This window comes from Rutilus rutilus, assembly GCF_951802725.1.
Source record: "Rutilus rutilus genome assembly, chromosome: 21".
Taxonomy (NCBI): domain Eukaryota; kingdom Metazoa; phylum Chordata; class Actinopteri; order Cypriniformes; family Leuciscidae; genus Rutilus; species Rutilus rutilus.
The window spans coordinates 10048857-10120945 of NC_140226.1; the positions used below are offsets into that span (position 1 = coordinate 10048857).

The 72089-nt window shown below is 38.9% G+C and overlaps 3 protein-coding genes across 4 annotated transcripts in view; all 3 read right to left on the reverse strand.

Moving 5' to 3' along the window:
- Positions 1-17294: 17294 nt before the first annotated feature.
- rab32b (RAB32b, member RAS oncogene family) lies at positions 17295-22172 on the reverse strand. The gene is made up of 3 exons (XM_084392452.1): positions 21915-22172; positions 20250-20527; positions 17295-17594 (listed from the first exon to the last, which is right to left on the reverse strand). The coding sequence occupies exons 1-3, from the start codon at positions 22126-22128 to the stop codon at positions 17457-17459; spliced, it is 630 nt and encodes a 209-aa protein (XP_084248578.1). The 5' UTR covers positions 22129-22172; the 3' UTR covers positions 17295-17456.
- Positions 22173-24781: 2609 nt separating this feature from the next.
- Positions 24782-55350, reverse strand: grm1b (glutamate receptor, metabotropic 1b). 2 transcript variants are annotated; one of them, XM_084392450.1, is made up of 10 exons: positions 55250-55350; positions 55004-55115; positions 53655-54475; positions 51980-52229; positions 42998-43233; positions 38508-38754; positions 38154-38322; positions 37894-38020; positions 32487-33417; positions 24782-25609 (listed from the first exon to the last, which is right to left on the reverse strand). In XM_084392450.1, exons 3-10 carry the CDS (start codon positions 54373-54375, stop codon positions 24784-24786), a joined length of 3507 nt encoding a protein of 1168 aa, XP_084248576.1. In that variant the 5' UTR covers positions 54376-54475; positions 55004-55115; positions 55250-55350; the 3' UTR covers positions 24782-24783. The 2 variants fall into 2 exon arrangements, with proteins under 2 accessions (XP_084248576.1, XP_084248577.1); XM_084392451.1 differs by having other exon boundaries at positions 25351-25574.
- An 11200-nt stretch (positions 55351-66550) lies between these two features.
- Positions 66551-72089, reverse strand: part of LOC311281323 (NACHT, LRR and PYD domains-containing protein 3-like) — a gene marked incomplete at its 5' end in the record, with an annotated part of 12237 nt that continues 6698 nt past the window's right edge. Inside the window, 4 exons of the mRNA XM_084394166.1 lie at positions 66551-67539; positions 67685-67731; positions 68800-68961; positions 71274-71447. Of these exons, the coding sequence (XP_084250292.1) occupies positions 67013-67539; positions 67685-67731; positions 68800-68961; positions 71274-71447 (910 nt within the window). The 3' untranslated portion in view covers positions 66551-67012. The remainder of the gene's footprint in view (positions 67540-67684; positions 67732-68799; positions 68962-71273; positions 71448-72089) is intronic.

The following is a 72089-nucleotide window of genomic DNA, read 5'->3' on the forward strand; positions in this document are numbered from 1 at the left end:
AAATTATGCAATGCGCATAGTTCCCCAAGGCCGGCCTTTCATTTCACACCTGCTAACTCTCGCTACCTCAGCATCAGGTTTAGAAGACATAATTTCACTAAGCCAACCATGTCGGGCAGACTTGAAATTATGGATCACGTTCCTCAAGCAATGGAACGGGATTACCTTTTTCTACAACGACTTTTTGTCCCGACCCTGCGACATCACCCTGTTCACTGACGCAGCCCCCTCCACAGGTTTTGGAGGTTTCTACAGAGGACGTTGGTTTGCATCAACCTGGCCTCCTGAGCTCACCAATACACCTCAAACTGCCGAATCGACCGCCCTGTTCGAGCTATATCCCATAGTAGTAGCAGCCTATCTATGGGGATCCGAATGGTCAACAAAAAACATCCTGTTCCACTGTGATAATTCTGCCACCGTTCACTGTATCAACAAGAGCCGTTCTAATGCTCCAAAAATCATGCCCTTTCTAAGACGTCTCATTTGGATCTCTGCCTGTCATCAGTTTGTCATTAAAGCTGAACATATTCCAGGTCACCAAAATCAAATAGCTGATGCTTTATCCCGTTTTCTTTTTCAGAAATTCAGAACATTGGCTCCGGAAGCAGACTCCGATCCAACTCCAGTTCCACCTTATTCAGAACTCATATTCCTCTAGACCATCCCCTCAGATATCTCCATACCCTATCCACAAATACCATCTTACAAGCCGTTTCTCCCAGAACACTCCAAACCTACTGGACAGCTTGGGGTTCCTTCAAAAACTTCCACAGAGCTCACAACATGGTTTTTCCTGAGTTTTCCCTCCTCTCAATATCCTCCTTCACCACATACCTCCATCACACCAGTTTAATTCAACCAGGATCAATCAAAGTCTACCTTAGCGGAATTCATTTCTTTTTTAAGCTCCTCCACGGCCAACAGTGCCCCAACATTTCGAATCCTCAGATATCCCTCCTCATCAAAGGTTTACAAAAAACCAATCCCCCTCGTCCAGACTCTAGACAACCTTTAACCATCGACATTCTTAGCATCTGCCTAACCACTCTCCGCTCAGGTCTTTTTCCTCCCAACAAAACAAGAACCCTAGACGCCATGTTCATTTTGGCTTTCTTTGGTTTCCTCAGAGTCTGTCCATCCCATCCATCCCAACCCATCCATCCATCCTACATTCTCCGACCTTCAAATAATAAACCATGACACCATACGTTTCAACATCAAACAAAGCAAAACCAATCAATTGAAACATGGTCATTCGATTTTCATTTTCAATTTGCCAACCCCCATCCAACCATACCAGTCCTTAAACGTTTTTCTTCACCAGAGGAAATCCCAAATCACCTCTTCTCTCGACCCTCTTTTTATTGATGATAAAAACCTCCCTGCCTCCAGACATTGGTTTCAAAAGAACCTCAAATCCATCCTCAACAGTTCCGGCATCCCAACCAAACATTTCTCTTCACATTCCTTCAGAATAGGTGCAGCCACTACAGCAGCGCAAAGGGGCCTTTCCGATCACCAAATCAAAATGCTAGGTCGATGGTCGTCCCACGCCTTTGAAACATATGTTCGTTCAGATCTGCATAACATTAGACAAGCACAACAAACACTAGCATCCTTCTGAGTCCGGACCGCTTCTCCCTACTATTTGCATCTTCCCGCTTACCTAGCCCCGCAGGGCGTGCATTCATCTGGATGCAGCGAGAGCTCTCCCTTTTCAGATGCGCGTGACATACCACTCCTGGAGTGGGGTCTCCCATCTGAATCGCTGTGTGGGCTCCCCCATTCAGATGCATCGTAGGCTCTCCCGTTCGACTTGCTGTGTGGGCTCTCCCATTTTTGATCGCAGAGTTGAACTCCCTATTTACACATATGGGGGGGCTCTCTCCTTCGAAATGCAGCGGGAGCTCTCCCGGTCGAATTGCAGTATGAGCTTTCCGTTCGGGCGCCGTGGGGGCTCTCCCTTTCCGAATCGCTGTGTGACCCTTCATGTTTAACCATGGAGGCTCTCCCGTTCGGATCGCAGTGTGGGCCCTCCTATCTGAAAAGAGGACTGGAGGTACCAAGGTCCCTCGAGCGCGACGGGCCATTATGTTTACTTGATCTAAGCCCCCTGCGTCAGAAGGACGGTAGTTCTGCATTTCCTCTATATACCGTAGGCTCCCTCTTGCTGCGTAGGGAGTTTTGCTTCGAGTATTGATGGCCCGTTTGCCTTTAGGGACGAGGACTCCTTCCCCCGTTCGTGACATCTGGAGGCCCTATGTTCTTTAACTCCATGGGGCTCCATGTCATGGATGCGGCAGGGCGTTCTCCAACCTCGTACTCAAACCTCCAGTCCCAGGATACTCCCGCAGGAGTAATTTCTGAAAGTCACTGCCGCAGCAGTACAGCAGTGAGATGTACCCCAATAAATTTCCACAAGCTCATGTCGTTCCACTCCACAATGAACGCAGGCACACTCTTTCAAACACAGCTCCCGCCGGAGCTCCACTCATAGCCCCACATGGTGGGCATAGTAGGGAGACGCAGTCCAGCCAGAGTTACCACAGGAGCCCTGTTAAACATCCCTGCTGCAGCAGCATCTATCCATGCCCCATACAGCTTTAAATTTCCACTTTTTTTTGGGGGGGGGGGGGTTAGAATGTTTTAAAGCTCTTAGGCATACTGTATTTTCTAAGTTTCTTAAACTATTTGATCATGCTATTCTAACTTGCTGTCCCAAATTTGTATTCGACACTTTTGGGGGGTATATCAAAGCTCGAGTTGAAGCTGCTTCATCGAGCCCCTCTTCAGTGGACAGCAAGCCAAATAAGTTTAACCTAATATCTTAAAGATTTTATGGGCAAACAAACTCGTTAAATGAAGTTCCTAAACGCAAGTTAGGGAGGAGTGAGCCCATCTAATCTTTCAATCAACAGCCTGAGTATATAAGCAGCCGCTTACCTCTCTCTTGCATCAGCTGTTCCAGTATCCCTCCACCTCCCCAAACTCCACCTTCATCTCAGGTACCTTGCCCTTCAATTATCATATCCTACTTTTAGCCACTGGGGGGGTATATCAAAGCTCGAGTTGAAGCTGCTTCATCGAGCCCCTCTTCAGTGGACAGCAAGCCAAATAAGTTTAACCTAATATCTTAAAGATTTTATGGGCAAACAAACTCGTTAAATGAAATTGAGAAGAAAAATGGCCCTTGAAAAAGGTTTAACAACTCCTTAATGATGAAGTCACTTGGGTGTTTTCTCTGTCTTATTTCTTGAGCTTTCCTTTCTTTCAATGGGGAGTATTAAGATAAAGGGACAATTAACATTAATGGAGGAAGGGATGGTAAAAGAAGAGCAGCGTTGAAATAATATATTGAAAATTGACAAATAGTGACATAATGAGATAGAATGGAAAAGTGCTGGGGAGGGCATATTTTTTGGCTCTAATAATAACGGTGGTGTTGTTATTTTGTTCTCAAAAAATTTTGCATGACTCTTGTATCAAGAAATTAATTAGAGAATTTTGGGTGATGACTGGAATTGTACATTAGATTTTACCTTAGATAGAATGTCCTCTTTCTGCTACTTGTTTAAATAATGTAATAAGCACTTTTGATTTGTGTGATGTTTGGAGATTACAACATCCGGTAGAAAAACAATATATAAGTGACCACATCAGCTTTGCTAGATTAGATCGTTTTTATATTGATAAAGACTGGTGTAATAGAATTTTAAAGGTCGCTATTTACCCCGAATGGTTTTTCAGATCACCATTTATGTATGATTCTTCTTCATTTACAAAAGATAAGATGTCATAGTTATTATTGGCATTTTAATGTAAAATTGCTGCCATGCAGGATGCTTTCTTTTGTGAAAAATGTAATTTATTTTGGGCAAAATGGAGAGAGCAAAAGAGTGATTTTGCTAATGATGTGCATTGGTGCGATGTAGGAAAAGCACACATGATTTTTGGTCAAAAAATTATACAGCTAATGCAATATACATGTTTTTTATTTTTTTACTTTTATGGAATTGGAATCAATTGAAAGAAGGCTAATTAACCGAAATGGTGAATCAACTGAAAGACTGAATGAAAAAAAGCTTTGGCCTCACTTTTTCATGAACGAGCTAAGGGAGCTTTAATAAGAGCTCGTTTCCTTTCTCTACGAGATCCATCTGATGCACCAAGTTCTTTCTTTTTTAGTTTTGAAAAGAGGTAAGGATCACGGAAGTCAATGCTACATCTAAAGAAATCAGATGGAACTGTGACAACTAATCCTAAAGAAATTAGATAAATGGTTATTGATTTTTATACAGAACTCTTTTCAGATGGTCCATGTGACATTGGCTGTATGGATGACCTTTTTAAAGATTTACCCAAGTTGACTGATAAACAGAGGAATCAACTGGAATTTGAAATTGATATTGATAAAATAACAAAAGGCTGTTAACCATCCATTGGATGTGCTTGTGCACCTGCAATTGATGGACTTCCAGCTGAGTTTTGGTACTTATTAAAAGACGATTTGCTTGAGGTTTTTAAATCATCTTTCAGGAAAAAAGAACTGCCAACAAGCTGTAGAAGAGCCGATTTGTCTTTGTTACCAAAGAAAGGTGATCTTTTGGCAATTTTGTGTACTGACTATAAAATCTTAGCGATATGTCTTTCAAATAGATTAAAATTATATTTAGAACATATAATAAATGGTTATCAAACTTATTGTATTCCTGACAGAACTATAATGGATAACATCTTTCTTGTTCGTGGTTTAATATATTGCAAAAAGAGATGGTTGGTGACAATATTGGAATATTTGCAGTTGATCAAGAAAATGCATTTGATTCAGTCACTTTTATTTGTTTAGTTCCCTTAAAGCTATTGGTTTTGGTGATCTTTTTATTTCATAAATCAAACGCTTATATTGCAACACTATCTCACGACCAATTCGTACGAATTCGTACGAATGATAAAAAGTTGGCTAATTCGTACGAATTCGTACGACCTCACTCGTACGAATTTGTACGATTTGTCTAAAACCACGTGATGGGTAGGTTTAGGGGCGGGGTCAGGGGTAGGTCATTATGAATTCATACGAATTGGGCAATTCGTAAAATATGTACGATTTTGCAAAAATCTAATTCGTACGAGTGAGGTCGTATGAATTCGTACGAATTAGCCACCTCGTAGAATTTGTACGTTTTCCCGTGAGATCAGGTTGTATATTCTGGTGTTTCTACAATGTTGAAGGTTGGAGGAGGGCTAAGCCAACCAGTGTCAGTACGTAGAGGTATTAGACAAGGCCGTCCTTTGTCAGGAATGTTATATTCTTTAGCCATTGAACCTTTGCTTCACCATTTGGGAAAAAAATGTTGGATGGCTTTCTAATTGATGGACAAAAAGCTAAACCTACGTTTTCTGCCTTTGCTGATGACATTACTGTGTTAATCAAAAGCAAAAGAGATGTGTTTGTTTTAAAGTAAGTTTTAAAGAAGTATGAAAATGTAAAGTGAAGGTTTTATTTTAGGAAATTGGTCTGGAGAAGAGCCACCAGCCTTGTGAAATGGGGTAAAGAAGACCTGGAAATATTGGGTATATTTATTTAGCAACTGACAAATATATTCAGAAGAACTGGGAAGGAATGATAAGATGTGTGACCGTTTGTCACGGTGGACATGGGTGATGCCTCAGTTATCATTTAGGCGGAGAGTCTTAGTCGCAAACAATCTGGCTGCTTCAGCACTTTGGCATAAACTAAATGTGTTGAATCCACCTGATGAAGTAGTTCATTTACTACAAAAGAATATAAATGACTTCTTTTGGCCGGGTCAGCACTGGGTAAAGTCTGCTATTTCATATTAACCAGTCAGTGAAGGTGGACAAGGCTTAATAGATATAAAAAGCAGAATCAAGGCTTTCAGGCTGCAGGCAGCACAGAAGTTGCTGTACTCTGGAAAAATCTGTCAGGCTGAGACAGCTTGTTCCTTAATACGCAGTATGAATTGTTTTAAATATGATTTTAATTTGTTTTTAATCAGTCTGAAAGACATTGAATGGAAGGATTTTTCTTCATTTTATAAATCAATTTCGAAAGTGTGGAATTCTTTCTTTCAAGTAAAGAGAGATTCAAACCTTGAAGGTTGGATAAAAAAATGAACCACTCTTTAACAACCCCATAATAAATGTGTTGGAAATGAGAAGATTGCAAACTTCATTGGCGAGAGCAGAATGCACATGTTTGTCTAATCTAAAGAATGTGAACAAGTGGAAAAATCCCCAAGAATTGTGTAGTTTGACAGGCATTAAGTCTGTGAAATTTATGGAAAAAATAATGAAGGAATTTTTTTCAGTTCTTCCTTCAATCTACAGACAAAGTATAAAAGAAAAAAGCAGTGGTAAAAGAAATGAAAGTTTTTCTAAATTTCAGATTTCTATGATAGATAAAAAGGATCACGTCTTGTTTTCTGTGAACACTGAATGTGTTTGAAGACATTTCAACGAAAGCTTTGTATTTATCATGTTTGAAAGTCTCTCATCAAACTGAACTGAAGAGTTGTAAAGAATCAAAGTGGTTGGATCTGTTTGGGCAAGACTCATCTCTTATGATGTTGGAAGTCCCTGTATAAGTCATCCATTGAAAACATACATTCAGCAATTGTGATGAATAGATATTTGACCCACTGTGGGGAAAGAAAGTTCATTTTGTGGTCATGAAGAAACTCTAAAGCATCTATTTTTAGATTGTTCTAGGTTAAATGGTTTGTTTCAGATTTTAAAGAGGTGGCTTATAACACTTGGAGAAGATATGGATGAAAATATATTTATATTTGGCCCAAAGTATGTTGCCACAGATTCTCTTAAATTTTTTAATTGGTAAAGCAAAGCTGGCAATATGGATTACAAGGAAAAATAAGCAGAAGGATAGTGGAACGACTGTACCTGGAGATATTTTAAAGGCTTTTGTTTCTGCAAGGATTAAAGCAGAGGTTGCGATTGTTGAAGTTAATTAAAAATTTGGTTGCAAATTAGTGAGTTTTGGGGACAGGCAGAAGTGTTGTGTGTAGTTGATAACGGCTGGTGTCACTGTTTCCAGATTCATCAGGGGGGTCAAACCTTCGCCAAACAGAAGAGAGTCTCCTCTCAGTGTCTCAAGAGTTTAATGTTGCAATTTACAATCCAACACTAGTGTGTAAAAATGCTAAAAAATACATTTTCTATCATTTTTATATTGGTTGCGTCATTACGTTATAGACCTGCACATTCTGGAGAAATTGAGATTCTGGTCACGATTCTGAACAAACAATTAAACAAAATAGCATGGTTCTGACAAAATTTTTATTGCTGCAGTCTATTTAAAATGTTTAATTAATAATGAATTATTTAAAAAATGATTCAATGACTCTCTGCACTCATCACTCCGCCCAAGTAGCAGTGCTTCGCCTTCTGAGAAAATAGTTCCCAGTATTTAAACGTTTAAAAAATGTCTGTGTCTCATATGACCTTGTTATTTGTACACACTGTGACTATACAAATCACAACATGTAAATAGGAAAATGTTGGCGTTATTTTGTCACTTATTGGGATTAGTATGCTAGCTGTAGCCATTTACATCCAGTCTTTGTGCTAAGCTAGGCTAGCGGTGGGTGCGTCAAACAGACTTAAAGCACGCACGGAGATGAAAAAGGTATGTATGGACTAATCTAACTCTGAGGGATACGGTGAATAAGCTAAAGTCCAAAAAAGTTGAAGTGTTCTTTTAATTTTTTTACTATATATTGTGGCCAAAAGACAAACCTGTTTAATTTTTGCAACAAACAAAGTCAGAGAAACTATTACAGCACATTTTACTACATCACAAATAGGATACTGGGCTTCCTGAAAGCACTGAATTAAAGGGCATTAGTGTTTCACCCACTAGATGGTGCCATAATCATTCTTAGATGCCCAAATTAACATTGCCAAAGATGAGGTTCAGACTAGGTACCTCATATATGCTGGATTTTAAATGAAAAGAAAACAATCACTATATCCAAAAAGACAATTACTTAGCATCATCAGCGATGTTCTGTAATGTTTGTTTTTTTCTTTGTGCAGTAGTGAAAATTATTTTGCATATTTTCAAGTTAAGTATTATCAAAATAAATTATCAGCATAGCATAGCTTTTTTTTTTTTAAGCCTAAAACGAATTTTTGCTTATGAAAATCCCATATTTTAATGTCAACCCCAACTATACATTTAATGGCTTATCAAGAACAAAAATACAACTGAAGTGCAGAAAGGTCTTGTTGGTTTGCAGTAGAATAATTTTCAGCGCAGCTCTTCATGCATCCTGTGGATTCTCTTCTGTCCAGCATCCCTCCTTGTGCGATTCTCAGTCTCCGTACGTCAGCAAAGTCATCATCCGCTTCTCCATGAGGGCCATCTGCTCTCACACATGGAGCTGCCGCTTTACCCACCAGACACAAATGCAGTGCCTTTTGTGTCCCTTGACACAGTTTGTTAGGGGTAAGCTGTCTTGTATCCAGGGGAAAGTTGATGGGAATATGTAGTAAATGATTTATGATCCGAAAAAGACCGGAAAGGGTTTAATATTCAGAAATGAATTTGCCCCTAAATTTCTTTGACATTTCGGATGGAGTACTGACATTGAGACTAATACAATAGTATTTAAATTAGTATTTGTAGTTGTCACTGACACGCTTTACCCCACATATACCAGTTTGGGCTTTATTTAATAATTAATTGATTTTTAGCCAGACAGTTTTCATGGTTTATACATTACAAAGTCTCTAACATGTATAAAATATGTATCATGTAGAATGTATATAAACCATGTAAATTATGTATATATGTGTGTGTGTATATATATATATATATATATATACAGTGCAATGCATAAGTGAATACACCCATGCTAAAGTTGACTAAAAAGAGGAATAAAAAATCATATTTTGGAAATTGAACTTAATGCCTTAATTTAAAAAAATTAGGAAAAATCCAACCTTTAAGGACACCAATTTTCTTTGTGAATGAATAATGTATCGTAAATAAATAAATGTTCTTCCTTAAAATGCATGGTGCATAAGTGAGTACACCCCTATGTTAAATTCCCATAGAGGCAGGCAGATTTTTATTTTTAAGTATTTAAAAAAATTTTTTTTTAGGATACTATGCATCCTGATAAAGTTCCCTTGGCCTTTGGAATTAAAATAGCCCCACATCATCACATAGCCTTCACCATACCTAGAGATTGGCATGGGGTACTTTCCATAAGATCATCTCTCAATGCAAATCAAACCAGCTATTAAGCTAACTGAAATAAAACCATGCCAATCTCTAGGTATGGTGAAGGCTATGTGATGATGTGGGGCTATTTTAATTCCAAAGGCCAAGGGAACTTTATCAGGATGCATATTATCCTATTTTTTTTTTTTTTTAAATACTTAAAAATAAAAATCTGCCTGCCTCTATGGGAATTTAACATAGGGGTGTACTCACTTATGCACCATGTATTTTAAGGAAGAACATGTATTTATTTACGATACATTATTCATTCACAAAGAAAATTGGTGTCCTTAAAGGTTGGATTTTTCCTAATTTTTTAAATTAAGGCATTAAGTTCAATTTCCAAAATATGATTTTTTATTCCTCTTTTTAGTCAACTTTAGCATGGGTGTATTCACTTATGCATAGCACTGTATATATATATACAGTGGTGGTCAAAATTAATGGCACCCCTGGTAAATATGATCAAAAATGGCTGTAAAAAATAAATCTGCATCGTTTATCCTTTTGGTCTTTCATTCAAAAAATGTGCAAAAATCTAACCTTTCATTGAAGTAAAAGAATTGAAAGTGGGGAGGAAATCACATTATGAAATAAATGCTTTTCTCCAAAACATGTTGGCCACAATTATTGGCACCCCTAGAATTTTTTACGAGTAAAATATCTCTGAAGTATATTCCCATTAATATTTACCTTTATTTAGCACACCAGGGTGACTAGGAACATGAAATTGTTTAGCTATGACTTCTTGTTTCACAGGAGTTTAAATATGAGGAAACACAAAGGCCAAATTCCCTTAATCATCCATCACAATGAGTAAAACCAAAGAATATAGTTCTGATGTGCAGCAAAAGATTGTTGAGCATCACAAAATAGACAGTGGATGTAAGAAAATAAAGAATTGAAAATCCCCATTTTGACCATCAGGGCAATAATTAAGAAGTTCCAATCAACTAAAGATGTTATGAATCTGCCGGGAAGAGGACGTGTGTCTATATTGTCTTAATGCATGGTGAGGAGGAAAGTTTGAATGGCCAAAGACTCTCCAAGTATCACATATGGAGAATTGCAGAGATTACTTGAGTCTTGGGGGTCAGAAAGCCTAAACAAAATTATCAAACAACTCCTACATCACCACATGCTGTCTGGGAGGGTTTCAAGAAAAATCCTCCTCGCTCCGCTAAAATGAACTCCAGCATATTCAGTTGTCAGACACGACTGGAAAATTAAAAGGGACTGGATTCTATGGTCAGATGAAACAAAAATAGGGCTTTTTGGCAGCAAATCCACCAGATGGGTTTGGTGCAAACAGGGATAAAAAGAACCCCATGCCTACGGTTAAATATACTGCTGGATCTTATATGTTGTGGGCCTATTTTTTTGATGGAGGTCCTGGACATCTTGTTCAGATACATGGCATTATGGATTCTAGCAAATACCAACAGATAAAAAAATCAAAACCTGTCTGCCTCTGCTAGAAATCCTATAATGGGCCGTGGATGGATCTTCCATCAGGACAAAGGTCCAAAACAAACATCAAAATCAACACAAAAATGGGTAACTGAGCACAAAATGAAGCTTCTGCCATGACCGTCCCAGTCCCCTAAACTGAACCCTATAGAACAGTGGTTCTCAATTCCAGTCCTCAGGACCCGCTGCTCTGCACATTTTGTATGTCTCCCTTATTTAACACACCTGAACCAGATCATCAGCTCATTAGGAGAGACTCCATGAACTGAACTGAGTGTGTCAGATAAGAGAGACATACAAAATGTGCAGAGCAAAGGGGTCCCGAAGACTGGAATTGAGAACCACTGCTATAGAAAATGAGTGGGGCGAACTGAAGAGAAGAAGCATCAACATGAACTTGTGAATCTGAAGGATCTGGAGAGATTCTGTATGGAGGAATGGTCTCTGATCTCTTGTCAGGTGTTCTCCAAACTCATCAGGCATTATAGGAGAAGACTCAGAGCAGTTATCTTGGCAAAAGGAGGTTGCAAAAAGTATTTAATAACAGGGTGCCAACAATTATGGCCAGCGTGTTTTGGAGAAAAGCTTTTATTTTATAATGTGATTTACCCCCCACTTTCAATTCTTTTACTTCAATGAAAGGTTCGATTTTTCTTCGATATATATATATATATATATATATATATATATATATATTACCATGCAAGCAATTTCTAGCAAATTCTGATAACACTTTGCAATCCGGTTCCATTAGGTTGTTTAAATGATTAACTAACATTAACTAGCTGCAATACAATTGTTACAGTATTTATTAACTATTTTAGCTCAGGTCCATTTATAAAATGCAAATAAATCAAGCATTGCGTTAGTTCTGGCAGGTCATGTCAGTAAAACTCACATCAGCTGACTCTCAGCTGATCCACGTCTACCAATAGGGAGACGACGCCATCACAGCAACCCTATATAAGGTCCATTCAGTATTATCAGCAGCTTTATTGCATTGTTTAGGAGCTAATACCCTCCTCCATCCCCAGCTCCTCTCGTTCAGTCAGGACTTGGCCTTCTGAAATTCCTCTTCGATTCAGACTCAGTTTTCTTGAATTATGTTGTTACATAACATTTTTGAAGACATTAATGATATCTGCTATACATTTATGTTGGTTCTGTTCTGTTTACCCTAAGGGGGGTTATTGCTGTTCTCCCTGCTCTAATCCATGCTAGGCTGCATAGATGCGCGGGAGTTCTCGCCCAGAACAGAATCATATACCGCAAATCCTAACTGTATGCTAATTTGTCTATCATCTTTGACGATAGTGGTCCTGACAGAACTGATGTTAACAAATGGAACCTTATAGTAAAGTGTTACCAAAATTCTATTTAATAAACTTTTTTTATTTTTTATTAAATAATTCTATAAAACCACTGACACATCTTAACCACTCTCTCCAAGCAACCTAAGCCATATGAGAAATGTGTCCTTGGCTGACATTAATGCTAAACAAAATTAAATAAACTTGTACCTTTAAGAGAGTAGAATTCTAAAGTTTTTGAAATATATTATACATGTAATTTTTTGTGCTTATTATTTTTGTATTTCCTACAGATATTCCTTCACGCTGCCTCTGAAACTAGGTCTGAAGTAGGACACAGGCTGCTTTCTGTTTTCCCTCTTAGCAAAATATCCACTTCAAATGCAATCAGAAACAGTTATAATGCATGTGCATCCATCAGAGCAGAACATTTCAAGCAGTATGAATCAGTCACATTTGATACAAAGTACCAAAGAAAATCTTAAAAGTTTTATGTGCTGAGATTAATTATAAAGACCCTGCTCTATCAGGACAGATGTATTCACTCCACAATATTTGTAAACAACTGCAGCGGAGGGGCTCATATAAGTGGTATGTAGAACAGATCCCTAGACGCACACCAAGGACGCTACAAAGTAAAACTACGGGACAGTGCGGAACAGATGGGAGAGTAAAAATATCTGCCCTCCTATACGCACCATGTCAGCAAAAACCTGCCTTCAGGCTCAGCGTTCGCATAATTGACTCAGAATAAGACCACGACAGTAATGAGAGAGACCAGAACGAGACCAGCACAGTAACGAGAGAGACCAGAACGAGACCAGCAGAGTAATGTGAGAGACCAGAACAAGACCAGCAGAGTAATGTGAGAGACCAGAACGAGACCAGCACAGTAATGAGAGAGACCAGAATGAGACCAGCATAGTAATGAGAGAGACCAGAACGAGACCAGCACAGTAATGAGAGAGACCAGAACGAGACCAGCACAGTAATGAGAGAGACCAGAACGAGACCAGCACAGTAATGAGAGAGACCAGAATGAGACCAGCACAGTAACGAGAGAGACCAGAACGAGACCAGCACAGTAATGAAAGAGACCAGAATGAGACCAGCACAGTAATGAGAGAGACCAGAATGAGACCAGCACAGTAACGAGAGAGACCAGAACGAGACCAGCACAGTAATGAGAGACACCAGAACGAGACCAGCACAGTAATGAGAGAGACCAGAATGAGACCAGCACAGTAATGAGAGAGACCAGAATGAGACCAGCACAGTAATGAGAGAGACCAGAACAAGACCAGCACAGTAATGAGAGAGACCAGAATGAGACCAACACAGTAATGAGAGAGACCAGAACGAGACCAGCACAGTAATGAAAGAGACCAGAATGAGACCAGCACAGTAACGAGAGAGACCAGAACGAGACCAGCACAGTAACGAGAGAGACCAGAACGAGACCAGCACAGTAATGAGAGAGACCAGAATGAAACCAGCACAGTAATGAGAGAGACCAGAATGAGACCAGTACAGTAAGAGACCAGAATGAGACCAGCACAGTAATGAGAGAGACCAGAACAAGACCAGCACAGTAATGAGAGAGACCAGAATGAGACCAACACAGCAATGAGAGAGACCAGAATGAAACCAGCACAGTAATGACGAGAAAGACCAGAACGAGACCAGCACAGTAATGAGAGAGACCAGAACAAGACCAGCACATAATGAGAGAGACCAGCACAGTAATGAGAGAGACCAGAATGAGATCAGCACAGTAACGAGAGAGACCAGAATGAGACCAGCACAGTAATGAGAGAGACCAGAATGAGACCAGCACAGTAATGAGAGAGACCAGAACGAGACCAGCACAGTAATGAGAGACACCAGAATGAAACCAGCACAGTAATGAGAGAGACCAGAATGAGACCAGCACAGTAATGAGAGAGACCAGAATGAGACCAGCACAGTAATGAGAGAGACCAGAACAGGACCAGCACAGTAATGAGAGAGACCAGAATGAGACCAACACAGTAATGAGAGAGACCAGAATGAAACCAGCACAGTAATGAGAGAGACCAGAATAAGACCAGCACAGTAATGAGAGAGACCAGAATGAGACCAGCACAGTAATGAAAGAGACCAGAACGAGACCAACACAGTAATGAAAGAGACCAGAACGAGACCAGCACAGTAATGAGAGAGACCAGAACGAGACCAGCACAGTAATGAAAGAGACCAGAACGAGACCAGCACAGTAATGAGAGAGACCAGAATGAGACCAGCACAGTAATGAAAGAGACCAGAACGAGACCAGCACAGTAATGAGAGAGACCAGAACGAGACCAGCACAGTAATGAGAGAGACCAGAATGAGACCAGCACAGTAATGAGAGAGACCAGAATGAGACCAGCACAGTAATGAGAGAGACCAGAATGAGACCAGCACAGTAATGAAAGAGACCAGAACGAGACCAGCACAGTAATGTGAGACCAGAATGAGACCAGCACAGTAATGAGAGAGACCAGAATGAGACCAGCACAGTAATGAGAGAGACCAGAACGAGACCAGCACAGTAATGAGAGAGACCAGAACGAGACCAGCACAGTAATGAAAGACCAGAATGAGACCAGCACAGTAATGAGAGAGACCAGAATGAGACCAGCACAGTAATGAGAGAGACCAGAATGAGACCAGCACAGTAATGAGAGAGACCAGAACGAGACCAGCACAGTAATGAGAGAGACCAGAATGAGACCAGCACAGTAATGAAAGACCAGAACGAGACCAGCACAGTAATGAGAGAGACCAGAATGAGACCAGCACAGTAATGAGAGAGACCAGCACAGTAATGAAAGACCAGAACGAGACCAGCACAGTAATGAGAGAGACCAGAACGAGACCAGCACAGTAATAAAAGAGACCAACACAGTAATGAGAGACCAGAATGAGACCAGCACAGTAATAAAAGAGACCAGAATGAGACCAACACGGTAATGAGAGAGACCAGAACGAGACCAGCACAGTAATGAGAGAGACCAGAACGAGACCAGCACAGTAATAAAAGAGACCAACACAGTAATGAGAGAGACCAGAATGAGACCAGCACAGTAATGAAAGAGACCAGAATGAGACCAGCACAGTAATGAGAGAGACCAGAATGAGACCAGCACAGTAATGAGAGAGACCAGAATGAGACCAGCACAGTAATGAAAGAGACCAGAACGAGACCAGCACAGTAATGAAAGAGACCAGAATAAGACCAGCACAGAAACGAGAGAGACCAGAACGAGACCAGCACAGTAATGAGAGAGACCAGAACGAGACCAGCACAGTAATGAAAGAGACCAGAACGAGACCAGCACAATAATGAGAGAGACCAGAACGAGACCAGCACAGTAATGAGAGAGACCAGAATGAGACCAGCACAGTAATGAGAGACCAGAATGAGACCAGCACAGTAATGAGAGACCAGAACGAGACCAGCACAGTAATGAGAGAGGCCAGAATGAGACCAGCACAGTAATGAAAGAGACCAGAACGAGACCAGCACAGTAATGAGAGAGGCCAGAATGAGACCAGCACAGTAATGAGAGAGGCCAGTAATGAGAGAGACCAGAATGACACCAGCACAGTAATGAGAGAGGCCAGAATGAGACCAACACAGTAACGAGTCAGACAAGAATGAGACCAGCACAGTAATAAAAGAGACCAGAATGAGACCAACACAGTAATGAGAGAGACCAGAACGAGACCAGCACAGTAATGAGAGAGACCAGAACGAGACCAGCACAGTAATAAAAGAGACCAACACAGTAATGAGAGAGACCAGAATGAGACCAGCACAGTAATGAAAGAGACCAGAATGAGACCAGCACAGTAATGAGAGAGACCAGAATGAGACCAGCACAGTAATGAGAGAGACCAGAATGAGACCAGCACAGTAATGAGAGAGACCAGAACAAGACCAGCACAGTAATGAGAGAGACCAGAATGAGACCAGCACAGTAATGAAAGACCAGAACGAGACCAGCACAGTAATGAGAGAGACCAGAACAGGACCAGCACACAGTAATGAGTCAATTAATAAAGAATCCACTTTCTACTGAATTTTTAAAGAGTCACAACTCATCTTTATCAAAACACAATGATGCAACAGTGCCTTCTCGTTTGCTCACAATACTCACATGGAAATCTGCCAGAAAATGTAAACGCGCTACACCTGTACAACCTGTCTGGCAGCGCTAACAGATGGGAAGCGCTTAGGGCCTAGATGGGAACATTTCTCGTGCCTCTTGGGGAACACAATGCACTGCGCACCATCAGACCTGTACTACTTGATGGATGTTGGTGTACAAGCACATAAACGCATTCAAACCCGCTCTTCCATCCACAGAATTCAGAATCTGCTGGCAGCTGATGCCTACAGTCAGTCCAGGCTGGTGTGGAGGCTTGAACACAGTATTGTTTGCTCAATATAGTACAGATCTCTAGGGGGAGTATCAGAACGCCAGAGTTCTTAACATTCCCTCAAAAATGCACAGCAAAAATGGGTCATGCTCGGAACTGTTTCCTATTTCTGTGACATCAGCCGTTGTGTATGGAAGCTCCCTTTTTGTGTTTGATCGCTCCCTTGACCTGGATAAATAATCATTGTATGAGGGATATTTCACTTCTACATTTTATGTATTTGATTATTTAATAAACTGGATAAATAGGGCAGGGCATTGGCCTATATTAGAGTCTGTTTTCTAACTTCTCAATTAAGTTTGCAGAAATGTCTGAAAATGATGCACTGAAATGGAAATTCTGATTTATTTGTCAAGTAATGTAAAAAGAGCTTTAAGATCACAGATAGATTTATTAGTATGCGATCTGACTACATTCTGAGGGATTTACACTTGGTGGGACAACAGAGAGCCTCTACGCCCTGATGAATTTTACCCTGAAGATACTTTTATTTTTCATCAACTTATTTAGATTTTCTTTTTTTTTAAACCCATTCTCTCCTATTGCTATTTTCCAAATAAACAAATTAACAGTTATGACCAAATATAGGCCATGTCCCTAAGCACAGTCCTTTCTGAAGAGAGAAACATAATGAATCTGGCATCTTGACAGTATTTCTGTTCACTTGATGAATTGTTTTAGGCGTACAGTGTAAGTGTGTACAGCGGATCTCAGTTAGTTTCCTTCCCTGCTAATGTATTTAATAACCAGTAAGCATGTAGCGGATTAGCAGGGAAAATGAGACGCATCGTCACAGGGGTATTTATTAGATACTCATCATGGTACTTGTTCATGGCCCCAAAATTGTTCAGAGGAGTATTAATCATTGAAAATAAAATACAAATATATATAAAATACAAATTTCAAAATGATATACTGTACAGAAATACTGGACTATAAAATCAGCAGCAGGCAGAATTGGTCTTTGTCTGCTGTTTCAGGTTTATCTGCATGGTCTGCTCTTCTTTCACTGACTCCTCATTGGTCTTGAGAATGTGCTTCACGAGGAATTTAGCAGCTTCATCCACATTAATATTCTCCTAAAACAAACACAACAGACAAAACACAAAACTTTTATTTTAATTTAATTTTAAATTTAGGTGGACAAGTAGTGACATAATTGTATATTTTGGATCATTTTTGTATTGGCTCATCAGTGTGTGTGTGTATATATATATTAGTTCAAAAATGAAATTATATCAAATTAAGTTTTATGACATTCCAATAAATAAATACAAATTGTTGTAATTATGTGAATTAAGTAGTATGAAAAACCCCTGGTTCCGTGAAGGTTGAAAAACATCTCAGGTTACGACTGCAACCCTGAATTCCCTGAGAAGGGGAAAGAGACGCTGCGTCATGGAGTTGACACTATGGGGATGCCCTCAGCGTCACCGGTGTCTGAGCACGTGTACTAAACACTCCTTTTTATTGGTTTACGGCAGCCTATGATGTCAAAAGCTCTAATAACGTGCATGCTATGTCAATACTTAGACAAAGCACTTAGGGAGTAGCTTATCAAAGGGAGTAAATCAACTACAACCTTCAATGTACCACTACTTCAAAGGGGGAGAATATAACCTCCACTTTCATCAGAGGAGAGAGTGGCATAAAATAAATGCCAAAACTCTTGCCATTGCAACTCAACCTCTAGGGAAACTGCAGGGGAGCTTAAGCTCTACTTATTCAGGGAAGAGTGATTAACCCTATTTGAGCAAAGAACCTATCCAGGAACCGCTAAGAGATTCCATACACTCATCTGATCAGAGGGCGGCCCTAACAAGAAGGGAGGCCAGCATGGACCAACTAGAGACTTTGCACGATACCCAGCTAGGGGAGAATAAGGTCCTACTTCAAAACACAACCTTAGTTGGGGAGAGAATAAAAGAAATTTCGTGAATACCTATCACAATTCCATCCTTCCTGCTCTACCCCACGGGTATCTTGAGTGCAGTTCATGTTTTTGCTTAAGTGCTCAAACCCTTAGTAATTAATCCGATGGAATGATGTTGATCGAGCATTCATTGAGAGAGTTACCACATCGGAGAGAGGATCACCCTTCAGGACACCAACTACATGTGCTCTATCCCAGCTGCAGAGCGCCTGTCCATCTGTCTTTCGGTTAGAAATTGTATATGAAATTTTAAATACAGTATATTAAATATTGAAAAACTATCAATGTTTTTCAAACTGTGGTACGGATACCACTGTTGGTGCTCTTTCTAGTGATACAGTTAACTGCTATAGCCTATTGAATATTATATTCTGCTATACTGCTATATTGCTATACTCCATTTAGAATGAGTGACTCCGGGCGGGAGTTTATCCCGTCACTTCACCATGTGACAGCAGCAAGCAGGCTCCTGATTGGTTAACGCGGCGCGAACAGACAGCAAAGTTGTTGTTACCCAGTCTGTTTCCCAGACTCTAACCCCAAGGGAACTGCAGGGAAGCTAAGGTTCTACTTCAAAACCCAAATATAACTGGGGAAGAACAGCTGAAACCTGCCTTTAATAAAGGTGTCAAGATCACCAGCTGGAGTGCCCTGGTTGTTCACTAGAGGGCACTCCACCCCAGACTATTGCCACTCAGTTTTGGACTTCTTTTCCCATCATCCTTTGCCCAGGCTCATTAGCACTCATTGCCTTCAGCTGTTGCTCATTAGCCTTGTTCACTCTGTCACTTGCCGTACGTCACTGTACATTCTGAGCGTTTCCTTGTTTCATGTCTTTTTTTTTTTTTTGCCCGTTATTCTGGAATACCCTTTTGTCTGTGTTTATTCCCCTGTTGTTATTGTTTCGATTGATTGCCTGTTTCTGGATTACGTCTTTGGATTACCCTTCAATAAATACTGCATTTGGATCCTCACCTTTCGTGTCTGCATGCAGTATGTGAAAAGTCACACAACCTAAATTATATGACAGATAACAAGGAAGGATGCCAAAGGGCGAACCACCTCTACTCTAGTACTGTCACCATGGTCTAACACCTAACCAAAGGGGAGCCATATTCCTGCTTCAGAACCCAACAATAGTTGGGGAAGGAGGTAAATAAAGCATGGTTCATTCACCATGCTCTACCCTAAGGGTACTTAAGCAGCTATCACAAATTTAGCAAGCAAGGCTGCTTAGAGCTGCTGCTCCTCCGAGAGGGAAGCCTACTTCTGTACTTTGCCAAATAGGAAGGGCATAATGCAATGTGCCCAGTCACTCCTACCCAGGCTCTAACCCAAAAGGAGCCGCAGGGGAGCTCAGGCCCTACTTAAAACCCCAATGTCATTGGGGGAGAGCAGCTCAACTGCTATAGCCAGCAATTAGTTTAAGTAGAGCACCTATCCAAAGAAGAGTGAAACTTCTACTTTAGAACCCAATAATAATGGGGAGTTAGATAAACGAAAGATAGGGAGATGTGAATTTCCGCAGTTCTGTTCAACTTGCTCTTCCTTCAAGGGGAAGCCTACTCCTCTATATTAACCATAGAGGGAGAAAATGAAAGCAGTACATAATATAGTGTGCCCAAAAACCTATGATCACCTAGGCTCCAACCCGAGGGTGCCACCGGGGAGCTTGAGTCCTACTTAGAAAACCCTGCTCATGATGTCATAGACTGCCATCTACTTCAAAAAGGGAACCCCAGCTTCCTATCCTAAATGTATAGTCTAAATATGGAAACTAGCATGATACAAATCCAGTCACCTTTGCTGATGTCTGAAAGAATCCAATAAAACCCTTCTCCTGGCAGATGTTCTCCAAAAGAGAGGCATTCCTCTGACACAATTTAGTCTCATCACATTTATTGGCCAGTAGAACAGTAGGGATTGGACAGCCATTCTTCAACATTACTTGGCAATCAAGTTCATGTTTCCAGTTCAGAGCTCCATCCAATGATGACCCGTTTGTCACGTCATACACAACAAATGCACCACTGCATCCCTTGAAGTACACTCTGTTCAGTCCCCTCACACGCTCTTGACCTAAATAAATAACAGCAAATAAAAATACTTTTAAAGCAAATTATGGTCCCAATTCTCCAGTTTCATGGAAAAACAGACACTGATCAGCTTACTTGCATTTCGGATATTATGTAATTCTTGCCTGGTGCTTTGTACTCAATAAAAATGAATATAAAATGAATGAATATGAAAGTGAAACTGTGCCATGATTTTTTTTTACAAGTGTTTAATTTCTGTCTTATTCTGCTCCTGATTCTGCTCCTATTAAACATTGTATACATTTTAAAATATTGCTGACTACTTACAAAGCACTAAATGGTTTAGCTCCCCAGTACTTGAGCGAGCTCTTAACACATTATAGTCCTTCACATCTACTGCAATTTCAAAATTCTGGCCAGTTGATAATACCTAGAATATCAAAATCAACTGCTGGCGGTAGATCCTTCTCCTATTTAGCACCTAAACTTTGGAACAGTCATCCTAACATTGTCCGGGAAGCAGACACACTCTGTCAGTTTAAATCTAGACTAAAAACGCATCTCTTTTACCTATCATTCATATAGAACATTATACATTTCTATTATTCAAATAGTTAAATAGTCAGTTAAATGACTATTAGGCTGCATAGATTAGGTCAGCCGGAACCGGGGACACTTCCTATAACAACTGATGTACTCGTTACATCATAAGAAGAATGGCATCTTAGTCTTTCTGTTTATTCCGAGGTTTACTGAAGTCAGCCGGATCCAGATCAGATGGTGGACCTGCGCCAGGACCCATCCACAACGCATCCCTGAAGTGCCAGCCTCATCAGCCCTGTGAACTCCTCATCGACACGACAGCCATCGGCACTGATCCTCAACAAACTCGTCTCCATACCGGTGTGATGACTCCGACTTCCAACCAGATGGAACTGGATAAATATTCGGAATGTTCTGATCCAATCTGACTTCTGACCTGCAATGCTGCCTGAATCATAATCACACACTGTTCGTTTGTTGCCCAGAGGAGAACTGGACCCCGACTGAGCCTGGTTTCTCCCAAGGTTTTTTTCCCCATTCTGTCACCTGATGGAGTTTTGGTTCCTTGCCACGGTTGCCTTGGTTTTTGGCTTGCTTAGTTGGGGACAATTAATATTCAACAATATTATTGATCTGCCTTACTTAAGGTGGACGATGACGCAATTTTGTTGTATTATTTTCATGTTATCACTGTGAAGCTGCTTTGATACAATCTGTATTGTAAAAAGCGTTATATATAAAGGTGACTTGATTCCATTTTTCTCATGATGCACATTAACATGATTAGTTTTATGCATTGATGATCTATTATGACAAATCAAAATAACAGATGTAATCTACATAATTCTATTAAAATAATTTCGTTTAAACAAGGTGATACGACTTACCTGCTATATCCCAAAGCTGTAATCTCACCCGTGTGTGACTATCCCAATCGATCACCTTCATAGAAAAATCCACACCTATAGTCGCTTTCAACTCCTCGTAGAATTGATTTCTCACATATCGTTTAACAAAGCTGGTTTTCCCAACTTCATGGTCTCCAATCACTAAAATTTTAAATAAATGTTCAGTGAATCTTAATTCTGAGTCTCCTGACATTTTCCTTGGATAGTTCTAACAAATCTCATCAACAAATGACCTAGTTCAGGTTTATTCTGCCGTTGAAATCCCTGTCTTGTTTTCCAACTACCTAACACAGACAGTTTCCATACCAGCATCAAAACGATAAAACAAAGAAGTTACATAAAACAAATAAGTCACATAAAAGGTATAAAAGGACATTTTGAGCATTTCAAAGGCAAAAAACATGCATAAAGTGACAGTGAGACAGACGGATGTTGTAGACAGTTCTTTAACATTGTCATATGAAAGCAACAACTAGTCACATTTTGGGAAATTATTAACTAAACACCTACTGCAGCAACAACCCTGAGAGCTTATTAACATTGTACAATATTTAACATAAACCCAATAAAACATGCTCACTATTATAAGCTAAGCAATTCTGACAAATACAGAACTATACTGTATATTTAATCTGTAGAAACATGTAGCTCATCTACATCTATATGGTATGCAATAGAACACAGATGATTCTTTTCAAAAATATAATAGCACAAATGTTTAAAGATAAGAAACAATAGTATGCAATCTGACAAGATCAGAAACAAACACATATTGTTTAAAGAAAAAAAAACATACAGCATAATAAATATCTATAAGTTACAACGACTTTCTATAATTGCATAAAAAGTTAAAATTCTATTAATAATAATAATAATTTAGTAACCATCAGGTCATACAGAACTTAAATGGTCATAACAACAAGAGGATATAACTGTCTACAGGTATGAGGCACACATATGAGGACTCATGATACATTCTGGTGAAACTGCCGTCGGTGGCCCTGTTGAGCATTAGGGGTTCTTGAATCTTCATTAACACACTATCTGTATGAAGCATATACGTATTCGGAACTGATATGAAAACATTCAACCAACAATAAAGAGAAGTTACTAAATACAGGCATTGAAACTGAAAGATCAATATTGTCTATTGAAAAGATCTATGTAATAATTCAAACTCTGGCTTTAAGTTATGACCATTTAAATCCAAAGCTATAAATATTTACATTACTTCATAACTTTACAAAATCACACATCAATGGAAGACAATTAATATATACACTTTCTATTGTACTTCAAACACACAAACTATACAAAAATTACATAAAAACAATACAGCATGGAAAAATACAGTTAATATTGACATTGGCACTTAAACACTATTAATTGCTACATTGTACTTGTAGGCATTGGTTATCTACACTTAGTTTACAGCATACATACACTGCATGATATGATGCTTTAACTAGACCTAAAACTGTTTGATAATCTTGTTCATTTAATACAGTCTCAGTTTTAAAATATAGTTTATAAAAGTCATGTAGACATTGTATAAAACACATTAAACACATTAAATTGTCACTCATAAGAGTCACTGCACATTTTTAAAATTTCTAAATCTTCAGTTTCTGCTACAATGGTTATTTTCTGCTGGTCCTTTAGATATTTTGATCTATAATTAAAAGCTTAAACAGCGCAGAATATACAGCATTACAATGACTGGTGTTGTTTTCATGTCAACTACTGCTGCCATACTAAAGCAAGTGATAGTGACAGAAATCAAAGGGATCCTGCATGTTTGGGTTTCTGCTTTTACTCAATCCAGCATTGACATTAAGGTCCAAAATTAACTCTCTTTTTTTTTTTTTTTTTTTTTTGCCACACCTGCCAATTGTGGGTGAATTGTGAAAATGTACCTGCTATATATAAAATTATTAAAAAAATATTGCATTACTTAAAAAAAAAAAAACTATAAAGTTTAACTTTAATAGCTACTATTATAACTAAAATAAAAACTATATAAATGCATAGAAAACAACTAATATAAATTTCAAAACACAACAAAATTACCAAACCTTAAAAATGGAAAATTAAGCATTTAATGAAAAATAAAAACAAATTAAACCTATATCAATAACTTTTTTTGGCCACACCTGTCAATTGTGGGTAAATTGAGAATATTTAATGGCCATTAAACAGTAGGCTATTTTGTTTTTTAAAGTTGGTTATTGTAAAATAAAGCTAAAATGATACAACATAGAAAATACTTGACATAAAATAAACATTAACTGAAATAAAAATGTAATGTAAACTTTTTTATTTCAGCTGGTCGCCAAGGCAACATTTCTCATTTTCATTTAGTTCAACCTGAAGTACTAAAGTAACTAAAATTGAAATGAAAAGCAATTAAAACTAAATAGACATAAAAAAATTATGAAAATGACCAAAAACACAACAGAACTACTAAAACTTTATCTAAAATTAAAACCCAAAATAAAAACTAGTTCAAAATAATAATACAAACTATAATAGTATACCAGTGATACTAAAATAGCAAACACTGGCTCATTGAAAATAAATACATTGTGCACAAGCCACTTCTCCATGCCCATATGAAACTTTAAAAGACGTACTGGCAAAATGTGACTTGCATTTGGCACTTGTTAATTTTGGACCCTGGTCAACATACATCCACTTCCATACAGTTTCTTTAAATGCTCTGCTATCAAACAAATATAATATTAAAGCTCTCCAGTGCAAGCGACTTAAGTCACACCATTGTACAAACTAGTAGCTATTATTTCACAATAGCTGACATGATCTCTTAAAATAAATGTGTTTCAATGTTTCAAAGGGTCGAGGAGCTTTGCTTAAAGTCTCTGAGAATGACGGACGCGTACGTCACACTCGGCGGCGTGCATAAGATGGACTCAGACACCGGGGAGTTGGGAACGGGGCTGCCCGAGCCGAGAGAATCACGAAACGGAGAAGGTGGCATCAGATCCAGAGAGTCCTCCATTGACATTTTGATCTGTACCAACTCCTCCTCATCATGGATCTGTGCATTGTCATACATGTAGCCATGAAGAAGTCCAAACTGCTCATTTTCATCCTCCTCCAAAGGGGAGACAGGCTCGTCTGGGTAAGCACCCAGTTGCATGGGCAAAATCGGATGCGGACGCAATGTTTGGGGTTGAAGCGGCAGCATCACCCTGTCGCCTGGCTCAGGCAGGCTTATGATCTCATCCAGATCGGGTATGAACTTGACCATCTCTTGCTGAAAGTGGTCTGCAATAACATGTTGGGGGAAAACACTGTTTTTTTGTGGCACGTGTTGCTCAGAAGTGTAAAAAGTCAGATGAGGGCCCACCTCCTTCATAGGCTTGCTAACAGGCGACAGCCTGAGAGCCATCAGAGGAGGGCTGCCCGAGGGATTGTATCTTATCGGGTCGCCCTCGTCCTCCTCGGCTACATTGTATAGAGTCTTGGTGCTTAAATCGGAAAACTCCATGCCTGGGTTATTGTAGGTATTAGTTAGGGGTTTGATGACAGCCGTCTGATTGGATCCGGCTTCCTGCCTCTTCACATGTACAGACAGTCTGTGCCACATGTGTTCCCCTTTCGGAGGATGTCTTGAACCTGGTTCAGACCATGACACAGACTTTCCATTAGAACTATGAACAAAATAAAGACGACTGTTATTTCACAGGAACCGAGAAAGGTGAACACAAGAACAACATTTCTCGTTCGTGTAAAAAAAAGTTTGAACAAGCAAAAATTATGCTGAATATTATTATTATTATTCAGACATCTAGAGTATTCTTACAATGTTTATGTTTACAGGCGGGTGGAAATCTTAAATGACCAAAATCCTAAATCACAGAATGAGCAATTTTATATTACATAATGATTTACAGTGGGGACCAAAAGTCTAAAACTAACTTAAATGTGGTATTTTTCCACATAAACCTGGATCATGTGACTCTTTGTACAGACAGTCAGACGTTTTTCTATTGGAACATGGAGAATATGTTCATCAGGTTTTGTTCAAATCAGCTCCAGTCCCGATGTCATTAAAGGGATAGTTCACCCAAAGATGAAAATTATTCCTGATTTAGAAGTCCAAAAAGTGCATCCATCCATCTTAAAAGTAATCCATACCAACCCAGGGGGTTAATAAAGGCCTTCTGAAGCGAAGCGATGGTTTTTTGTAAAATATCATTTTATATTTTCACAATAGAAAAATATCCATATTTAAAACTTTATAAACTAAAATATCTAGCTTCTGGCAGATGGCCTACACAATTTGACTTGAGCCTAACTTCTGATGCAATGTATGACGTAGGATGTAGCATAAGCTTAGACGCCTCTTGCAGTTCAAACACACAGGGCTGGGCAACAAACTCAAGCTCCTCTTTTCTTGTATCGAAATTTTCCAATATTTCTTTTAAAAACTCTTGTTATAGACTATCCTTTGTGCTTCCGCGTTCGTCAGTGCGTCATGTCAGAGGTCACTCTTTTGGCCTAAGTCGATTTGCAAAGGCTGTCTGCTGGCAGCTAGTTATTATAGTTTCTAAAGATTTAAATATGGATATTTTTCTTACAAAAACGCATCGCTTCACTTCAGAAGGACTTTATTAACCCCCTGGAGCTGTGTGGATATTTTTAATGATGGATGGATGCACTTTTTTGGACTTCAAAATCAGGATCTCCATTCACTTCCATTATAAAGCTTGGAAGAGCAATTATATTTTTTTATATAACTTGAGGGTGAGTAAATAATGGTTTTCATTTTTGGGTGAACGATCCCTTTAAAGTAAAAGTAAAACTAAATACTAAAAGATTCAGAAATTTGTGGAAAATTCAATTCAACTTTTCACTCAAAGATTACGCTAATTAATCGCAAATTCATCGCACATAAAATTTGGCTGAGAAATTACGGCCAAACGATCGTTTAAAGTCATTATTAATTGTGTTAAATGAGAAAAGCAACAAATAGACATTACAAAAATTAGCTTTAGAAAGATATATTTTATTTGATTTAACAAAGAATTTATTACACATACATTTTTAGGCTACAACAGCCATGATTTTTTTCAGGAGCTGCATCTGAATTGGTATTGAGATATCTTTGAGGACCAAAACAGTTTGGTTACCAACATTCTTCAAAATATCTTCTTTTATGTTGCACAAAAGAAAGAAAGTCATACAGATTTGAAACAACATGAGGGTGAGTAGCCTAAATGTAGGCTAAACAAACAATTTTCCTTTTTGGGCAAACTATCCCCAATATTTGAAATAATTTTTTTAATGAAATGAAACTATAAAAGAGAAACTAAAACTGCTGGTAGGTGGCGGTAAATGTCTAAATGAGTAAGTCATTGAGTCATTCGTTTAAATGGCTGATTCATTCAGGAATGAAGTAAATAGCTCTTTATGAATCATTGGTTCACCCGGTTGATTCGCTCAAAACGTTGAGTTATGCATATAACTACTAGTCCGCTGAACTAAACGTAAAAGGACCAGCACCGCGACATATTATCTCCATGTTTTCAAGGGAGCGATAGCCCCTGGCTTAAAGCTCCTGCGGTAAGCACGGACTGAGCCACCGTCGCCGCAGTGACATCTGGTCAGTAAAACTGAACAAACGTGTGCAGCGATGCCCAACTGGCCACCACACAAATGTCCTCTACAGACACCCCTCTAAATAGCACCCATGACATTGTCATGCCTCTTGCTGGCAGAGCCAACACTTCACTCTTTTATGCAATAGAAATCGCCTCCACGATCCAATGTGAAAGGCGTTGTTTAGATAGTGGTTTCCCACGAACCTGGTTGGCAAAAAATAAATAAAGCTGGCCAGAAGAAAGCACAGCCTGCGTCTGCTTGATGTACCTGCGTAAAGTTCGCACAGGACACAAGGCATGGAGTCTCCTTCCTTCCACCGAGTCAATAGAGAGGTTTGACAGGGTGGGCAGCTTGAACGAGAGCGCACTATACACCCCTGACATGACTTTAGTTGTATACGCCACATTCGGACGCAATACCATTCTTGACCCATCTTACAGTGCATGGAGATCACCAATGTGCTTCGCTGATGCCAGTGCCAGCAGCTGTTTCATAAGACATCATCCTTAGATCCAAGGATTCTAATGGCTCAAATGGTGGTTCACAAATAGCCTCCAGAACTACAATCAGGTCCCATGATGGCAGCATTGATTTTGTAACAGGCCATAGACACCACACACAAGAAACTGAATGGCAAGCAGGTGCACGCTTGCCGCAGCAACATTAATGCCCTCACGACAGACCGAAATGGCTGCCGAGTAAATTTTCAGCGTGGAATGGGAGCAACCTTCCTCCAATAATTATATTTGGCATTAATAAGGCAATAAAGATCTTCGCCCGCACCACTCTTCAAATATGCACATAAAGCCTCCTTGTCGACAGCGGCCTTGTGCTCTGTATTGTGGCCACAACATTGATTGGGAGCCCCGCTACCTTCAGATTCTCCCTCTCAGTGTGTAGGCTCATTGAGACCACAGTTCTGGCTGAGGGTGTAGAATCTGCCCCCCCCATCTGAGACAGCAGGGAAGACACCATGGTGTCCCTGACAGCAACATTACGATACTCGCGCACCATGTCTTTGCTGGCTAGCAAGGGGCCACTAAAATCAGAACCTGACAGAACCTGCTGACGCACTTTGTCTAGCATGGGCTGTTTCAGCACTGTCGCTGACCACTCCCCATTTATAGAGCTCCCCATCCATGTAGTTACACATCTGTCGTCACCACTATACGTGACGTAACCCCGCCCAGGGAAATTCCCTCTCTCAACAGATCCTGGGTTCCCAGGGGATTGGAGCTCAAACGCACGACAGCGTTATCGTGTCCGTTTAAATGTCGCGTGGCATTCAGCCCAGTGCTCAGGAATGCAGGCATAAAGAGGAGACCCAGCCGAATGACCGCTATCATTGAGGCCATGAGCCCCAGCAGTCTCAACACTTTACATACTGACAGCATAGCTGTGTTCTGTCCTGAATCTATTCCTAAACCGAGATACGAAATCTGCTGATTTAGACCCAGGGAGGTCTTCTTGAGATTTATTAAGAATCCCAGGGCTCATAAATGGGAGACAAGTGCTTGCGCTTGCAACACTGCTTGTTCCCTGCTGTCTGTAGCCAGGAGCAGCTCATCTAAATACGCGAACACTCTCATGCCCTGATGCCAATGCAGAGCCAATGCCGCTTCTGCACATTTCATAAATATGCAGGGTGCTAGGGACAACTCGAATAGCAGGACCTGGAATCCGTATGCAGTCCCCTTGAAGGAGGACCTCAGGAATTTTTTGTACCCTGGGCAGATTGTGATATGGAAATATGCATCGGTCAAATCCTCCAATGTATACCATTCCTGAGGACAGAGAGAGCGTAGCAGGTGACGTACTGTAAGCATTTTGAACTTGTAACATCTGAGATGCTTGTTCAACTGCTGTAAATCTAGGATAGGGCGCAAGCCCTCACTTTTCTTTGGGAAGATTTGACTTTGCTAGCTTTAATCTAAATCACTATCGTTCGCAAAACACGCTAGCCTTCCGCTAGCCTGTTAATCTGCCATCTGTGTTTGCCGTCTTTTTTTGCTCGCGCCTTTTCGAGTCCATCAAACAACTGTGGTGAGTAGGATCAGTCAACAAACATGGTGAGTCATGTCTTCTATTATTTTCACTTGCACTTCATGTCACATTTATAGTATAGCCTTCTCTGTCTAAAATTAACATTAAAGAGGTGTGTGAACTTGCAAGTACAATGTCAGGCACTGTAATTTGCTCTGGCCCCCTTCCTGTTCAAAGGAGTGATGAGATACTTAGTAGACTGTCCTAACTCAATGGCTGGCTGTCTAAGTGGTGTCCACAAAACAAATATAATGCAGATGAGCAAATGATAAAGCTCGGGTTGCTGAATATTCTATCCCTTTCTTCAAAAGCACTTATTGTTAATGATATGATTATAGACCATAACCTAGATGTGCTGTGTTTGACAGAAACTTGGGTAAAACCAGACAATTACATTACTTTAAATGAGTCCACCCTGCAAGATTACTGCTGTAAACATGAGGCTCGTTTAAAAGGAAAAGGGGGAGGTATTGCTGTAATGTATAGCAATATCTTCAGTATTACTCAGAAGTCTAGTTTCAAATATAATTCTTTTGAAGTGGTGGTGCTTTCTGTAACGTTATCTAGCGTAAGTGATATATCCTGTTTGACATTTGTGCTGGCTACTGTATACAGGCCACCAGGGCACCATAAAGATTTTATCAAAGAATTTGCTGATTTTCTATCAGAGTTAGTACTGGCTGCAGATAAAGTCCTATTGTTGGTGATTTTAATCCATGTAGATAATGAAAAAGACGCAATGGGATTAGCATTTACAGACATTCTAAACTCTATTGGAGTTAGACAACATGTCAGGACCTACTCATTGTCGTAATCATACTTTAGATCTAATATTGTCACATGGAATCAATGTTGATGCCGCTGAAATTCTGCAGCAAAGCGATGACTTATTCTCAGATTATTATTTAATCTCATGTATACTTAATTTAACCAAGGTTGCAAAGCTGACTCTGTGTTATAAATATGGTAGAACTATCACTTCTGCCACTAAAGATTGCTTTATAAATAATCTTCCTGATCAGTTTCATCTCCTCAGCATCCCAGATAGCTTAGAAGAACTCAATGTTGCAACAGAAATGATTGACTCTCTCTTTTCCAGCACTTTAGAAACAGTTGCTCCATTGCGGTTAAAAAAGATTAAAAGAAATAGTCCATGTGAACAATATCACATGAGTAGCAGTGCGATATTGCTCTATATCAGCATTGGTGTGATTCGGCCGTAGGCAATCACAATTGCGTTTATAGAACAGTTCGATAGCACAAGTGTGTAATATAAATAAGAAACAACAACAGTGTCTTTAAAACCCCTCTTCTGTACAGAACTACTCCCTTCCAACCACAGATTAAAATCTCAAATTGAGATTTTAGAGATCGAATAAGCGAGTGAATTACATGCATCTAGCTGATATTCTTCAGGTCAGTCTTATATTCATTATTATCACAAAATCAGTGTGAATGCCCACTGATGAATATGAATGAATATCTTTGTCTTTGTCCTTTTAACAGTTAAAGGGATGTCACATGACCGCATTAGTCAATTAAGTTTTTGGTTGCTTTTTATAAGGTGTTTAAAGTAAAAAATAACGTCTAACAAACTTGCTACTGACTCACTCATGACGACAGTCTTTGCTGCCTAACTTTAACACACTGAACGGCCGCTGATGGCCTTGAGCTCACATGTCCGCAAACATCTAAACAAATTGTCAAATAGGCGCTATGTTAGTCACATATTTGAGATCTAAATAACTACATTCTCTCCTAAAAAAACTCTTAAATCTACATTCCATCACAGAACAACAGTAGTATTTGTAAAATTATAGTGGGTTTGCTCATCCGCCATGACACTCAGTGTGAGTAATACTGCAAGCAGTGTGATACAAAAGGTGAAACTACTTCTTTGGTGATACTGGTAGAATATCGCATGGCTGGAGAAGGCTCTTAGCCAATCAGATTCGAGAACCAGAAAAAAACTGTTGTGTGTGTGTGTATATAAATACAAAATATTACATTAAAAAAATAGCAAATAGCAGCATTTCTGCTAATACACTCAGACTTTTGGTCCCCACTTTATATCACAAAATACATTACAAATAAAAGGAACTTCAGCTTATTTGATTATTTTCCCATTTTATTTGGAATTTGATGGACTCAAACCAAACACCAGATTATTCATAACAAATTAATTAGTCTGGCATCAGTGCACAAACAGCTTTGCATTATGGGACATTTGAATTGAAAAAATACTTGTAAAACAGTATTTTTACAGTAACAGTAAAACTAATATTATAAAACAATTAGTTGCAACTCTAAATTCTGACCACAGCTGTTGCAAAACAGCATATATACATAATATGATCTATATTAAATGCAACAAGTTGCAACCGTAAACAACTAGGTGCAGAAGTCATACATATCTTGACTTGTTTGTGACAAGTCCTTCTCTGTATTTTTGCTTTACTTTTTTTGTTTCACTGCTTTCATGTGTAGATACCAGAAATATATTTACTGTGGAATAAAAATTATAGCAAAATCTTTTTCCGGCTGACACATTCCTTCCATTATCTGATATTCACCATGAAAACTCCAGCAACTCAATAATTGGTTGTAGAATAATAATAACTCTTGCACTTGCCATTACATACATCTAAAGCTACTATAGTCACACAGTCTCTCTCAGCCCTGCTGCTTAGACGCCCCTGGGTGTGCAGGTTTTAATTGTAGTTGACCTGAAATTCACAAGATGTCTGAGAGAGCCGTTAATTGAGTAAGCTCCTGGAAATGGCATGATCCTGAGGTCTGGAGAGAATTACAGGACTGGATCCATGGGGTCTAGTGCAACAGGACGGAGAGAGACTGCGCTAATGCCGCTGAGCTACTTACTTGGCATTTCCAGATGCGTTCTTCTTACGTTTGAACATGTTTAGTAGGCTGTTGCTCCTGCAAGCAATTTTTCCATCGCCCACATGCATACGCACCACATCGGAGGTGGTGAACGCGCTGCGTACGTTCCTCTCGGGTTTAGCGAGTATTATGTACATTTTTGGCGTGAACATGCAGCCGAGAGCCACCGTCACGCTGAGACTCACAGAGAAGGACGTGGTGATGATCTTGTAGTTGGAGCCGAAGTAAATCGGCACAAAGGCCAACCAGATAATACAGGTGGTGTACATGGTGAAGGCAATGTACTTTGCCTCGTTGAAGTTGGCAGGGACATTGCGAGTTTTAAACGCATAATAGGTGCAGCTGAGAATGAGCAAGCCATTATAGCCCAGTGGTGCCACCATGCCCACATTACTGGTATTGCATATTAGAAACACTTCTCGAATACTGGGGTAGGACTTAATTGGCTCTGGAGGCTCCAAGATGATCAACGTGACCTCCAAAGTCAGTTGCACGCTGATGAGGATGAACGCGATCACCACTTGCGCCCAGGCACTCATGAAGCGCGGTTTACGTGTGCATATCTTCTTTTTGCTCCCGGCCAGAATGCGAGCAATGCGGTTGGTCTTGGTGACGAGAGCCGAGTAGCACATGGAGGCAGAGAGGCCAACGAGGAGGCGCTGCAGGTAACAGGAGGCTAGGGTGGGACGGGCGATGAGAGTGAAAGGGCAAATGTAACCCAGGAAGATGCCAGCCAGGATGATGTAGCAAAGTTCACGGCTGGAGGACTTGACGACTGGCGTGTCTCGGTACAGTATGAAGATGAAGGTGACAAAACTGGTCACTAGGATGCCCAGACATGAAAAGACGACAGCAGCAATGGATTCAGGATGACTCCACTCCAGGTAGCGCAGGGGAAGTGGCTCACAGACTGAAGAGACAAGACAAAATTATTATATCAATGTGAGAGTATGAACAATGCATGAAATTAGTATTAAAATTGTTTGTTAAGGCAAGCATCACTATTATTATTGCTGTACTGTTGTAGAACTCGAGACCACTTTTTGAAGGTCTCAGTCTTGTCTAGGTATCAACCGCATTTGTAATTGTATTAGGTCTCGTCTCGGTCTCAGACCAATAGGACTCTGGATTTTATTTCAAGAACAGTCAAGACCACAACTGCAGGGACATCACTTAATTTCCTGTGCATTGTCAGATTTATTTTACATGCTCTACATAGTGTATTATTCTAACTGTATACACTGTTATTGTTATACTATTCTAATTTGATTAAATATAAGACATTTCTCATTTATCTGTCAGATGAAATTGCAGAGTGCTGGTCTGGTCAGGTCTTGTCTTAGTCTCAACCCCTCAAGTCTTGATCTTTTGATCTGCAATTAATTTTCTAAGCATCAAACTTTCCATTTTGTCTGGTGTACAATAAAGTGACCAAAAGAATCCTGACTTACACTGAAGGGGGGGAGCCGAGCCAAAAATACAGATCAGAAAATCCTAGGAAACCACTTTGAATACCATAGCAACTGCATAGCAACACACACACACACAAAAAAAAAGTGTACCAGTAATCACCTAGCAATGCCCTAGGCAACTACTCAAATGCACCAAACCCCACTCAGAACATGGGACATTAAGTAACCACCTAGCAATCCCCTAGCAACCTCATAGCAATGCACAAAATACAAAACCACATAGCAACATCCTGGCAAATGCCCACAACATTTTTGAATGTGTTCTGTTGATTTAGACCAGTAAGCAACCACCTAGCAATGCCCTAGCAACTCTTTTGAACACCCTAGTAACTGCATAGCAATGCACCAAAACCTAAAAAATAACAATTATGAACATCCTAGCAACTGCATAACAATACACTTAAATGTTTCAGAACACCTTTTAACCACATAGCTGTCATGAAACAGAAGGATTCACACAGGTAAGGTAATCAACAGGTTTATTTGCAGAAGTACTGTATGTGATCACAATGATGGAGGCAGGTAACTGATGAATATAGTGTTCAGGATGGATATCTGGATGAGTAATGGTCTTATCTGTTGCAGGTTCGGAAAAGGAGATCGAGGCAGATGAATGAAGACGGATGAAGGAGGAGGAAGAGGAGCAGGCGGAAGGCTGGCAACAGGTGTGGGTAAAGGAATGGAGAAAGCGGGCAGAAATTCAAGAAGTCTACCCGGAGAGGGAAGGAGGGAGGGCAGGTCCTGGAGGCTGACAAGGACGTGGTTAGGAGGGACCAGAGGCCTCCAGGATGGAGCCTTTTCGTTCGGGCGGCCAGGACGGAGTCTGCAGTTCGGGCGGCCAGGGTGGAAACTTCCATTCAGGCGGCCAGGGCGAACTCTGCAGTTCGGGTGGCCAGGGCGGATTGGCCATCGTGGCCTTTCCATGGGAGCCCGGCTTGGCCACTATGGCCGGGGAACTATAGCCCCCCAAAAAAATTCTTGGGTGGAGTTATGGGCTTACGCTCAGGCTCAGGAACAGACTCAGGAACAGGTCTGGAACAGGAATAGCCTCTGACGTGGCGACGGCCATCTTGGCCTGGGACGAGGGCTCAGACGTGGCATGAAGCTCAGGCTTGACAGGCATGACGTGAAGAATCTCAGGCTTGACGTGAAGAAGCTCTGGAAGGGTGGTCTCAACGTGAAGATGATCTGGAAGGGCGGTCTGGACGGGACGAGTCCCTGGAAGGGTGGCATCGGTGGGACGAGACCCTGGAAGGGTGGCCTCGGTGGGACGAGACCCTGGAAGGGTGGCTTGTGGGCTGAAGAGGGCTCAGGAACCGGCGGTGAATTCTCAGGCACGGCTGACATGGCGTGAACAGTCTCTGGCTCGGCAGGTATGACGTGAAGACATTCAGGCGGTGTGGCGAGGAAGATGGCTGGTGATGGTGGTTGAGTGGCGATGTAATCATCAGCCTCACCCACAGTGAAGGCTAAACCGCTCCACAACAGCACATGATCCCTGGTTTTGCGGCTGAAGCTGGCTGGTGCAGAGGATCGTCCAGTCCAAGCTCGAACACGTTCTTTAGGACATCAGCTGTCCAGTTGACCTGGTGTGAAATTTCTAGGAAATCTTTCACATACTTTGATCGGACAGCCATCCTGGAAACAAATTATCAGACGATCGGTTGGTTTTTGATGGATGCGGGAAACGCCCATATTTTATGTTTATGGTCTGGTCTTCTGTCATGAAACAGAAGGATTCACACAGGTGACGTAATCAACAGGTTTATTTGGAGAAGTATGTGATCACAACGATGGAAGCAGGTGAGTAACTGATGAATATAGTGTTCAGGATGGATATCTGGATGAGTAATGGTGGAAAGAAATGGAGATCGAGGCAGATGACTGAAGACAAATCGCTCTGGTAGGTATCGCGCAGGTATCGTATCGCGCAGGTATCGCGCAGGTATCGCGCAGGTATCGCGCAGGTAAGTGTTCTTTGAGGGAACAACAAGACCAGAGAATGGTGAACTGCAGTGGGAAGAGTTATATAGTGCTGGATGATGATCAATGAAGATTGGTGACAGGTGACAGCGATCTCTGTGATTGGGAAGTGCATGCAGGTGAGGGCCAGGGAGGATGATGGGAAATGTAGTGAGGAGGTGGTGACTAGCTGGTGACCGTGACAATAGCAATGCCCTGGCAACTGCATAAAAACACACTTAAATGTTTCTGAACACCTTTTAACCACATAGCAATGCCCTGGCAACCTCTAAAAAAGATTGGGGCTGTTTTCTTTTAAAAATTGGGCCAACACACCTGCAGAGCTTTTTCCCATTTTACTGTGGACTCAAATTATTCATAAGATGTGATGCATTATGAATGTATGCCTCCACCAATATGCAAAAACTTTAAGAGGCCAACAGGGGATTGAGATCAAAGCGTACATTGTTGAATATGAAATAAAAATGGCAAAAGCGTTCACTTCGCATTGCTGCGTGTCTTTGTAGGACTGGCCATCTGAGTGTGGCCAGCTCGCTTATGCACCAAGTGCTAAAGTAGGTTTCCAGCTCACCTAAAAATAAACAGCACCTCCACTAAGGGACCGGCCATAAGAAAGAACCAAGCCAAAGGAGACTTGAGAGACTGCAGCAGGAGAGAGGAAATGAATGCTTCCTCATTACCAACACCAGAATTCATGAAAGCCAGACCCTTTTACGAAAGATTAAAACTCAAGGACACAACCATTTACATCTAGCAGGATATGAAAAACTTCCTAAAAGATAAATAAAATTCATATTTTTCAGCATTCCTGACATTGCCGCATGGGTTTTTCTTGAGCTATGGTGAATCTATGCATTACGGCAGAAACATATATGGAACTATAGAGAGAACTAATGAAAAATACATTGCTAGGACACTCTAAGCTGCTGCATTGACATTGACCATCATAGTGTATGAAAATAGGCCAGAGAAGTAGGCAGTGAAGTAGGGCTGTCACAGGCGATAAGTTGTACGGCACAAGCAATCTGTAAAAATGATAAATGGCCTTCAGGAGTCATGGGAAACCTTTTGAAAATAGGACAGTGAAGGTCTCTTAAAGAGCCAAATCAGTAATAATGCAAGACTTGGAGAATAATCCTCTGCATGGGTGTTTGATGCTTTGATTCAGACATTTTCTTTTGACTTCAAAACTCAAAACCGATTAAAGTGAATTACCAAAACTCTGGGCAAAAGCACCATAGGTAAATCTTTAAGTACTGGATTTTGACATTTTCTGAAGAAATTTTCTGTGCTTGTCCATTCAAAAGTCACCACAGTAAGTCTGATTGCTTAGAAAAATAATATTACACCTCTCCTCAACAAGCTTGATAGAATAAATGCTGACAGACAATGGATTGTTTTAAGATGCAGACTAGCTTATATATTTGAATATTTAGTTTTACAAAAAACATTCAAATGAAGACTTGATTGTCACATAATTTCCCTTTAGTATCTTCATTGTTTCTCTAAGACATCTACGAGACTAAACAGAGAACTTTTGGAGACTTTTGCTGAAGTCTCTTGACTCTCAGATTTGCATTTATTTATTTATTGCTAAGAAAAAGACCTCAGTAATCTCATATGTCTTCATCAGCTTGAAAAGAGATCTCAACCTCAACAAGAAACTAAGATACTTAAGCTTTTAATCTGAGTCTTCAATACGACCTCATACATTTCTCATCAAATTCTTCCAAGATCAAATTTTCTCAGCTATACTGGGCAGATTCATTTTATACAGTAGATTTATACTTCTACTTGGTCCACTATAGTCACTATTAGTATCTATTTTTACTTCTGAGGAATTTTAGGAGAAACATCTGACAGAGTGAAATCTGACCACATTAAACAAAAGAATTATTGCCATAAAATGATGACTATTGCAAATGAAGTACCGTGCAGTTCTTCGTCTGGCCACCATCCCAGCTCACAGGCTTTGCAGGTGAACTCATCCTGGACATATTCATTGTCCTTGCAGGCTGTACAGATCCAACAACAGCTCACCTCCCCTTTCCTGATCACCTGTGAGGACACGACACACATTTCCCCAGTGGACTAAAGTTTCTTTAAGAAGGAGCAACTTAAAATAACGGCAACAATACAAATGCATCTGCATGAGGGTTTTTGCTAAATGCTAATAAATATACAAACTTACCTTGATCTCTCCTTTGGAGCAGGGCTCACTGCAGACAGATCGGACCATCTCACTGCGGTTCATCTGGATCATATAATCATCAATACTCAGAATGCCTTCATGCCACGAGCCGACGTTTATATAGTCGTAGACTCCAGGCTCTACATGCTGCAGGTTCATAATGTCATACCTTCAAAAAAGAAAGACACAAAGTTATTTCCAGAAATTCCTGCAAGTGAGTGTTTGCTGAAGCCAGGCCATTGGACGTATTGGATGCAACTCCACTGTGGTTTAAAAATTAATTAATAGCTATTTTTGTGTTATTCATTTAGTGCATAAAACGTAGCTTTATGTAGGCCAGTAAGTAAGACTGACCTGCCTGGCGAGTCCCCGTTTTCATCGAACCACACATCTTCTCCAGACACACCAGTAAAGGAGGTCTTGAGGAGAAAGTCTAGCAGTTTGCTGCCATCAATGGGGTCCATCGCCTCACAAAGTCCCTTGTAACCCGGGCACAAGTACTCATGCATATCATGAAGGCCGTGAGCCATGGCATAGATGGCATTAATGACGAACCCCATCTTACTGTCCTGGACATAGTTATCCTCAAGGCTTTCATAACCTGAGAGAATCAGCAAACCAAACAGCAATTATTAGAGCATCACTGTGACACATTAAGCGTCTTAGTCAACATAAAACAACATTTGCAACCCAATTTACTTCCTTATATATTTAAACACCTTTTTGACTATTGGTTAACATTGTCCAACAGCCTGCATGGCCTAAGAGATGTTAGCTGAAAAGGAAAGTCTTTTTATACAGACAATGAAGACAAATAGTTTTTCTTTGGAATATCGTGCACAGTAAAACCAGAAACATGCATTAAGAAAGTAAATAGGGTCCATTTTGATTTCATATTGACTACACTAAATCATTTAGCAATACCTGCAAATTCTATAAAATAATTATTACTGAAATGAAAATCACTGTTACAAAAAACCCCCACTGTAACAGTTCAGCCATATTTTCCGACCACATTTTAAATATAATTTTTGAGCACTTGAAAGGGAACGATAGGGTGTCCAGAGACACATTATTATTCCAAAGCCACGGGCGACAGGGCAGTAAGTTCTTTCTATTTCCATGGACAGTGAATCAAAAGACAGCAGCATTAAAACAGAAGATCAAAGGAAATGCTTGTTGCCATGGCGAAGCAAACCATTTATGTAACCAAACTCAGCATTTAATTAGTAATGGTCATGATGTTGACATTATTATTAATTGAGCAAGGAAATTAATTATTCATCCATGTTCTCATTCTTGCCCGTCTCCCTCAAGCAAATGTAAATGTGGCTGACAATTGGAAAAAAAGGTCGCTGTATTAATTCAAAGGAACGGGCAATGTCAAAGGACACCCTATCGGATCATTATCTGGTGATCTGTAACAAGCCAGCAGGAAGCAGTATCAGGCACCGTAGCTGATATACAGTATATGATGATTTTGAAGATTAAGAAACACATTTTCAAAGAAAACTCTCATCATAACATGGCTCTCACATTACACATGTGTAAAATAAAGGGCATTGCAGCAAGCAACGGGCGAAAGCTAAAACCTAGGCATGCTTCGCTGAAAATGCTGTCTTGGTTGATCCCTCATTTTAAATGGGCACAAACCATAAGAAAGGAGTGACACTTTGAGGACAAACTGAAACATTAAATCCATGTTTTATTAATGATAGAGGCAGATTGCGAGAAGGATTTCTCAGTGTTTCTTACACCCTCGCTCTCTATTCAATCATTTATGTGGAAAAACAACATATTTTCTATGGTATGTCAAAGGTTTGTTTCCATGCAAAGAGAAATATTTAGGACAGAAGGTCTCAGTAAAGATATGATACTGTGCTATGATATTTCAACTCAAATATCCTCCCATCATATAAAAATGTATCATCAAATCTCATAAAAAAAAAACCCATCAAAATCATTATGATAATCAGATAAAATGTTTGAAATGTATGCATGAATGTGTTGAATGTGTCTAACTTTAAGTTTCTAACACATTTTTTACATTTTGTAATATTTTACTTTTTAGGAGTAAATAAATAAGTAGTCCGCATATGGCCCCATTTACTATGTTTAAAATTCTGTGTAAATTTTGCTGGATAATAATGTGTCCCACTATTATTTGTGTCAAAAATAGTGAACAACAAAACACCAAACACTCTAAAATTCTTCCACCACAGTCACAGTATGACATCGATACAGCGTTTTTTTAGTTTTTTGTTTTTTTGTGCATATTTAGCAGATGCATGTTGTAAGTGGAGCCAAATATATAGAAATAAGAAGCGTGACCTCTTTATTTCTTCTCTCTGAAGGCTCTGATTAATATTAGCACAAGCAACTAAAAATGCTTGGAGCTTAAAAAAGTTCCCCATGCAGCATAGCCAACTGGCATGAGAGATCTAGTTAATGTTATTGGGATATACCGTAAAGTTAAAACCAAAGTGCCCTTACAGATGCCAATATTTTGGGGATAAAACATCCCAATAACTTCATATATTAGAGGTCAACCGATATACAGTGCTGCTTTGTGACCTTATTGACAATAGTAAAGGACATTCTTTTCTAATAACCTTTACTAGTGATCCGAAATAGTAGAAAAAAGACGTTTTATACGGACACAGAATCACACAGCATAATTTACTTTAAGTTCATATGGTTGTATAATATCAGTCGACCTCTATCTATATTTCTGAAGTGAGGTGTCTCCACGTTAGCTCTTCAGAAAAATATTCACTTACCATCTTGGAGTTCTAGACAAAGAAATAATAACAGAACAACACACTATGACTATTTCTCTGTTTGATTATTTGTAACAGTTTTCATTTTGGCTTTATGTTCGTTGCACAGAGTTAAAATTATAATTTTGCTTCAAAATCATTTGACCAATGAAAGTTCACCTCTTGCCTAAAACAACTAAATAAATAAATAAAAATTAAATAGCAAAGCAATGCTGTAAAAAAACACAGACATATATGGACAACTAACATGAAAATAGCATAAAATCAGATAATAAAGTGAGTGGCATGCTTCCCTATATTTATAATGGCACTTAAATAAGTTGTATAAAGGTTCAAAAAATGTATTATTTATCAAGTTAAAATATTGATTGCATTGTGAAACAAGATGTGGCTGCAAATGCAGAAAAGAAAGTCAGGTGTCATTTTGACAACATGCTGAGTGTTGTCTTTAAATAAATAAATATCTTATGTTAATAAATATCAACCCAGCCAGCCAGAAATGTGCCATAAAAAGAGTTAATTTACCTAGATCACCTTTTTCAGTCAGCAGAGAATGTTTCAAAGATACAAAAAGAGCAAAAAACACAAAAATATGCCTTTAAATGAGTATAAACCTAATAAGCAAGTATTTTATTTTCTTCTGTTTTGGGAAATAACAGCTATACTGTAGCATGCAAAATGGGTCATTCCTGTTCTGCAGTACACGTTTTACTTTTCTTTAATATCTATATGCTTGTTGCAATTGCAATTTAAGAAGATATGTTTATAAAACATACTCTGGTCAGACACTTTAATAACTAGAAAATTAACAGCATGGCCAAGATGAGAGCTAAAGCTCGTCATTGCTCAGTGAAGTATTGACTAGTAAACATGGACTGTAATTTAATCAAACAGGATGAAAACCAAAACACGATATTTAAGAAATATAGTAGAAGTGACCAGGTAAATTGTTGGGCGGGTTTTTAAAATAACTGTCTGCAAAGAGTAAGGACATTTAAGATGATTAGCTCTGGGTGGGATATTGAGTTTGTACTTTGTACAATATATAGATCATTTTTAGGCTATAGGCAATAACGAGTACGGAGCCCACATTAGTTTGATATTATGAGCGCATCTGAAAAATAGCAAACAGCGGAGGAACTGCTGCAGGGAAAGTGCATAATCCAATTTGTCCTAAACATGAGCCATGCTTTATATTAAGAACTTCAAAATAATTGTTAAGATATAGTTAACCCGCCTTGCCCTGTCAGATACTTGCGCTGCTTAATACAGTGTTTTCCTCAGTGCATAACTTACATTTTACAGGTATATTCTCCAACTGTAAATGTTAGAAAGTCATGCAAATATTTACATTTTGCTATCAGGAGTGGACGAGTCTCCTTATTTGCAATAGAATGGTACAATAATTCTGACTAAAAGATACATTTTGGTAAATATGTTTTGTTGGACATTAAATGTGCCGCATGTACATTTTTAAACCTACAAGTAGTGCATTTTCATTATAGCAGTAACTGTAAAGTGATTATTGTAATGGGGTAATCAAATGTGGGCTAATATAATTACTAAACTCAGATGAGTGAATGTGTTCCTCCTACCGGTTAAAAGTTTCACAATTCACTATCACCATTCAGCCCAAAAATACAGAGATATGTTTTTTTTTGTCCATACCACAGAGCCCTAAAGAGGATCACATGGTCATAATAGTGAAAAAAAATATATGTTTTATTCACAGAAAATTATAGAGGGCAAAGGATAAAGGATAATATAAAAAAAAAAAAAAAAAAAAACCTTAACTGATTACTAATTAAAACAATACCTAGAAGCTTGACACAGTATAGAGAAAGGAAAATATGAAGAAATACCTGGAATATTTCTAAATATTTTTTTTCCCCATTTGAGAAATTAGTACATATAAGTCTTTAATTGTGATACTTTGATAAAACAAAACTAACTCATATGAATTCATTAATATTTTATCTAATATATTAGGTCATCTATGATGGGTACATGGAAATGTACTGCATAGGAATGACCCATATACAGCCTCTCTCTCACTCCTCATACCTGAGCAGTTCTTCTTATAATTCGTGTTTTCTTGTGGGTGTCCCGGGAGGCGACACTGGAAACGATACTGCCAGAATTCAGCAAACCAGGGGTTTCTATTGTTGGTGTTGAGGCGTAACTTCAGGTAGTAGTCATCAAAGGACGTGACCTCGGCCGACTGAAGCTTTATAGTGATGCCGCCAACAGCTTCCTGTTCGTAGCCCTCCACGACCTCATCTCGGTCTGCCCAGCCATCACTGAAGGAAACCCGTCACAAAATTACCACCAACTTCCTTTTCAATCTCTCACCTACAATGCCTAAATAACACTGATGCTTGAGTGCATTGACCTACTTTGGCATAGACTCAGTAATGCTTACAGTGCTTACTCTGTGTTATAAGTTTCATCATTAGAGCATAAGTGATAAGATGATGGCTGCCAGCAGATTGGTGTAATCTTCTCTGAAAAAAAATGCTAGGAGGTAATAAGTTAAATAGTGTGCAGCTAGATGCCTCTGCAATGCATAAACTGCTGGCATATCAAAATAGCATGAAAACGTTTACATAGCAGGCGGTAGTCTATATTAGGCCAGCATTGGTCCAAGTTTTTTTTTTTTTTGACCCAGTCCATTCTTGCTTGAACCGTGAATGTGTGTTGCGCTTGAGTTCATAATGAAGGTATCTTTCTGTGGTCATGGCAATATCAGCACCATCTGCCTCTCAGCATCTTCCTGGCAGAATGCCAAAGACTGACTATTATTAGTTGACACTTCATATTTCACAGATGACAACAATTTACCAGCAGCTGACAAGCATTGTGTCTTCTCAATGTATTACCAAAAAAATAAATAAAAAAATACCATATCAAGTGTTTCTTCAACTTTAGGCACTTGCATGTCCCAGGGGATGATTTTAATTTAGATTTTTAGGTCAAATTAAATCTGTCTTGGAAAGTTTTCGACATGTCATGTGTGAAATTTTTTATTTTTCTCAATTCTTACAGACAAATCTAACAGCTAACTTTCTATATAAATTGAAGTTAGTTTAACAGTGAATAAAAATACAATATAAACTGACCTCATGTTTTACCATTTTAAGAATAACTGCAAACACTGCAGTTTTATATATATAATATAATTTGAAACATTATGGAAGATGCATTAGATCTGCGATCTGCGTTATTTTAAGGCTACACTATGCAACTTTTTTTTGTTCAAAATGGGATGGGATGGTGCTGCACTGTAAAAAATTGAACATGCTCTTCTCTCTAGTAATATGGCACATGGGGCCCTATCTTGCACCCAGCGCAATTGACTTTGTGCACCAACGCATGTATCATTCCTATTTTGCACCCGCGCACAGCGGACTTTTTCCTCCACAGACGCACGTCGGTAAACTAGGAAATGCATTTGCGCACCCCGGGGCGGTTCAGAAAGAGGAGGCGTGTTCCGGCGCAAACGTTCCCTGGTGCTATTTTGCAGGTTTAGAAAACAATTCCGCCACTGACCAGGAAAAACTTAGTCTAAAGTCAGTGGCGCATTGCGCATGTTATTCATATGCTATTTTAAGGGCGCATGCTTGGCCATAATCAATGTAGTGTGTGCACAACGCGCATACACTTTGCTTATCTCATCTACAAACAGACGCAGCAGTTCTTATTTTTAGAAAACCATACATTATTACAAGGAAAAATATTAACACACGAGGGAAATCGTTGTGTCCATGAAGATGTGAAAAAATAGGCATAAATCTAGCTTACACATTTACCCACATTTTTGTACGCCTGTTTAACCGAAACTAATTTGGGTGGGTTTCTCCCATCCCCATACAATGTCACTTCTCTGTGTTTTACGGCCCGGACGAGAACGTCGGTCTCCTCGGCTGTGAACCGCTCCTGGCGTGTGCCTGGCAAATCCGCCGTTATAATAGCAAGCCGCCATGGAACAAGCGCGCCTGCTCTTAAAGGGAATGTGAGATGTCGCTCTGGTTGGTTTATTTCACGTTACGCTCAAACCACACCTATGAATAATGAAGCTACTTCAGACCAACCCATTTTAGATTTGCGTCGGGCGCAAGAGTATAATAGCAACAGCGCCCAAGACCCACCCACAAAGTTACTTGCGTTTCGCGCTTGATACTTGCGTTTCAGATTGTTAAAATAGGGCCCATGGTCTTAGAGCTCAAACATGAATTCGGGCTCAGGTCAGGAAGCAGACAGACTGGCTAAACCGACCTCCTGCTAGCTGTCTCATGTCACCAAGGTCAGATAAATCTCATCACATAGAGCCTCTTTCACCTAGATATCATCATATAGAGACTGTGTCTGTTCCCCAAATTAGGAAATACAAAAAACTCCCAAACTAAACAAAATGTAATTGATGTTCAACAAATAAAAAACAGATATAATACAAATGAACAAATGATAAAGCTCGGGTTCCTGAATATTCAATCCCTTACTTCAAAAGCACTTATTGTTAATGATATGATCACAGATTATAACCTAGTGCTTTGTTTGACAGAAACCTGGCTAAAACCAGATGATTACATTACTTTAAATGAGTCCACCTCACAAGATTACTGTTATAAACATGAACCTCGTCTGAAAGGCAAATGGGGTGGTATTGCTGTAATTTATAGCAATATCTGCAGTATTACTCTGAAGTCTAGTTTCAAATATAATTCTTTTGAAGTGTTGGTGCTTAATGTAACACTATCTAGTGTAAATGATAAATCACGTTTGAGATTTGTGCTGGCTACTGTATACAGGCCACCAGGGCACCATACAGACTTTATCAAAGAATTTGCTAATTTTCTATCAGAGTTACTGGCTGCAGATAAAGTCCTAATTGTTGGTGATTTTAATCCATGTAGATAACGAAAAAGATGCTTTGGGATTGGCATTTAAAGACATTCTGAACTCTATTGGAGTTAGACAACACGTGTCAGGACCTACTCGTTGTAATCATACTCTAGATCTAATATTGTCACATGGAATCAATGTTGATGCCGTTCAAATTCTGCAGCAGAGCGATGACATCTCAGATCATTATCTAGTCTTGTGTAAACCTCATTTAGCCAAGGCTGCAAAGCCGACTCTGTGTTACAAATGTATTAGACCTATCACTTCTGCTACTAAAGATTGCTTTATTAATAACATTCCTGATCAGTTTCATCTCCTAAGCATTCCAGATAGCTTAGAAGAACTCGATATTGATACAGAAACTTTTGACTCTCTCTTTTCCAGCACTTTAGACACAGTTGCTCCTTTGTGCTTAAAGAAGATTAAAGGAAATAGTCCAACGCCGTGGTACAATGAGCACACTCGGGCCCTTAAGAGAGCAGCCAGAAAAATGGAGCGCAACTGGAAGAAAACAAAACTAGAGGTATTTCGCATTTCATGGAAAGAGAGCACGATTGCGTACAGAGAGGCCTTAAAAACAGCTAGATCTGCTTATTTTTCAACCCTATAAGAAGAAAATAATCAAAACCCTAAGTATTTATATGAAACAGTGGATAAATTAATGAAAAATAAAGCTTCAACCCCCGACATTTTTAAGCAGCACAGTAGTAATGACTTTATGCACTTTACTTACAAGATTGATAATATCAGGGAGAAAATTATAACTATGCAACCATCTACTACAGTATTGCATCAGACAGTGCATTGTAGTCTCTCCCTGAGGAAAAATGTTATTCATTCAATGCTATAGAAGAGGAAGAATTTAAATTATTTACATTTAAATTGAACTCGTTTAATCATCTAAAATCTAAATCAACAACATGTATGCTAGACCCTATACCAACTAAGCTACTGAAAGAGATGCTTCCAGAGGTCATAGATCCTCTTCTTAATATCATTAATTCATCTTTGTCATTAGGATACGTACCTAAAACTTTTAAGCTGGCTATGATTAAACCGCTTGTTAAAAAAACGCAACTTGATCCTACAGAATTAGTCAATTACAGACTGATCTCAAATCTACCTTTTCTGTCAAAGATACTAAGAAAAGGCGGTATCCTCACAACTATGTTCCTTTTTAGAAAGAAATGGTATCTGCGAGGATTTCCAGGCAGGATTTAGACCGTACCATAGTACTGAGACAGCTCTCATTAGAGTCACAAATGATTTGCCCTTATTATTCGATTGTGGTTGTATCTCTCTATTAGTGTTACCCGATCTTAGTGCTGCAATTTATACTATTGACCACAACATTCTTTTAAATAGACTCGAAAATTATGTAGGCATTAGTGGAACTGCATTAGCATAGTTTAAATCATACTTATCTGACCATTATCAGTTTGTAGCAGTAATGAAGACATGTCTTATCGATCACAAGTTCAGTGTGGAGTACCACAAGGCTCAGTACTAGGACCATTGCTGTTCACTCTGTACATGCTACCGTTGGGAGATATCATTAGGAAGCATGGAATTAGTTTTCACTGTTATGCTGATGATACGCAGCTCTATATTTCCTCACGCCCTGACGAAACTTACCAATTCACAAAATTAACAGAATGCATAGCTGATATATAAAACTGGATGACTAGTAATTTCCTACTTAACTCTGAAAAAACAGAGATTCTAATTATTGGACAAAAAACTTCCTCACGTAATAACCTAGAATACTGTCTAACACTTGATGGCTGCTCTGTCAAACCTTCGTCGTCGGTTAGGAACCTGGCTCTTTGATACCAATCTATCATTTGAAAGTCACGTTTCTAGTATCTGTAAAACCGCATTCTTCCATCTTAAAAATATATATAAATTACGTCATATGCTCTCAATGACAAATGCGGAACAATTAGTTTGTTCATCAAGTCTAGATTATTGTCATGCTCTTATGGGTGGTTGTCCTGCACGCTTAATAAATAAATTACAGCTGGTCCAAAACGCAGCAGCTAGAGTTCTCACTAGAACCAGAAAGTATGACCATATTAGCCCAGATCTATCAACACTGCACTGGCTCCCTATTAAACATCATATACATTTGAAAATATTGCTGATTACTTACAAATCACTAAATGGTTTAGCTCCCCAGTACTTGAGCGAGCTCTTTACGCATTATAGTCCTTCACGTCTATTGCGATCTCAAAAATCCGGCCAGTTGATAAAACCTAGAATATCAAAATCAACTGCTGGCGGTAGATCCTTTTCCTATTTAGCACCAAAACTCTGGAACAGTCTTCCTAACATTGTCCGAGAAGCAGACACACTCTGTCAGTTCAAATCTCTTTGACCTAGCATACACATAACATATTATAAACTTCTATAATTCAATGTTAGGCTGCATAGATTAGGTCAGCCGGAACCGAGAACACTCCCCACAAATCCTTATGTACTCGTTACATCATAAGAAGAATGGCGTCTATTCTAATATTAGTCTCTCTGTTTATCCCGAGGTTTACCGCAGTCCGCCGTATCCAGGCCGTAGCCAGATCTGATGAAGGACCTGCGCCTGGACACGACGACAACGCAGTCCTGAAGTGTCAACTAGTCTCTCCCCTGTGAAGGCCCCTTCTCCTTCTCTTTACCTCTGTACAGATAAAACGTTGTGAAAATAGTTCCGGTTCACATGGCTACGCGGAAGCGTTAAATAATTCTGCGAATGAGCGGGCTGGAGCGCGTTAAGGGTTTTCTGTTAGAACGGTGTCGTGTTAGCGGCCCCTAAGTTAATAACTAATGATCTTTGCAACGGAAGTGAATTGATCAAAACTAACTTTAGCTGGACAATAACTTTATTCTAGAGCTGTTATCTCTGTTACTTTAATTTCCTATTATCACTGTAAAGCTGCTTTGAAACAGTCCATATTGTTAAAAGCGTTATATAAATGAACAAACTTTTGACTTGACAAAAAAAAAAAATAAATAATAATGAGTCAATCATCAACCTTTCTTCCAAAATGTGAGTCACTAAGGTAAGCTTATTATACGTGTTTACATTTTAGACCTGTCGGGATGTTTTTGCGGGAAATTGCGTACATACGTAACTCGCCCGTGCAAGTCTCATGGCGTAGGAGTTGCGTACACTGACAAAAAAGGTAACCTAAAATGATAACATCTAAATTCATTTATTTAATAATTTATTCCAAGTCAAAAATATTATTTGATGTTGTATCAACCTAAATCCATTAGTTTATACCAGGGGTCTTCAACTAAAATTGCTTGAGGTCCAGTAAATGAACCCTCCTCACCAGCCGAGGTCCGGACAATTATATACCTAAAAATATTAATTGATGGGTTTTACCAGACTAAAGAAATGAGTGTAGATTTAAAAAATCAATACTTTTTTTTTATTGAACAAAATATAATGTTATGGATAAACATGTCTTTTCATAAGCAGACACAAGTAATTCTTCACAAAACTGATCTCATTTTAATGCTGTTCTGTTATGTCCTTTAAGTTGCTTTGGTACAAAATTTGGTATTTGAATTCAACCAGTAACAATGTCTGATAAAAATATGATAAAGGAAACTTTATGCCTTCATCTCTAAATTTGCACTGAACATACATTAATTTCAACATTAACAATTTAAAAGGAAAACTAAAGTGCTTTTTTCGGCTGAACTGAGATTAACAATCACTATCAATGAACGCAAACCTCCCTGTTCAAATAAATCAGAAATCCCATATCCCATTTTATCTTCATTTACATGTATGGTCTGGTCTCTACTTAACTAAATGTATCTAATGTTGAACACACTGCTCTCTTCTGTGCTTCAAGTTGCATTGGTAAAAGATAATCAGCAATATCATTCAGAAACACAAACAGGCAAAAATAGTGCCACCAGTGTTGGAAAAATGAAAAAGTGCAAGACCCTTTCTCTCTTATTTTGTATGGTTCATTTAAGTCCATAAAAATGTAAATAACATCTTGTGAAATGTAAATAAAATTGTCTAAAATTCACTGTATTCTCAGTGAACATATGCTCGTTGTTGGGCGGTGAATGAGTGAGAGAGGACCCGTGTAACTGTTAGATCGCTCATTATGGGCTTTGAGCTCATTTATTTTCCGTGCCCTTACCTCGGACTGCTGAGGATACGTTTCTTCAAAGTGCCTATGTTTAGCTTCTTAATGACGTTTAATGTTTCCACTTTTGACAACCGCGACAGACTCAGAGCAAATTAGACACATGTAACGTTACAGCTCGATGCAGGAAGAATAAATGCGTATTTTTCCACCCATTCATCTCGGAAAACTCTTTTTTCAGAGGCAACTTTCTTAATTTTTTTAAATGCCATTGTTTTTCACTCGCTGAAAGTTTCATCTGTCTGCGCGCTTCACGCACGCATGACTACGCGTCTGAACGTAGCAACAGTGAGCAAATAGTAACAGTAGTAGCAACCATAGCAACCCGTTGCGCTGTAGGACCCAAACGGCTCTACTTAGTTGACTTTAATGTGCCTGATAAAAATGTGATTTTATCGGAAAATAGCGGAATTTATTTATTTAATTATGTCAAAAGGCTTCGCGGTCCGTATGGACGCATTTTGCGGTCCGGATCCGGACCGGAGTCCGCCAGTTGGTGACCCCTGGTTTATACCAACAAAAGTCATTTTTATGGGTTAAATCAAGTAAACAACAACAAAAAAATTCTCTTTAAGGTGGACAATTTCAGGTTACCACTTTTTACAGTGATATGTTAGCTGTCACAACGAGTGAGAAAGGTTAAAAGCAGATCATTCTCAAACCTCAAACAGGGAATCACCCATTTTAAACAAGCGCCGAACAGAGGAAGAATGCGACAGAGCTTGTAATAAAACAAGAATCAACATTGGCTTGGCATTTTTGAAGATGGGATTTGAAATGTAAAAGCGACACAGATATTTATTACTCAACAGGTGAGTAAGGTATTTTATTGAACAGATAAATTCCAATATGTAGCTCTCTAACATAGTTCATTGTAAAGCATTATCTATTGTAAATGGTAATTTCATTATGGTTGTTGTGGTGTTGGGTAATTTCTTCGTGTCTATTAATGGGTATAGCTACAGTAACGTCTTCAGCTTGTCAGCTTGAGATCCTTTCCATCTAAACTGGTTATATCTCTTAATGTGCTGTATGTATGTTTTTGACTAAAAAATACCATAATTTGAAACAACTCTGGTGGAAGACAGTGACTGGATCTAAAACCTTCAGATGACACGCAGATTATATCCACGCTTTTTGTAAGTTACCAAACCCGTGTTCAGAAAAGAGCGACTCTCTTTACGACATTATAGAAAAATATGTGTTTTTGTCTCTTTGGAATGTAGTGAGGATTTCCAAAAAATAAAATACTCTGATAAACCACACCAAAGAGAACTGTAGTAGCTCTCTGATTCAAGTGGTGCTTCTTAATTTGAATACTCAACTATAGTTTTATAACCTAAATATTTACATCTAATTTTACTTTTAAAAACTTAGAATTAAAAAAAAAATCTGAATAAATTTTGTGACATGTCATTAGACTTTACTAAATTGAAATATTTTCATCATTTTTAGTTTCAGGGGGTTTCTAAAAGTGTCTAAAATCCATCATTCATCTCAAATAGCCTACATAACATTAAAACTGAATAATTTTAATTGATGCTGTGTACACACTTTTAACTAGTCAAATCAGCCTGGTGTGACTAGTATGTCTTTCAGTAAATAACTGAAGTATATGGCTTTGAACTAGCCTCCTTTAAAACTGTCTCCTTGACCTAGAATAAAGCAGCCTTGGCCAATTGATGTTCCTCTTTTCACTTCATAGAGACTGCACTGGCATCAAGACAGAGGTTTGAAATACTTTACATCAACAAGAGAGGGTTCTGCTGAGCAAAAAAAAAAAAAAAAAAAAAAACCTATGGGACAGTCATCCATCATTTTAATATTTCATTAATAGAAACCTGCAGCGTCATGAAATCATGATAATTTCTAAGCAGAATAGATCTGGTACTTTTAAGGATTATGCTTTAATTCCTTTAAATGTCCTTAATGTCCCTACACATTTCATTAAATTAAAAACTAAACATATAGTCACCTTCCGATGAGGAGGAATTCTCCAGTTACACCAAGGCGTCTCATGGCCATGAGGAGACCACGGACAGTCATTCCCTCGCAGAAACAGACCACCACGCGAGCTTTGGGCAGACGCTCTCGAAGTTTCCTCAGCAGCCGGTCGAAGTGTTTCTCCCCAGCGTTGCTGTAGATCTTGTCAGAGTGTGCGATACACAGACCCTCCTGAGATACCAATTCCTTAAAGGCCTCCATCCCACTCTCACCATAGTTCCCTGAGGAACGAACACCAACACAAGAGCATCTGCATCAGAGCTTCTCTCATTACCTCGATCCAGCTCACCTGGGACTGCAGTGAAAATGCAGTGAGATGGACAACTTAACAGCATCTTCAAAGGTCTTAAAATCAGATGAACAATGCAAACTGACTTTAGCTTAACTTATTAACAACCGGTTTCACAGACAAGGCTTAAACTAGTCCCAGATTAAAGTGCATATTTGAGGTGTTTTAAATGAAAGCAACTTGCACTGAGATATCTTAAATCAGTGCCATTGTTTTGTCTCAAGATGCACACCAGTCATGTTTCTTTTTCTAAGGTACATTTATAAAAGCTACTTTAATGTCCTAATTAAACTAAGGGCAAATCCTGGCTTAATCTAAACCCTGTCTGTGAAACTGCGCCTTAAAGTTTCATGTCCTACCTTGAATATTACACACACACAAAAAAAAAAAAAAAAAAACAGACCCAGAGTTGTCTATTAGCATTCAGAATGTAAGAATTGTCTCTTTTCAATTCAGGATATTGAATTGAAATGACAAAATATGTATATTATGTGAATTGAAACCATCATCCATATTCACAATTCACAATTAAATTAAAAAAGCATTACTGTTACTTACAAAGTACAATATCATGTCAAGGGTGAGTGAAAAATATGAATAATTAAAGAGAATGAAAGAATAAACAAATTAATGAACGAACCAACGCACAACACAAATAATGAACGACTGACTTGAATGAATGACGAATGAACAACTGAAAGAACAAATGAACACTGAATGAATGAACAAACTAACAAAATAATGACTGAAGGAATTAAGCAAATGAATGAATGAAACTACAGATTATGACACAGGCATTTATTTAATTGAATGAATTGAGAGCTCAGCTTGTGACCCTGATTGTGATTTCAAATGCTGTTAAGAAGCTTACAGTGTTACTTTTTAATCACAGATTGGGTTATATTTGGAATAATGTGCTTGATATGAGACCAATATCAATCTCTTGATAATGATATGGTGATTAAAAAGTCTGTTAACAAATGTCTTGCAGTTTTGACCCTGCATGGTTCTAGTGATATTTGATCAGATCATTTCATGCTATTTAAATGTTTCTCTTGGACACCAATGAGACTATGGAAAGCAAATAGAAAGTCAAATTCACAGTTTCTCCTCAGCAAAAGTTTCAGAATAGATCTTAACATGTCAAACCATGCTCTGATTTGATTTCAATACAAAACATTTCTTATCAAATTCTTCCAAAATCCAATGATCTAAGCTACTACACACATTCATTTGATAGTTATATATTCTTGTTTTACATCAAAATGTGTCGATTTGATTTCTCAGGAGAAACATCTTGATACTTCAGAATTCCAGGTCATACAGTATCCTGAGCTTCAGAAGAGCTACAACTCACCCTCAGTGTGAACGGCTGACACATACGTCCAGTTGTAGCGTTTCACAATGTCCAAGAGCGCTCTGGCCTGAAGAGTGTCAGAGGGCACGACCCTAAGGAAGTACTTAAAGAGGGTTTTATCACTCAGATCAATGCTTGTAGCCGAGTACGCAATCTGAGGGATGTTGAAGAGCTGCAACAGGTTCTGAACTTGAATGGCCACTGAGCTGGATCCAGGTCCGATCACCCCAGCGATGGGCTTTTTGGTGGCCGGTGGCTGAGCAGAAAGATTTCCCTCAACACACCACTTCAACCCGTCTCTGTCATCACGGATGGAAATGAGAGAGTCTCTTATGAACTCAATACTCTGTTCCAAAGCCACTGATGAGTACCAGCAGGAGTCCCTGATCTCACAACCCAGAGTGATGTTGGGAAGAAGGTTGGGATCAGCGTTTATTCTATCCAGCGTGTGGAACATCGCTTCCACTCTTTGGATCCCGTACTGTTCCCTGATCTCACCGCACTTTCTCTCCGAGACCTTCTCTGCCGCCGGTTGATGATGGACAGAAAACAGAGCGCCGATGATGATATCGCCATCCATCCTTGCCACCGAGCGGGACGCTGCCCTGGGTATCACTGACATCTGATTTACATCAGCTGATGAGATGGGATGGGTACAAAACAATAAGACTGAAAGACACAAAATAATAATGACATTTATTCTCAGCATCATCGTCGTCATGGTGTCAGATGTCTTCACTTCAAATCAGCTCCATCTTGCTGGTAAGAGACATAGATATTTGTTGCATTCCAGTCCAGCCATGACAATCCAAACAGCTTCCCTGCAGAATAAAGATGAGAATGAATCACTTCATATCGCATTCTTGCAGCATCATACAGATGAAATAAACTGTAAATGGTTTGTTCTTTTATAATTCATGCCAGTAGATTAAAGTGACTGAATTGTGGACTGCGTTAAACCAGAAATTCATTTTGTCAAGAGCGATTCAATCATAGTGAAAGTATATCCTGATGCTTTGCAGATTATTTCTGATACAGATAGTTGATATTCATAAACAATATAAATGCACATCATCCTAGATATCTGCCATGGCCATGACATTTCTGAATCAAATATATATTGAAACAGCTTGAGGAGAAAGGAAGTTTCAATCTGAACAGGTCAGAGTTTCCTCAAAATTGCACCATGTGCCTGTAGACGAGCTGTTCTGTGTTATAATTTAACAAAAATATAATACCTGGTATAACAGCCGGCATGCAATAATTGCAAACAGGACATTAGTTTAGTGATCTGACTGATGTATATCTGTGTCATGCATTCAGTGCTCATTTAATCTGCTCATTCTCACCTGAAATCACAGCGTGTGTCGTCACATCTCTCTCCTGAGCTGCTGGAGCACAAACTGAGCCTCCCGTTTTCATCCTCCAACATGAGCGCAGGAACCTCCTCCTTTAGCATCACTTCATGTGAAAGCAGGTCAAACACCAGACACAGACACAAATACAGAGAAAAAATTTAATCAAGTATGATATCTGTATGAGTATTTTGTTGCAATGAAGAAAATTAAACAAAAATGTGTTTCTATTATGTTTACTTCAGTTATATTAGGCTATATGAAGGCAGCCAGAAAAGTAGGCTACTGCAAGATTATCCAGATCTCATTTCCAGATAACTCAACAAAACATCTTCAAAAAGAAACAGATACACTCAGAAATGCACAGAAGTAACACAATTAGCGTTTGTAAGGAGACACTAATGATGCAGAACAGGAGGAGATATATTACATATTACAGTGTACAGAATGTACAGACATTCAGACACTCCATTTCATTAAGCGGGTGACAGAGACCCCTAGTGGTGAGATGAACGAAATGCACTGGATGCCAAATTTCATTTGACCTTGAAACATCAAACCATCCCGTCACTGATTCTGGAGACATGAGACAAAACATGTCCCACAGTTTCACCTGTTATTAGATTTTAAAACAAAAAGTCCACTTTGAAATTAATCAGATGATCACAAGAATTTTCTTAACACAAATGTACCATTTTATTGGATTTTATAATAGTGATATTGCATAATCACTCACTACCCCAAAACCTTCTGTCTTCAGACCACAATTCAATAACACTATTACTGTATATCTTGACAGAAGAAGGTTCATTTTAAAGGTTTCACAGCCGCGTCTCTACATTTTCAGAAGTGCTGTAAACTGAATAATACCTGTTGTGCAATTGTCCATGACTTCTCTTATAAAACAGCATTTTTTTGTTGTTGGTATAAACTCTAAAAATAGATAATTCCAAAACGAATGTTTTAGAGCAAATATGTTGAAGATTAGCCAATGGACTGTCAATTCATTAAACGATAAGCTATTTCCTCACAAAAGCAGTTTATTCAGCATAGTGAAACCTCTCCTCCATTTACATCAATAAAAAAATAAATAAAAAAAAGCCCTCCTCTCCAATGCACAGGCTTGACGCTTTTTTTGGCTAAGGTTGCAGGCTTGCCTTCAAGTGACTTTGTATCTGTGTCCCAATTCAGAGGCTGCATCCTTCAAAGGTCGCAAAGGTCTGACCAGGCATTGTTAAATGGAGACAAGACCTATCGGCTTGCAGGTCTGCCTTTAAGTGGCTTTGCATCAGTTGTACACTCGTTATTGCAGTGCATTATGGGATTGAATGAGTGCACACAATAATGTCCACTATGGTTTCAGACACCTCTACAAATGGCTGTCCCTTCAAATAGTGTCCTATTTAAAGATATAGGGGGGCGATTTCAGACACCTTCATCTTTAATCAACTTAATTCCTTAATATTCCTCCAGGTGGCGCTCAGAGAATCAGAAAGACAAAACTCTTGTTCAGCTGCATTCAAACGTCTTAAAAAACACAATAGAAGACTGTGGTGTGTGTCATCTAGACGGAAGTCAATGTGTGTGTTCTATAGTACATAAACAATAAAGAGATTATAGCTGTTAGTTGTTGATTTGTATTCTTCAAACAGTGGTACAAGAGGATGTGGTGCTGGTCCTTCAAGAGTCACTCTCAATCTGTCTGTCTATAAAGCCTATAAAAAACAGTCTTCATGTATTTTACTACACTTCAGCTTGAGATTCTTATTAAGTGGGGGTCATTTTTTAGTTTTTTTTTACCTAACCTAAGTCTCTGAGATTCTGACACCTTGTACTTTTGGAGACTCAAAATGTAGGTTGCAGTTCTGGAAAATGGTGGCGCTGGAGACTAAAGGGTTCCTGATAGTTTCACACTTAATTCTTTACCTTAATTCTTCATTCTTTTGCAGTTAACATGTGTCTTTTCTTCTCCACCTGTTTTTGTCTGACCTTGCTGACCTAATGAGCATTTCACTGTCCAATGGTCATGCCTTAACTGCAAACCATCGAAACAAAGAGTTATCATGAAGTGAAATAAATGCAATATTTGTACTGCTTAATACAGCATCTGTTTGTACAAGAATAAAGTTCAACAAATTGTATTTAGTGGGAACTATGTTTTTTATCAGTTTTATTTTGATAAACATGACACAATATAACATTACAATTACATGAAAAGAGCTTGTACTGTTTTAAAAACACGGATTTGTGAGAGAGAAAAAAAGAAGAAAAAAACAGATATAATACAGTTATTATTTCTATTTATTTAGATTCAGTTATTTTATTCAGTTTAGTATTCATAAAGAATCTTAATGCAAAGAGTAGGTCCTAGTGACAAAATTCTAAGAAAATTCTTAGAAATGTGGCCGTTTACTCTTAAAATTAAAGAAAAATTCCTAGTAAAGAAAAAATGAATTCAGAAAGCATCTTAACCCTTAAAAGAGGTCTTAAGGTCAAAATTGTTAGGAGTACGGACAAGGACTTTTAAGAGGCTTAAGAGTTTCTTTAGCAGAGGAGAACATGGCAGAAAGACGAAGAGGGAGAAGAAATGTGTTGCAGACAATGAATAACAGTGAGTTAATAAGACGCTATAGATTAGATCGTGCAGGGATCATGTTTGTGACTGATCTTATTAGAGACACGCTAACATCTCCGACACAGCGCAGAAATGCAATAACGCCAGAAATGAAAGTAACTACAGTACGATATTTGGCAACTGGGAAAATTCCATGTTTGATACATTAAAACCAACATTCAAACCACCACTTAAATAGACATGCCAGCAATCAGTGTAATTGGAAAGAGTGGATACATTTTTATCATTCTAAGCCAATCAAATACCTTATAGGAAATTAACAGCATGGTCAAAAAAAAAGAAAAAAAAAAGGATTTATATACACATATATAATGTGTGTGTGTGTGTGTGTGTGTGTGTGTGTGTGTGTGTGTGTGTGTGTGTGTGTGTGTGTGTGTGTGTGTGAACGCTCAAATAGGAAAAATTACGCATGTAATTTCAAAGTGAAGGCTTAGAATAGACCCTATACTTAAAATCACTCTTTTTTCCCTTCTTGGACAACCAGCCAATCACAGTCTTCAAAAGATTGTGTCATACATAGCAACGGGGTCAACCCCGCCTCCTTACTAAGATGAGAGTTTTTGTCTTTTCCTTACTCAGAGTTGCTCTCAGATCGGTCCCGAATCGCTCTTAAGCTAAGACTCCTACGTAAAAGTTTTTAAGCTAAATTAAGAGTTTTCTGAGAGGATTCTTAGAATCTTTATGAATACGGGCCCAGATGTATAAATGATAAAGCTCGTGTTGGTGAATATACGATCCCTTTCTTCAAAAGCACTTATTGTAAATGATTACAGATCATTATCTGATGTGCGAATTTCTTCAGATTAAACTCATCCAGCCCCTCTGATATCTGAAGCATGTAGGCTATTGTTGAGCAGTGAGACTGAGAAAGTGATTCTCTGATTTCAAAAACTCCTGAATCTCTCTGTACAGAGTCTGATCCTTTATTTCCAGCAGACAAAGGAACAGATTGATGCATCTGTCTGCTGAGAGATGTTCATCTATGATTATGTCTTTGATGTATATTGTGTGCCTCTCTGCATGGTCTCTGTTCACACTGTGTGTGTCAGTAGATCCTGTAAGAGTCTCTGGTTGGACTCCAGCAGGAACCGCAGGAAAACATCCAGGTGTGCATTTTTCCTCCACAAGCATTTCTTGCTATAAGCTCAGACAGATTTTTTCCACTGATATTCTTTATTCAGAAACAATTATTATTATACTTTTTACATGTGAGTAAATCAGAAAGAAAGCAGCTAGAAACTCCTGAAAGCTCAGATGTATGAAACAGTAGATTTTCCTCTGATGAATCACAGATTCCTCCTTAAACATCCCAGAATACACTGAGGCGTCAGTGACGTCTATGCCGCTCTCTCTCAGGTCCTCCTCATAGAACATCACATTGCCCTTCATCAGCTGATTGAAAGCCAGTTCAGCCAGTTTCACAATCATGTCTCTGTTGGACTGCAGGAGTTTCTCTGGATCTCGTTCATCATACTTCTGATTCCTCATGTTGATCTGAGTCAGCAGGAAGTGGATGTACATTTCAGTTAGAGTTTTATTTCTGCACTGTTTCAGGAGGTTTTGAGGCACAGTGGCTGAGATCCAGTAGAAGACGGATATATGACACATGATATGGAGGCTTCTTAATCTTCTAATGTGTGAGATGATTCTGCTGGCTTGATGCTCGTCATTGATTCTCTTCCTGAAATATTCCTCATTCTGAGGATCACTGAATCTCTGCAATACCACTTACAAACATAAAAAATGCTTCCAATAAAATAAATAATATTGGAAGCCCCTGATAATGGTTGGCATATAATGGCAGATTTACTGAATTACATCAGTGGGCTCGTGTTTTACCTGACAGACTACAATCCCTTAGACATATATAAAAAAAAAATTTATGATTATGTCTTTGATGTATATTGTGTGCCTCTCTGCATGGTCTCTGTTCACACTGTGTGTGTCAGTAGATCCTGTAAGAGTCTCTGATTGGACTCCAGTGAAACGTCCAGCAGGAACCGCAGGAAAACATCCAGGTGTGCATTTTTCCTCCACAAGCATTTCTTAACTGCTACTACTATAAGCTCAGACAGAGATTTTTTCCACTAATATTCTTTATTCAGAAACAACTTTCTTTTTTTTTTTTACATGTGAGTAAAACAAAAAGAAAGCAGCTAGAAACTCCTGTAAGCTCAGATGTATGAAACGGTAGACTTTCCTCTGATGAATCACAGATTCTTAAAGATTTCAGTGAAATCCCAGAATACACTGAGTGACATCTATGCCGCTCTCTCTCAGGTCCTCCTCATAGAACATCACATTGCCCTTCATCAGCTGATTGAAAGCCAGTTCAGCCAGTTTCACAATCATGTCTCTGTTGGACTGCAGGAGTTTCTCTGGATCTCGTTCATCATACTTCTGATTCCTCATGTTGATCTGAGTCAGCAGGAAGTGGATGTACATTTCAGTCAGAGTTTGAGGGATTTCTGCACTGTCATCCTGTTTCAGGAGGTTTTGAGGCACAGTGGCTGAGATCCAGCAGAAGACGGGTATGTGACACATGATGTGGAGGCTTCTTGATCTTCTAATGTGTGAGATGATTCTGCTGGCTTGATGCTCGTCATTGATTCTCTTCCTGAAATATTCCTCATTCTAAAAATGAATCATTGAATCCCTGCAATACAACTTACAAACATAAAAAATGTAAAATAAATAATTTTGGAAGCCCCCGATAATGGTTGGCATATAATGGCAGATTTACTGAATTACATCAGTGGGCTTGTGTTTTACCTGACAGACTACAATCACTTAGACATATATAATAATTTTTTTAGAGAGAACATTGTGAATAAATAAGTTCTCTGGAGCTCCCTTTCCTGAAAATGATCTTTACAGTGAACTTTCCAAAGTGTGTTGCGCATGTGTCACTTGTACATGCCAGGTTTCAACATAAATGTTTCCTCATATGGATACTGTTCCTGAATATTTATCATGAACATATTTACATATAAATATTTTGTTTCATGATAATGCATATAAAGCTAAACTGAGGTGCACAGCTTTTCAACACTAATTCTGTTTACAAATTTGAAGGCTGTTTAATTGGACCAATAAAGGTAAACATCATATTATTTTGGACTACACATTACTTTAGGAAGAGTTTAACTGTCACGGGTTGTGAGGTGATATCAAACGCACGTCGAAGAAGATAATAATAGGGAGTCATTACTCAGTCTTGAGGTTTGTTTGTTGCTTGTTAATGCAAATTAAACTTTATAATTCAAGAGCATTTTTGCATATCACATGGACGATAAGAAGTGGAGTGTTAAATCAGCGTTTGACATTGCCGAAATGAAATTGAGTATGGGTCCTTTATAACTTACTCAGACATCTATGGTTTAGTTTAAACTGCAGGGGAAATGAGATATTTTCAAACTCCAAGTCAAAGGTGACCTGATTTGATTTTTCTGTTTAGACTGCAGGGTTTCACTTTATTTTGGTGGTCCCTTTAACATATTCTGTTGACTGTAAGTGAGATCACACCTACGTCTACTAACTCTGGTGGTAGGGTTCGGGTTAGAATAAGTTGACTTATAGTCAGTAGAATGACTGTTGGAGGACCATCACAATAAAGAGTTAGAAGATATTATGCAGAAAGTTTACTGATACTCTAATGAGAGTTAGTTGACATGTAGTTTCTAAGTTACTTATAGTCAACAGAATGTTCAAAAAGGACCATCAAAATAAAGTGTTACCGACTGAAGTTGCTTTTTTGTAAGCACATCTACATTGCTCGTCATCTCAAGGGCAGTATTTAGAGGTAACCCCCTACAGAGACATGAGATAGGTCACTTCTACATCGCTCCAGGCCCTTGTACAAGCCACTGATAACCTGTGTTCATTGTCATCAGTGCATTAATCAAGTCTTGATGCAACCTGCCTGACGTACAGTGCAAAATGGATAACGAAAAATACATCCATTTTGATTTTTATTGGGCCTGGTCTGAACAATCTCATTTAATTCAGAAATTCAGAGTTGTTTTCGACCAGGCTTGTGACAACCAGATTTTATGTGTTTCTTTTCCTCTTCATACTATAAAAACTTATAGATAAGCATGGATGGATTTTTGCTGCTTGATTGAAAAAACACTTTTTGCTGAAGTCACCTTTGGCTTGTCACTGGGAGTTGTAAAGGTATATTTTTTATGTAAAGAGACTGTTAAATAATATATACTGCAAAGAGCACAACACAAATAAAGCAAACACACATGACTTTCCTTAAGCACTTCCCTTTGGAGGAATCCCTGCAGCCATTATGAGGTACAATCCATTTCGTCAAGTGGGTGAGGACAGTTTATGTGGACAGACCCTCAACTACTCGATTTTGACAGAGAAAGCGAGTCGACTCATATGTACTCTTTAGGCAGCTCTGTCTGTCATGTTTTGAGTTTTTTTATCTGTTTTTCTGTTCATGTCTGAGTTTGGTTAGTTTTCTAATGTGTTAATCAGTTCTGGCTTCCTCCGTTCCCTGCTTGTTTATTTCTATGGTTACTGATTGATTTCGTATTCTGTGCAGGTGTGTCTCGTTAACCAGCTCCTTTGTTCAAGTCCTGTGATAAGTCCTGTTTAGTTGTCTGTTATTGTTGCGTTTAAGAGTTTTTTCTGTCCGGAATTCTATGTATCCTGAGTTCTTCGTTAAAATAAACTAAAAACTGCTTGTGTTTAGATCCTGCATTCAATTTGATTTGCAACCAACTGTGACATTCTCCCAAAATGCAACGTCACAGAAGATCGTGTTTAACTTACCTCCACCCCACACAACTCTAGTGAATGCTATATGAATTATTATTATACTTCTAGCTACTGTACCTTAAGACTGTGTTTTTTATAGTCATAGTTGGAAGATGGAAAGTATGGAAATAAGAGATGGAAGGAATTTTGTGTAGGAAGGACATTGTGTAGGAAAGTGGATTGCAGTCCAGTACAGTAAAATGACATTATACTCACTCAGGATCAGAGCTCTGCACAGTTTAGCTCCAACCAGCTCCAACTCACACCAGAGAATGTCTAATATGGCGAGAAGTTTCACTCTCACTACACTTCCGGCTTCTGAACTGGTTGCAGTTCCACTCTGATTCCATATGAGGGCGCTCACAGGACGAGTGCAGAATGAATGGAGGTCAATGGCGGTATACCCCTCAAAATCCACTTTTCTCAGGATATAATTTTTTGTCAAGTAATTTGAATGTTGTATTCGAAAGGAGATGCATAGAAATTACACATTGCTGGGTGTTAGATTTTTTAGAGTCACTTATTTGCTTTAAAAAGTCTTTCAAAATGTCAATGACGTCAGAATGCTGACGTCATTAGCAGAATGCTAGCGTGTTATGGGCAACAACAACTCAACCTGTAAGAAATCAAAAGGACATAAGTACTTGTTCATTCAACTTTCGACCTAAAACCCATGTTGAACTTGCAAAATCTACAATCAGATCTGATATTTCTCAACGGCAATCGGGTGAAAGAGACAAATTTAGCTGTCTAGCCCCATTGACTCCCATTCATTTTGCACTCATGGCGATCGCCCCCAGTGGAACTCTGGTGGTACTACAGCCAAAATTCGGTACAATGGGCTTAATAGGGAGTGGGCAGGCTCTCCGTAGACGGGCTCTGCTCACACCTTCAAGGAAGTTTCTAGTAATCCTGAAGACCTTGATTAGCTGGATCAGGTGTGTTTGATTAGGGTTGGAGCAAAACTGTGCAAAGCTGTGGCCCTCCAGGAATTGAGTTTGAGATCACTGATTTAGAGTATATATAGGGCATCCCTAGGTTAGTGGGATATCGAGTCATTGTTGCCAGAATTTCGACCTGGTCAGCCTGTAAATTGGGTGTTTGATCGCGACATGGTCTCGACGCTGCTGTTTTGTTTTGTTTTGTTTTGTTTTGTTTTGTTTTGTTTTGTTTTGTTTTGTTTTGTTTTGTTTTGTTTTGTTTTGTTTTGTTTTGTTTTGTTTTGCTTTGGTTTGGTTTTGATTGCTTTTGGTGATTTTAGTTTTCTTATTGTTTTGGTGTTCGTCAGCTCATATTATGAGGTTTATTATTTATTTAGTTTAATTTGTTATTCTTTTTCAGAATTTTCTTTGATTTATTAATATTTTTGTAATTGTCTCCCTTGGCTTATTTTGTTTAGTGTTATTTGTTTTGTTTTGGCTTACATTTAGATTTGGAGCCTTAGATTAATTTGTTAGGCCTATTTGTTTTGTACTTTTGCCTTTGTTGCTGGTAAGCGACATTTAATTTATTTTTGTGTGTTTATTTTTGTGTTAATTGATGATTGCTGTGAGCATTAACAATTAATGCTTTTTTCTTCTTGTGCATTTATATTTTGTTGTTAATTGTTTTAGTTTTTTCCTCCTTTTTTTTTTAGGAGCAGGGGTGACCCAGAGCGGGTCACCCCTGCCATCCTTTGAGGGTGCATGGCAACTCTCCTTTTTCCTAGAGTGTGCGGTGTAGGTTTTCTTGCAGTGGATTTCACTGGAGTGTGTGTGTGCTTTTGAGATTTGGTGCACGGGTTACTCATTGCGGGCTGATTTGAAGCCCACTGCTTAGTCTGCCCTACTTCTGGTGCACCCCAGCTCAGTGGCGAGAGCCTGCTTTTCTGTTTCTTTGTTTGACCAGTTTGCTCATATACAGTTAGGTCCATATATATTTGGACACAGGCACAATTTTTCTTTTTTCAGGTATTTACCAAAACATATTCAAGCTATAGTTATATTGGGCTGAAAGTGCACACTCTCAGGTTTAATTTGAGGGTATTTACATCCAAATTGGAGGACGGGTTTAGGAATTACAGCTCTTGAGAGAGCCACCCCCCACCCCCCCTTTTTCAAGGGACCAAAAGTAATTGGACAATTGAATCAAAAGCGATTTCATGGACAGGTGTGGGCTATTTCTTCGTTATTTCTTCATCAATTAAGCAGGTAAAAGGTCTGGAGTTGATTCTAAGTGTTGTATTTGCATTTGGAATCTATTGCTGTGAACCTACATCATGCGTTCAAAGGAGCACTCCATGCAAGTCAAACAGACCATCATTAGGCTTCAAAAACAAAATAAATCCATCCGAGAGATAGCAGGAATATTAGGAGTGCCCAAATCAACAGTTTGGTACATTCTGAGAAAAAAAGAATGCACTGGTGAGCTCAGCAGCATAAAAAGGCCTGGATGTCCACGGAAGACAACAGTGGTAGATGATCGCAGGATCCAGAAAAACCCATTCACAACATCCAGCCAAGTGAAGGACACTCTCCAGGAGGTAGGTGTGTCATTGTCAAAGTCTACAATCAAGAGAAGACTTCACGAGAGCAAATACAGAGGGTTCACCACAAGGTGCAAACCATGTTAATGCCAAGTGTAAACGTAGCCATAGTGAGTGTGAGCTGTGTTCTTACAATGGGTGTGTCACAGTTCAGTTTATTATGACCACCGCTAGCGTAGCTAGCGAAAGCGGTCATATAGGGATTGTCAAAGTTTTTTTTTCTTTTTTTTCGTCAATCTACTGAATTTTCCGTCAACGATACCAGGGACACCGAAACACCGGGGGACATGAAATTTGGTGAGCATGTAGCCCCACTAGACTTTTACGGAAAAATTTCGTTTGGGCCCCGGGGGCCACTCCCCCCCCCCCCCCCCGCGCTGGGCCCCCCCAAACCCAAAAAATGCAGTTTTTCCTAAATAACTACTTGAACCGTGGAACCGAGGATGAAGAAATTTTTATGGTATGTTGCTCTTAAGGGCCCACATCAACCTAGCCCATAATCACTCATTTGTGATTTGCGCCCCTCCCATAAAAAATGAAAATGCAATATTATTCTGCTTTAATCGCCCCTATCTTCAGTGGAGATGTTCAGAACTGCACCATATTTGATGTGTATGATTAATTTGACATCCTCTGGGGGTATGCTAAGTTTCGTAGAATTTCATCCATGGGGGTGTATAAAATAAATTCATTTATGTGCACATTTAGTTACTGTACACTCATCGGCCTGTAGATGGTGGTGTTGAGCGAAGGGTTGCTGGTTTAGGATGATACTGTCACACACACACATGCAGGAATACAAACAAACGCAAGCATGCACACACACTGACATCCACACGCACAGACACACACCCATACACACACATACAAATCCACATGCACAGACACACACACACAAACACACATGCGCACACACAAACACACACACATACACACACACACAGACAGACATGCACATACTACTACTTTTTTTAGGTATATACATAAACACGCAATACAGCCAAATTGCTCCACGTCATTTATTTTTGTGGAAAGCCAGTGCAGGCCTGAGCGGCGGTCATATTTTGTACCGCCATGCGGTACATCTAGTTTAGTTTGGACTTTTAGTTTGTATTTATTAGTTTTCTATCTTCCTTTGTTCATTTTCCCACTCCTTTGTTTCTATGGAAACGTCATTATGAGTTTGTTCTTTTCAGTTGTATTTGATTAATTACCTTGTTTAGCCTTATTCTGACTACTATTTAAGTTCGTCCTTCATTCAGTGTCTGGTCACATTTGCGTTTGGTCTGTTTTTCCTCTGCCCTATTTTGGATTGTCTTATGGATTATTATGAAATATTACTTGTGATCTTCATCGCCTCTTCATTCTGTTCCTGCACACCTTGCTAACAGGGTGCTTGATGAGGGATTGACACTGTGTGCCAGGTTAGTATTCTGGTGATTGTGAATGATTGGGTGAAGGTGAAGGACCTGTGGCTGATGGCATGCTGGCTGAATCTGTGACACTTGCTTAATTTGTGTTCGTAACCATTAAATTAATATTTAAAACCGAGAAGAATACCACATGATAAAAAGAGTACATCATTTTATGTATTTTATTTTTTGTATCTTGAAGCTCGAGCTAAGCAGGATCTTGTGCATAGCGCCATCAGCAACCCATTATGATTACATGAAGCATGAAGAGTATGAATACACTACAGGTGATTAACGAATATTTTTAAACCATCCACCAAATTATTATTTCGTCCTTACAGTGTAGCGAGTTAACAAAAATTCCACCTCAGTGCATTATTAGGTAAAACACATTAAGCTGAGTTAATGCCTAAAAATAACAATATTTTACCTTACCCATATCATATTTAATTTTCATTTTAACATTCTCTTTATATTCACATAATGATTTAAAAAAAAAAAGGTATATAATTACAACCAGTGTGAAATAAATGTCAAAAGCAGGAAAAAGAACTCCACAAACTGGATCACTTATTCAAATTCATGTGAGTTACAGTAAATACAGAGATAATGTGAGTATTTCTTTCTCTCAACTGCATGTGTGACTCACTAGAAGCCATTTAATCTAGTAGAGACACTGGACAATTAAAATAAACCCCAAATCCAGCATAGACCGGTTCAGTGAATGCAGTGTGGAATGTGTGTAATTGTGTGAGTGTGTGTGTGTCAGAGACACTGTAGAAGGACAGAATTCCAGCTGGCCAGTTCAGATAAACTCCTACTCTGTTAGAATGTGAAGGGGCAGGTATGACTGTTCTCTTATTATTGTGTCTGACAGTGAATCTGTTTTCAAAACAGTTCAGACTCCAAGACTTTTCATTGTATCCAAATAAACTGTCATAACTCCATCCTTTCCTGCTGATTCCTTTATATGCCACTGATATATCAGCTCGCTCACTCCATTCAGCCTCCCAGTAACAGCATCCAGTCAGACTCTCTCTACACAAAACCTGACACCATTCTTCAAATCTCTCTGAATTATCAGGATACAGCTGATCCTCTGAAACATGTGTCATCTTTCTGTTCTCCTCAGACAGAGTGAGAAGAGAGTTTGCTGTGTTTAAATCCAGTGTGAGATCACATGCATCTGAACACAAGAAGAAAGATTATTACATTAATAACAACAAAACAACCACTATTAAGGTGTGTGTGTGTGTGTGTGTGTGTGTGTGTGTGTGTGTGTGTGTGTGTGTGTGTGTGTGTGTGTGTGTGTGTGTGTGTGTGTGACCTACATTTCAGTGGTCCTCTTGTAATCCAGAACTCTCCTGCATGATCCACACTATAAAAACAAAAGACGTCACAATCATTTTACATAAAAATTATTGCCATATAATAGAATATACGTAGATGGTTGTTCATGCTCATATTTTACATGATCTATTGTGGTTGACAATGATAAATTTACACTTTGTCAGTGTCAGAAGTATGTTGCTAGTGTCAGCTAGTGTGTTGCATGTTTGCACTAGTAGTTTAGTGCTAGTACTCTTCCTTCTGTTTATATGGTTCATGGGCATTTGTATTATCACCCACCATACAGTTTTCAACTAGTTCACCTGGGCCTAACTTTGCTACATTCATAGAAAAGAACTACCCTTGTGCATATGAGCTCTTTTGCTTTGGCTTAATAGACTTGCAGGGTGCCATCACATGCAGGGCTGACGTGGCCTGACCAGCAGCATTGTAAGCCCCAGGGGGAACTCTCTGAAGAGCTTCTTCCTGGTTCGTTGTACACACTTGAATAATGATTGCAGAGCAGAATTGTGAGAAACGCTTGGCTCTGAAGCTAAAGCTTGATTGTGCGATGCAAGCGCGCTACCATTCATACCCGCTTTGCGGGGCGGGGTGCGGGATGCAAATCTCACATGCCAATGTCCATTGGCTCGTTTAGTTTACAGTCAAAGGTGAGTGGGCTCTCAGGCGAGATCCCAATTCGTCAGTTAAGATCTGACGTAACGTCGAATGTAACTGACTGAAAGGGAACTGTTGTTTAGCTCCACTGTGCTGGTCTGCTTTAATGAGTATCATGAGGTCAAACATAATTTCTGCTCATTTAGACTGTGATCTCTTAGCCTGTATTTGGGATCTGTTTTTCTTTCAGCCTCTCTGACAGCAATGATAATTTACTTTCTAGAGCAGCAATAACCTTTGAATAGATGTTTTGGGATAAGAGACTTGATTATGTTGCTCACATGCTGCTGTTGAGCTGAATCAAGATCATCTTCAGTCACAGAGTTCAAGACGTGCTGTTTTTTTTTTTTTTTTTACTGTTTTTTTCTATTTTCAATTACTTTATAATGCACACATGTCCAAACACACATGACAGGATGATTGTTCATGTTAAACATACTTAAGTTTGTCCAGTCTGTAGTTTGGATCACAGAGCAGCTTGACTATTGATTGTCCTGGGTGATTGAAGCTCAGATCCAGCTCTCTCAGGTGTGAGGGGTTTGAACTCAGAGCTGAAGCCAGATAACAACAGCCTACCTCTGTCACCATACAGCAAGATAATCTACACACACACACACACACACAAAAAAAATTAAGATAACATGATTGTGACATTACAAATGATCAAGTTCAAGCCCTCAACATGCAAATATATTTACATCTGTTTTAGCGACCTTTAGTGATTTGGCAATGTTTTGTTAGTATAATAGATATGGGAAAAAAACACAGAAGTGTTATTCTGATATCAAATTTTTTTCTTAATATTACTTGCAGTCTTTTTTGTGCATACATTTCAGTTTATAGAAGGGGCACATGTCAGGATCACGTGATGGGGTCAGGGAAACACATAACAAAATCAGAAACATAACTGTGAAATAGAAAATGAAAGCTAAAAAAACCTAAATGTGATACATAACCCCCAAAAACAAATGTGACAGATATTTAAATTATGTTGGTGGAGTTGGAGAGGTGGAGGGATGCCGAAGCAAGGTGAGCAACTGCTAATATGCTCCAGCAGTTACTTGCCAGATTAGAACATTTTCACTCCTCCCGAAGTAGAGTTTAGGAATTTCATATAATAACAAAATGAATTAAACAATGAGCTAAATGTGAAAATAAACTTGCAGCTGTGTAGCCTGTTTTCCTTGTTTATTATTCTGAGCACCAGTAGTCTACTTTCATTTAATAATTTTTGTTAGGGATATGGCCAATTGCATTTATGCAATATAATGGAGCCAAACCTGAGAAGGGAGTCCAGAAGATCCCACAGTGTTTCAGTACAAATAATTTATATAGCTGTAATTCATAGGTGAACTTATTGTCAATGAGAATGCACGTGCACCTTAAAGGTACAATATGTACGATTTTTGTATCAAAATATCCAAAAAACACTTGCACAGTGTTATATATTTCTTTCAATTGTGTACTTACATTATCCTAAATGTTTCCAAGAATTTGTAAATTCAGAGAAATTCACAATTTTAAATAGGTGCCTGTCCCTTGTTACCTGTCGCCTACCAATGACGTAATATCCGTGTTATCCCTGATTTCCGCTTGTACTGCCATAATAACCATGGCAATAGACATGGACAACTGTAGCAACACGATCACGCTGTTGTTGTTTCGTTCAAACATTATGGACCATGACAAGCAGACTTTGGGACAAAAGTAGAAATAAAACGAGGATCAATATCGGCGTGGCGTTTTCGAGATGCAGAGAGCTCTGCGTCAAACTTGGACTTGACAGAGCTTCACGGCTTGACAGAGAGACGCTGCTCTTGCATGCACTTTATAGACAGGTGAGCAAATGTACATAAAACGAATCAATGTTATATAGCTCAGCATGATGAAATGTTAGAATTTGATCAGTATGTTATTCTAATGTTGATCTAGCTTACTGCTAGTCTCATATAGCCAACAAACTAACACAAAGAATAACATTATAACTTTCAACACACTCAAGTGCAGTTTAGTATGATATTGTAATGCTAGACAAAGTGAAACAGCCCTGCGTTACCTCACAAGTTTAATTCGTCAAATAAACTGACCTGTATGAATGGTAATTCAGCACTTGCGGGTAGTTCGGTAGAATGAAATGTCCTTATTCCTTTATATCTGCGGGACTCGCATGTGGCGCTGATATCTGTATCTATTTAGCAATCGCGCCCTGCTCCATACCACAGTCATGTTAAAAAACATGAATGTTTTCACTCATCCATAAACATCATTAGATCCATCTGCATGACGACAAGTTCCATGATTCCGCTTATCACTGCGTCATCAATCTACGCCTTTGTTATTGTAAGAGGTTAGCAACCCCTAGCGGCGAAAAAAATACATTTTGTAGCTTTAATGCAATTCCTTAACATACACGTTTAACTATCAAATCCAAGGTTTATGAAGCATTTGTGAATCCAGAGGAGAGTTTTTGGGAAGGTCCATTTTACATACAAATTACTCAGAATTTACTTATATAAATTAAGTAATAAGCATATATTTATGAAAGTTTCATGAATGAGGCCCAGTGTGTTCAGATTCCTGTAACTCTGATTTTAATTAAAAATAGTAAAAAAAATTTTAAATAAAATGGATTTAATGTACAATTGTTTTAGCCACAGATCACTGATTACAGGTTTAGGTTCATATGGAGTAATTCTGGGTTCAGTGTTTTACTCAGTGTCACAGTGTTGAAGGAGCAGAATTGATCTCAGTAACAGTTTCTGTTCATCTCCCTAAATACAGACAAAAGCAAAAACAAATTTAAAGTCTTAAGACTGGGGTCTACTGATTCATTGCAAACACCCAGGAGATCGGGACCAGAGCAGAAGGCATCTTAAATGTAAAAAACAAGTTAATCTTTATTGGTTTTATTACCTCAGTATGTTGAGTTGACAGTGTGAACTCTTCAGTCCATCAGACAGAAGCTTCACTCCTGAATCATACAGGTCATTGCGACTCAAGTCCAGCTCTCTCAGTGAGGAGTTTGATGATTGTAGAGATGAAGACAAACTTCCACAGCACTGACCAGTGAGTTTACAGCTTTTCAATCTAAACAGATCAGAGTAGAAATACCGAAAAGAAAATGACAAATTATTTATATTTGTACTTTGTTTACAGGAGTGGTGTTACACTACTGCAACAATGTATGTGCACCAGTGGCATGCAGTAGTGTTCTGAAATGAGGAGGCAAAGTCCTCACAGTTTTTTTTATGTTTTCTTTATATATAAATCAAATGTAAATTCATGTCCCAGTTACACTTAATATTGTCACATTTTCCTGGTTAAACATTACATAAAAAAAGATAAACCAAATACAATTCTAGTAGTTTGTACTGTTTCTCTTTTTAGGGACATCTGATTTTTCCATCTGGACTTTCAGGACTTTCAGTTTGCTGACTGCCCAAAGCAGTAAAAGGACTGATTCATCAGACTGATGAGTATTATTTGTGCAAATACTTTTTATTTCTATAGACTTAGAGACTAATGTGTTGAGGCCAATAAGCCTATTCATGGACTTCTATTATTGGGACAATTTTGTTGAAGTTTATAAAAGGGTAAACAGTTTGTGTTTTGTTTGGTATTACCTTCTAGCAAATTAGTAAAAGGGAACAATACAACCAAATTCTCCCTGTGATAATGATTCAACCCTTTCATTAACCCCTTAAAATATTTTTATTCTGGTGTCTCTAT

Excerpts from the sequence above, each read along its gene's own strand:
- grm1b (XM_084392450.1), bottom strand. The coding sequence starts at position 54,375 with ATGACGACGATGATGCTGAGAATAAATGTCATTATTATTTTGTGTCTT. Across the intron at positions 38,323-38,507 it reads AACGGGGACTCGCCAGGCAG|GTATGACATTATGAACCTGC; the intron begins GTCAGTCTTACT and ends TCTTTTTTGAAG. Across the intron at positions 25,610-32,486 it reads AACGCATCTGGAAATGCCAA|TTCTAATGGAAAGTCTGTGT; the intron begins GTAAGTAGCTCA and ends TTTTGTTCATAG.
- rab32b (XM_084392452.1), bottom strand. The coding sequence starts at position 22,128 with ATGTCAGGAGACTCAGAATTAAGATTCACTGAACATTTATTTAAAATT. Across the intron at positions 20,528-21,914 it reads ACAGCTTTGGGATATAGCAG|GTCAAGAGCGTGTGAGGGGA; the intron begins GTAAGTCGTATC and ends TTATTTATTTAG. Across the intron at positions 17,595-20,249 it reads TCTTTCAGACATCAGCAAAG|GAGAATATTAATGTGGATGA; the intron begins GTGACTGGATTT and ends TGTTTGTTTTAG.